The sequence below is a fragment of the Lonchura striata genome, chromosome 23 (genome assembly GCF_050655825.1).
Source record: "Lonchura striata isolate lonStrDom1 chromosome 23, ASM5065582v1, whole genome shotgun sequence".
Taxonomy (NCBI): Eukaryota; Metazoa; Chordata; class Aves; order Passeriformes; family Estrildidae; genus Lonchura; species Lonchura striata.
This window is the reverse complement of record NC_140725.1, coordinates 5762764-5832279: the sequence shown is the minus strand read 5'-3', so window position 1 is coordinate 5832279 and position 69516 is coordinate 5762764. Positions and strand designations below refer to the sequence as shown.

Here is a 69516-nt window from a genome sequence, read left to right as displayed (position 1 = left end):
TCCTGCGTGTGATAATCCTAAAGGCTGTGGTGCACGTTGGTGGATGTGTGTGTATACATCTTTTTCCCTTTGTTTTGTTTATTACTTTTAATCCCCTAGGGCATATCTCTGAGCTGAAGAACTTTAGAGCTGATATAGCTTTTTAAAGTGGGGATTATGTAAATGCATATTATGGGGCTTTCATAAATAGGGATTATTTGTCGACTACATTTGAGCGCTTCCTTTGGAACCATTAAGGTCTGTTGTGTAAACAGGAATTTAGTGACTGCCTAATCTAAATTTCATTGATTCAATAAAAGATCACAACAGCATTTTTTGCATTCATTTTGGTCTCATGAGAACTTATTTCTGGACAATTTTCAAATAATTACAGGACTCTATATGACTACAGCTAATCATAGTGAGCATACCTCACACATTTGTATTAACTGTTCTCCGTGATTTATTCTCTAGCTCTCTTCCTCTCTAGTTTTATGGCTCAATTCACTGTTGTCCCAGCCACTAACCTGTTAACTGTCACTCACCAAATTAAGAATTCTGCACATTTAGATGAGCAAAGCAAAACTAAGATTCTGCCAAAAGGTAAAGCCACCTAAAAAGTTGTAAAAATTTCTTATCTGTGCTCCGAGGTGTCCTAGATGAAAGACATTTAGGCAAAATGTTACAAATTCTGGGAAATGCTGCCTCTTGTCAGGGCAGTTTCACACTTACAGGCAGATCCTACTTGGAGCATTGACTCTTGGCCTCCTCCCAGCTGACAGGCAATGCTGGTGCCTTTCCTTGCTGCAGACCCTGCTCCAGTGTTTGATCCAGCTGTTCCAGCTGCTGTCAGAGAGGGGCCCAGGCAGGAGCAGCACTGCTCCCCCAGGGCAGGAGGCCCAGATGTGGGGCTGTTTCCCAGGGAGAAGTTGTCCTGACAGGACCCAGCTCCTCATCATGGAGCACTCCCAAGCAGCTCTGAGTGCCTGGGGCTGGCCGGGGCAGCGAGCAGAGCGGGGCTGCAGCAGCAGCAGCAGCAGCAGCAGCAGCAGCAGAAGCAGCAGCAGCAGCAGCAGCAGCAGCAGCTCCCTGGCTGTGCACAGCAGTCCCAGCTCTGCTCCCTCCGTGCTCAGCCTCCTCCTTATTCCAGTCCTCCCACCAGCCTCAGATCCAGCTGCATGAGGCAGGTTCTGATGCTGTCACAGTCACACAGAGAATGAATCATATCGAACATTGCCCATGGGGTTGTTTATTCCTTGAAGAGGGGATGGACTGCATGCCAATATCCCTGGCAAGGCTTAATGAAAGAACTAGCTCTTGCTAGGAAACCTGGATGCCCTCCTACAGGGATTTGCTGCATGGTATGGCTCTGAAAAGCTATGTAAAAATAAGAATAAATAAAATAAAATGTATTTTAAACAAAACAGAAAGACACTTTCAACACAATGAAATCTCAGTAGGGTATTTTAAACTGTGCAACTCCTCAGTCCCAGACCTCAGTGGGAACAGGGATACCAGGAACACAAACACACAGGTCTGGATCTTGAAATTAGTGCTTATACATCTTAATCTTTCCTGTCCTCTTCAGTTAGGGTCAGCACCCTCTCCTTTGCTTTTATCTCCTTCATGTTGTTTAATAGAAGAGAGCTTTGCCACCTGCCTCTGACTTCTGGAGCTGGGAATGGCTGAGGGAGGAGTTAAATGGGAATTTTGCATCTTCCTCTGCTGTTTGCTGTTCCCAGTTTTTAATCTGTACTGCTATTAAGCAGAACAAGCCCAAAGTACAATCAATGCACAATGCCTTGGTTTACAAAGATTATTTGATCAAACATAACCCAGCACTACTGTGTAAAGTCTGTGATGGGCACCTCAGTTATCACATGTGATGTGTCCTCTCCTTGGGTAATTTCTGAAACATATAGAACAGATGAAAGTTTGAAATGCAATCCAGTCTTCAGCCTTTGGAAATGATTCATTCTATTAATGATTTACTGATTTATACACGGCTTATTTTGCATAAAGTTAGAGCTGGGCACATTTATTCATTGTGATTCCCTTAAAAATGGATATAAATATCAAAAGCAATTGGCTACCAAAAATTTTAATATTACAGCACTGCATCATGGAGAGTTGACATGAATATGAGTCTAGGTCAGAAAAAATATAGAGAAAACGCTTAACCAAGTATGATATTTTACAGCATGTCACTGAATCATTTGAAAGGCTTCTATTCATTACAAACGTATGCAGTGTGGGCAAAGGATTCCTCAGGAAAATAAGAAAGATAAATTACTTTCCTAATGAAATATGTCCCATGATCTATTGCAACCCATCTCTCCTACAAAGTCCAGCCTTTCTCTAGGGCTGTACACCTGAAAAGAGACCCTGGGGTCAGTGAAAGGAACTAATTACACATAATTCCAGAGCAAAAAAATGCACATGTTCAGTCCCAAACTTGTCCCCAAAGACAATGGATAGCTGAGACTGCCAGCAGCAAGGTGTGCCACTCTCACAGCTGCTCTTTCCACAGCTCAACCAAACAAGGTCCAGCAGCTCCCCAGAACCCCGACAGGAGTTCAGAGGAGGCAACGAGGCTGGTGAGGGGCTTGACACACAAGGAACGTTTGAGGGAGTTGGGGCTGTTCAGCCTGGAGAAGAGGAGGCTCAGAGGTGACCTCATTGCTCTCTATATCTCCTGAAGGGAGGTTGTACAGGTGGGGTCGATCTCTTCCACTGGGCAGCACCGACAGAACAAGAGGACACAGCCTCAGCTACGTCAGGGAAGGTACAGGTTGGATATTAGGAAAAAAATTTCACTGAAAGAATAATAAAATACTGGAATTGTCTTCCTAGGGAGGTGGTGGAATCACCATCTCTGGATATGTTTAAAAAAAGACTGGACTTGGCATTTGGTGCTATAGTCTGGTTGTGGTGTTAGGGCATAGGTTGGACTTGATGACCTTGGAGGTCTCTTCCAACCTCATTATTCTGTGATTCTGGTATTCTGTGATTCTGTAGGATGCTGAGCTCTTGCCATGGACCAGCACCAGCCCCATGGCTGCAGGTTTGGCAGAAGCAGCTCCCGTGGGGCTGGCTGGGTGTTGGCACCTGCCCACACAAGCCTGGAGGAGGAGACAGACCTCTCCAGCCCCGTGTGATCCCAGCAGCTGCCCCAGGAGCTGGGTAAAGCAGGAGGAGGATCAATGCAGGTGAAATCAGTGATCACAGGGTGCTTGTGGGCAGCACTTCACCCTGTGGCCACAGGGCCACCACTGCCAAAGTGCCAGGGAAGGCAGAGGTGGGCACTGAGCTGGGCACTGTGTTGCCCTTGTGCCAGGGTGGGGTGTTGCAGCTTGGTCCCCCCAAACCCAGAAGCCAAAACGGGTTCTTCCATCTGCTGGTTCCAACATTCCCAGCAGGCAGGGCTGCAGGACCCCAGTCCAAACCAGTGCTTTGGTACCCCGAAATGACAAAGTGCCCCCAACACAGGAAGGGATGTGGCACGCCTCACAAAAAGCTTTCAGGAGGCTGCAGTTAATGTCCTTAGCAGCAGCAGCAAGCCACCCTGCCCAGCTGAGGAGAGTGCAGGGCATCTTGACATGTTACACTCGTACACATATTGATCCGACGGTTCATTGTTCGCCCAAGCCCTTGGCAAAGGTCAGACTCTGCTCCCGTCCTACAGATAGAGCACAGAGACAAAGATTAATTTTTAGAAGTGATGAATGTTCCTGGTGCCCATCCTGATTCATTTTGGGCCACAAGCCCCAGATGAAGTCTGCAGCTGGCTTAATTAAGACATCCCTTGCCCCTCTCCCAGCACTGCGAGACACGTCTGTTTCTTGTTGTCATTGTCTTTTCCCACAAATTCCTCCACCCTTTATCCTGTGCCAACCCTCAAACCGGCTCAGAGACTCGCCTCTGAGGCAGCATCCAAGAGCCACATTTCCCATGACGCCCAGACAATCTCAGATCCTCATTTCTTGGCCCTTGCTGCTCTATTCCGTGGAACGCTCAGGAAGGAGCTCCAAGTTTACCAAAAAGCCTCAATCACGACTTTTGACGCCCCAGCTTGGCCTCGATGGGGAGCTGAGCAGCGGGGCCAGCCCGCGGAGCGCAGCGGGCGGAGGCTGCGCGCCGCCCGCGCCGCTCGGCATGAATGAACCGCGCTCCTCCAATCGGCGGCCGCTCCGCCGCGGGCCGCCCCGCCCATTCCCCCCCGCCGGCCAATCCCGTGGGCAGCGCCCTCCCGCCGCCGGCCAATGGGGAGCGGGCGGCGCGGGGCGGCGCCCCCCTCCCGCCGGCGGCGCCCTATGGCGGGGCGGCGCGCGCCACCCGCGGCGGCGGGCGGGCCAATGGGGCGCGGGGGCGGGGCGGGCGCGCGGCGGCCCCGCGCCCCGGCGCGCGGCTCTAAAGCGCGGCGCGGGCGGCGCGGCGCACACGCGATGGCCGCCGCCGCGCAGTACCTGCCGCGCTCCGCCGCGCTCATGCACCCCGACGGCGACCGGCTGCACCAGGGCACCACGTACCGCGAGGTGCAGAAGATGATGCACCACGAGTACCTGCAGGGACTGGCTCCCGCCGCCGGGCACGCCGTCGGGTTGGCGCACCACCAGTGGCTGCCCAGCGCCGGCACGGACTGGGGCAGCGGTGGGGGCGGCGGGGGCGCGCACCTTCCGCCCGCCGAGCACGCCAAGGGCGGCCCGCCGGGACCCCGCGAAGAGCTGTCCGCCGCCGCCTTCCATCACCGGCCGCACCTGGTGCACCAGCCGGCGGCGGGCGGCGCGGCGGGCGGCTGGGCGCAGGGCGGCGCGCACCACCTGCCGCCCATGTCCCCGCCGTCGGGGCAGCCGCTGCTCTACGCGCAGCCCTACGCGGGCCTCAACGGGATGCTGGGCCCGCCGGCGCCGGCGCTGCACCACGGGCTGCGCGACCCGCTGGGCGCCGAGGAGGCGGGCGGCCACGAGCTGGCGGCCTCGCCGCCGCCGCTGGGGCCGCCCGAGCCGTCGGACGAGGACGCGCCCAGCTCCGACGACCTGGAGCAGTTCGCCAAGCAGTTCAAGCAGCGGCGGATCAAGCTGGGCTTCACGCAGGCCGACGTGGGGCTGGCGCTGGGCACCCTGTACGGGAACGTCTTCTCGCAGACCACCATCTGCCGGTTCGAGGCGCTGCAGCTGAGCTTCAAGAACATGTGCAAGCTGAAGCCGCTGCTCAACAAGTGGCTGGAGGAGACGGACTCCAGCACGGGCAGCCCCACCAACCTGGACAAGATCGCGGCGCAGGGCCGGAAGCGCAAGAAGCGGACGTCCATCGAGGTGGGCGTCAAGGGCGCCCTGGAGAACCACTTCCTCAAGTGCCCCAAGCCCTCGGCGCACGAGATCACCTCCCTGGCGGACTCCCTGCAGCTGGAGAAAGAGGTGGTGCGGGTCTGGTTCTGCAACCGGCGGCAGAAGGAGAAGCGGATGACGCCGGCCGGGGTCCCGCATCCCCCCATGGAGGACGTTTACGCACAGGCGGACACTTCGCCGCTGCACCACGCGCTGCCCGGCGCCGTGCAGTGACTGCCCGGCCCCCGCGGCCCCGACGGCGGCGCGGCGGGCGCGGGCAGCGGGGGACGCGATTTAATTTATTCTCAGACTGGCCCGGCCGCCCGCTCCGCGCCCCGCGCTCTATTTATTCGCCCGCCGGAGCCGCCGCGGCCGCCGCAGCAGTAGCCAAAGGTTTGCGATCTCTAATTTATTCCCTTCCTCGCGCCCCCGGCTCGGCCCCTCCCGCTCTGCCCGGCCCGGTCCGCCCGGGGGGACGCTTCGAAACCATTTCCCGGCCCGTCTCTATTTATTTCTAACCGTGCGCGGAGCTCGCACCCTCCCGTTGGTGGGTTCAGTCCGGTCCATTCCCCGGGGGTTCGGTTTTTGTTTGTATCTCTTATTGCAAAACCAATGTAGACTGCGAGGGTACGTTTCTATTTATGTTATAGTAAATATTTTATTACTTACATAAACCATTTACCCAGGAACCGGTCTCGTGTCGTCTTTGCAGGCTCGGCCGCCCGGCCGGGAGCGGTGCGGCCGGGACATCGCGGCCGTCGGGGCCGGTGGCGGCGGCGGCGCTGCCTTGGCCGAGGTCCCGTTGCCCCGTTGCCGGTGGCCGCCGAGCCCCGTTGCCGGTGTCGGCGGGGAGCCCCGTTGCCGGTGGCCAGCGGTGCCCCGCGGTTCGCAGCCGCGCTGCCCGGCGGGGTTCGCCCGCCGCTGTCGCGCTTCGGGCGAGGCGCTGCTCCCCGCGGATGCGCTTGTTGCGCTGCTCCCCGCGGATGCGCTTGTTGCGCTGCTCCCCGCACCTCCCGCGGGGCTTTGACCGCTCCCAGCGTGGCTCTCCGCGGTGTGAGCACAAAACAGCCCGCACGGAACTTTTCTCCCACGCACCGCGGGGATAATCCACGCACGCCGGTGTTGCCGAGTAGATTCCTTCTGCTCAAACCACGCTCTCGCTTTTTCCGGTGTCACCAGCTTTTCTTTCCGTGGTTTCATGCCCGAATATTTTGTGGTTATGCCAAGAAAATGCAGAAACTGTATTTTCAGCCTATCGGTTCTTGGAAGAATGATCCTGCATCGCTACTTTAAACCTTCTCTTGCAGCGCCAAGAAAAGTTGCATGTGAGGATTGTTTGCCTTTGCAGGTCCTTGGATTCCTGCGGTGTTTTTTGTGTTGGGAGAACTTTTGCAATATGTTCCCATACAGAGCTCTTGCACTGATTAAACACTTGATCGAAATCTGGTAGTAAAGGACCAAATTCTTTCTTTTTAATTGGCAGAGAATTTACTGATGTTCTCAGACATCTGGCACTGGATGGTTTCCCCGCTTTATTCACTACAAATTGTGTGCTGTGAAAACAGAAGCTTTAAAGGGGATTTTCTAGCAAAAGCACGACATTGTGCATTGCAATTCGTGTATAATTCTTTCTAATATATATAAAAATTTTTAACATACGAAATGTAACTTACTCTTGAAAATTTATACTTGAAAATTCTTGTCTTTGTTGCAGTTTGATTTTGTTGCATTTTGTGCCTTTGGTGGGGGTGTATATTACTTCTCTAAGCAATGCCACATTTGCCATTGGTAATGTTATAATTTAGTGCATGTTCAGTGTTTCTTATAATGTAGCTATTTTACATCAGCTAATACAAGACTATCAAGTTCTCATTCAAAATTCTAGTAAACTGATTTTTGAGATTTTAAAATAAAGTCACTTTGAGCAGTTATTTCATCAAATACTCTAAAGAAATTATTCACTTTTGTGATACAAAGGAGCTAGTGAATGCTGGGTTAGGGTATTAATAACTTCCCTTGGCATGCAGAGCATAATACAAAATCTCACTTAAAGGGTTTAGTGTGCAGTGTGTGTTCTGTCAGCTTTTGCTACAGGCTTAGCTTCCTTTTTTGTAATGAGATTGGTTTTTATAGAAGAGCAGAGACTATTAGGGCTGTTGTAGAGATCCTGAATTTAAAAAGTTTTGCTGTTTTTACTGAATATTTACTAATTTCTAAATAGCTCTGCAGATGTAGTAGCTTAGATGATACACTCCAGTAAAAAAGTAAAGGAGGAGGATGATTTAAGGGTTTGAGTCAATGTATCATGACAGTATTTAAATTAATTTCCAGCTCTGGGAATCTCTCCTTAGCTGTTACTTGGTGTGTTCCCCACACATTTACCATTGTTTTTAAGTGTTTTGTCATGCTGTAATTCCAGCCTTTGCTTAAGAATTTCTGTGTGACAGCCAGGCTTTAAGGAAAGAAGAAAAAAATTCAAAACTGAACAAAAGAGGGGATTTTTTTTTTTGTTTGCTTGTTTCTTAAAGAAAACAAACTCATTCGCGTTGAATGTTTAATTGTGCTGATTTTCTATAGTAGGAGGCATTTCAGTAACCTCTTCATTGTGAACTAACCTGGATGGCAAAGAGGATTTGTATTGATACTCGGAAGGGCAGGGTCAGTTTTCACATTGTGTTCTCCTAAGGGATGAGATGTGCTGTGAGTGCTGGGGAGGATGAGCACCCTTGGCTAGCTCGGTGTGTCACATTCTATAAGGCACTGGCAGCCCCGCTGCATTAGCTCTCTCGTGCTGTTGAGCAGCAAAAATAAAATACTCTTTGTACATCTCCTTTCTGCAGCGCCGCAGTGCTCAGCTGTTCTAAAAATCAGATGCCCCAAAGGTTTGCCTATCTTAGAATAACTTGTTAGTTTTCCTGGTCAGGGATTAAATGGCAATTACTGGAGGAAGACTTTTTTTTTTTTTTTTTTTTTTTGGTGGTTGTTTCTCACTAAGGTGAAAGCATGACCTCGTATTACTACATCAGTAGTAAAGCAAGAAAAGGTAGAGCTGTGGTGTTGGTACACTAAAGAGAAGCAGATGTACAAATACTTATTTAACAAAGTAAATAGTAAACATACAAAGTAGGAAGTGTAGATGAGGAGCAGAAGCGCTGCCATGCAGTTTAGAGAGGGGTTTAGGTCTGTGCTGATGGGAAATCCTTGCTCTAAGCCAGGGGCACTCTGCTGCTGGGCACTGCCTGGCCCCAGCAGGTGCCCTCCAGAGCATTCAGGCTCTGCTTGGTCCCGTGGTGGCACCGGGCTGTGCTCGTGCCGTCCATCACAACGAGCTGGGTTGTGGGGGTTCTGCTGGGGTGATCTGCTTGCCTTGCCCGCAGTCCAGAGGGACTGGTGCCCCAGGGTCTGCATCTCAGACTGCTGAGGTGGTGACCAAGGGGTCTTTGGCCAGATGGGGAAGTTGGTACCATGGTGTGGGCTCAGCCCTTCTCATGCTCACAGAAGGGTGTGAGTTGTGCTGTGCCAGCCTTGCTGGGCAGGGAGCCTGTCTGTGTGCTCCAGGGACATGGGAGGGCAGCTGTGCCTCCCACATGCTGTCATCTCATAAAGTGCTTGTTGTAATTTTAGGACATTGCTGTTTTCTGTTAGGCAGACAATATTCAGTAGGGTATCTCTTTTTCCCTTTTTACATGTAAAAAGCTGGACAGCTACCAATCAGCATTCATGCATGCTTAGGAGAAGGTTGTAGTATTCCAGAATCCGATTTCTTCCAAGTTTAGGTGAAGGCTGTAGTATTCCAGAATCCAATTTCTTCCAGGTCTCTTATCTTGACTGTTATTGCTGCCACTTGAAGAGCAGAGAATGCTTGCTGTATAACAACTGCAGGAGAGACTACAGCACAGCAGCTCGCCTGGCGAGGCACAGTCACTTGTAATTAGTAATGCCCTGCTCATCTTATGCTTTCCACTGAATCTGGTCTTTTCTGCTGCCCAGCCAGGGCTGTGCCTGATCCCAGCACAGTGCTGTGGTGCAACTGGCCCCTAATGAGCCAAGGCAGCAGCTTGAACACTATCATCTCTTCACATGAAAATTCAGAGCATCAACCTTAACACCATAAAGTCTTGCTCCCAATTTTGCCCACTCCTGCTTGCACTCTCCCCTAGAAGGAGAGATTTCGGTACCATCGGGTTAAACAAATCTTGTAAATCTGTGCTAATGTTGTTTGCATATATTTTAATTTTATGCTAACTCTACCGTTGGTTGTTTGGAGCTGGATCAGCCCCAGGACAGCTCAGAGGTGTCACTTCACAGGTACTGGAAGCAGATTTTGGGTCTTGTCCCCAGGGCAGAACTCCACAGCTCTGGAATTACTTCTCCTTAGCTGCCTTGTGTTTTTCTTACAGTTGGGTTGTTTGAAATGAGCCCATCCTGGCTGGTGACTGGGAGCTGGTGCCTGCCCTTGTCCTGAGGATGGGCACTCAGTGGCTGCATCTCCCACGGGGGCTCTGCCTGCTGCCAGTGCTGCTGTCCTCTTTTCCTCTGGAGCAGATCAGCCCCAGCAGGGCCAGGAGCAAGCTGAGGTGGCGTGGGTTGGTTTTATTTGAAAATGCTAAATATCTGCAGATGACAGTGCCTGCTCGCTCTAAGTTTAATATTGCTGCTCAGGGGGACCAAGGCCAATGTAGCTTCCTGACAAGGGCAGCTCCAAAGCACAGGTTTTCAGCAGTACAACGTGGGCTCTGAGCTGCAGCATCGTGTCTGTGCCCATATAAGAAACACACAGAGAAGGAGCTGGTTAAATTCTCTCGTGGGAGCCACCACTGCTCTTTGCCAAGCTGATTTATGGACATTCAGCCTTGCTCCCACTTGTGATTTGCTGCCAGTAGGTGTGCACAGCAGCAGAGATGTGGCCAGCTGCACTTCCTCAGGTGTTCTCTGTCCTTGAAGGAAGCTCTGCCAGCAGAAGTTCCCCCAGTTCTAGTCTGAGCTAACACAGCCCAGTGTCTGTGCTGTGAGTGGGGATTGAGAGATTGTTAAAGCATGCGATGCTGCACACACCATATAATGTGCACGTTAGATCAGACCTTATGAATATTTCATAGTCCTTGATATCGCATTATTTTTGGTGTTGGGCAAACTGGATGTTATTTCTTGTAAGCCTTGCAAAGGTTTTACATTCTTTCCCTGGCTCATATGCTGCTGAGAGCACTTGCTGCAGGGAAGAATGCTTTTCATGCCAAACTTTAAAGATGTTTCTTTATTTTCCTTTTCCTCACCTTTCTTCTGGATCATTCTGCCTGATCAAGGTGTTTGTGCAGCACCAGCAGCATCCAGGACCTGTTTCCTTGTGGATTTTGGCTTTTCTCAGCTCCACGGGCAAGCTGCTTTCCATCACTGCAGCAGATTCTCTAGGGCCAAAACTCTCAGCAGGTACCACAGCCACAGAACAGGATTTCCTACAGCATGTTTAGGAAAGGTGGAAGGCTCAGGAGCTGCACCCCAAACATCTGCGTCCTTCAAAGGACACAGTGAAGAAGTGCACAAAAATCTTCTTGCAAATATCACATATATGCACCAGAGGTGCTGGATGCTCCATGGAAATGCCAGCTCTGCAGTCAGGGATCAGTAGAAGGTATGACAGAGCCAATGGGCATCTTTACATTTTACTGTCCTTTTTTAGGTTTGTTTGGTTTGGAGGGTTTTTGGTTTTTTTTGGTTTTTTTTTTAAGTAAATCTGCCCTGTGATTTTTATTACCTGGAGCTCACTGTGTATGAGTGCCTCTCAGTCACACTAAAGGCTATGTGACTGAGATTATGCTGGATCATAAATTTGTAGCCAGACAAAACTCTAGGAAATGAATTTACCCATTTGCATCTTTTGCAGTGATTTGCAGGATAAAGAGGCAGGCTATTGCATCAGATGTCTTTATGTTTGGATATGTTTTAAATAACTAGTTTTAAATTGGAAATGTTTTCTTCAGTCATGTTTAAGACTAGCCTGATTACAGACAAACCAACAGAAGGACAGGCAGTGAGGGAGTTGTAGTACTGCTACAACACAGGCTTTCCTCTAAAATGCTGTGAGAGCTCCTGGGTTTTACTCCCAGACCCTCTGCTCATTTTCTTAAGGACTAGGAGAAATGTTTAGGATTCTTTTCCCCCAGTGTTCTTACTTCTCATGAAGTGATGTCATCAACTATGACATTAAGTTGCACGGGTTAATTTACAAGGATTGCTGAGCCACCTCAGCAAAAAGAGCAGCAGCAGCAGTGGGAGATGCAGAGGATTCTTCAGTCCCTCCATGGGGAGAGCATCCCGTGTGCAGGCAGAGCTGTGCTGCAGGTACCAACCTCACTGCCCTGCTTCCCCTCCCTGTGCTATGGGAATGTTCCTGATCTGCTAAAAGTGCTCCTGAGCCTGCTGCCCAGGGCTGTGGGGAGCAGGATGGGCTGTTTGTGTTGAGAAGTGCAGTGAAGGGCATCAGTGGAGCTCGAGCCGGGCTCAGCAGCCCAGCCCAGTGTCCCTCTGGTGTCCCCAGCTCTGGCTGGCTCTCAGCAGCAGCACGGGGTTATTTTCACACTCATGGCCTGTGGCATGCATCTGGCAGAGCTGTCTGGAGGAGCAATGACACGCTGTGGTGTTGGACATTGTCCCCTGCCCTCACTCCTGCCAGCTGGGGGTCAGGGTGCAGCTCTGAATTTCTCTTCTTCAGCACTGAGGTCCACGTCGTGTGTCCCTCTGTGTCCTCTGCAGGGCTGGAAGTGTGACAATTCTCAGTGTTCAGGACAGTTCTCAGGATGTTTTCTCCAATTCCATGATGTGGGTGTCAAAGCATTTGGGAGCAAAGGGATGAAAACTATCTCAAAACCTCACATCCTGCTCCCCTTATGATCCCATCACTGCAGCAGATTCTCTAGGGCCAAAACTCTCAGCAGGTACCACAGCCACAGAACAGGATTTCCTACAGCATGTTTAGGAAAGGTGGAAGGCTCAGGAGCTGCACCCCAAACATCTGCGTCCTTCAAAGGACACAGTGAAGAAGTGCACAAAAATCTTCTTGCAAATATCACATATATGCACCAGAGGTGCTGGATGCTCCATGGAAATGCCAGCTCTGCAGTCAGGGATCAGTAGAAGGTATGACAGAGCCAATGGGCATCTTTACATTTTGCTGTACTGTTTTAGGTTTGTTTGGTTTGTTTTGTTGGGGTTTTTTGTTTGTGGGATTTTTGGTTTTTTTTTTCTGAGAAAATCTGTCCTGTGATTACCTGGAGCTCACTGTGCCTCTCAGTCACAGTAAAGGCTCACAGGATGGGCCAAGCACTGAGGCTCAGAGGGTGACTTGGGCACTAAAAGCTGCCTGTCCCAGAGCAGTGTTCTGCTTCTCCTGCCCAGGGCAGGGCTGGCTCTGCCCCCAGGAGGGCTCCCAGCTCCCCAGCCCTGGCTGTGGGAGCAGCCTTGCAGGCTGGCCCAGCCTTGCTGGTGCTGGGGACAGGCTCAGGTCAACGTCATTAAAAGGGAGAGTATTGAATCAATATCTGGAGTGTTTGATATTCTGCCTAGTGGAACACTTGTTATGTCTTTAATTACTATTTCTAAAAGCACCGTGGAATGGAAAGCAAAAGGCAGAAATAAATAGCAAGGAGTGATCAATTGGGCGTGAAACCCTTGTTATTGATCACCTTTAACCTCTGCTTAAACTAATGACAGAGCTACCATTTAACTGTCCCCAGGCACAAAGCACATCAATTGTACAAGTGCCACATAAATCACGGTGGGCTGCAGCAGGCTGTGAGTGCCCCTGGGGCCAGCCTGGCCCTGGGGAGCTGCAGGGGAGCACTCCTGCACTGGAGCACCTGCTGCAGGTGAGCTGCTGCAGCTCTGCATGGAAAGGCTCCCGACAGCAAAGCCACGACACAGCTCTTAGAGCAGCACAGGGCTGGAGAAATGGCAGCATTTCCCCTCCATGCCTTGTGGGAACTCAGAATGTCCCTCAGACATTTTTGGAGGTTCCAGGCCCAGGTCAGAAGCATTTGAGACCCTGGCAGGCAGTTGCAAACAGCTGTGATTTTGGGTTTGAGCCATGAAATGATTTACCAACCTTGCAGGAAGAACAAGAAGTCACAAAAGTTTAGATATTATAGTAGAAGTAGTCACAAAGTAGAGGGAAGAATTTTTTAGTGTTATACAGGGGGTTTTAATTTTGTTCATGGGGGTCAGAGGTTTTAAGATGGATTTGGGCCTGTCCTGTCCTCCCTCTTTCTCCTTCCTCACCTCCATGTTCTTGGTGATGTTGGCACTCAGAGGTTGGTTTAGAGTAGAAAAGCACCATTTAATATAGGTAATGGGCATTGGGAAAAACTGTAACCATGTAACACGTAATGTACCATATAAAAGAGAGAAAAGCACCATTTAATACAGGTAATAGGCATTGGGGAAAACTGTGAACATGTAACACGTAATGTACCATATAAAAGATAGAAAAGCACCATTTAATATAGGTAATAGGCATTGGGGAAAACTGTAACCATGTAACACGTAATGTACCATATAAAAGACAGCAGCAGCCCTGGGCGGGGAGAGAAGAAGCAGTCGGGGTCAGAGAGGATGTCAGGGTGTGTGTGTGCCTCTGCCTGAGCTGTGAGCAAACCACAGCAGCCCCAGAAGAAAATCTTTTAGATAACTTGCAATAAACTGCCTTGAGACCAAACAACAGAGACTGCTGAGCCTTTCTTTGGAAGCTCAGGTTGGAGGAGGGATTTTTCCACTACACGGAGCTACCCCTGACCTAGGGTGGTCTTGGACATCACCTCTTTCCCCATGGAGATAAAAGAAGATTTGTGCTGCTGAGGATGCCCTTGATGCCTGGTCCTCACCTCAGCTGGGGCAGCACTACTGAGGCTGGGTGAGTTTGCAGGAAGGACAGAGAGGACTCAAAACAAGAATCCTGTGTCAGCAAGTGTTCAGGGAGGCAGTGACATGGGCACAGAAAGAATCATCTTTTCCCACATGTCTTCAACTGGCTGTGCTGGAATTGCCTACACTGCTTGTTATAGGGGTAAAAAAAGTAAAAATCAAGATGTGCAATGGGCAACAGAGTGAAGTCGGCACAGCCCTGCAGGATAACAACAATAATATTCATTAACATTCAATCTACAAATTATCCCTTGAAACCCCAGCCTGGAGATTTGCCAGTTTTCAATACATGACAGTGTTGTCTAATATGTTTCCAAGGCTGTGCTGGATATGTGGCATCACCAAACCATCAGCTGAATGTCCTGCCATGCACAGGGCAGGGCTGTGCCTGCCTTTTGAGGGGGATATTTATCTTTAAGACAGGATGCCTGTTCTGCAAATTCAGTCCCCTAAGGAATTAGGAGGTGATTTTTTTTCTTGATATTAGTGAAAACAAAGGGCTTTTAGGGCAGCTTTCAAAAAGCTGGTTGTTTCCAGAGCTCTTTAGGAAGCATTTGCACCGAGCTCTGGGAAGGAAAAGGGCAGTGGGGTCCCGTGGAGCAGTGTGTCTGTCTGTCCATCCCTCTTGGGATGCTCTCAGGATCACTCCTGCCTCTGCAGGAACGAGGAGAAGATCCTGTCTCACCTGCTGTGGGCTGGGCTGCATGATGCTGAGCACACATTTGGCCCATCCTGTGCACATCCCTGGAGGATTTTCTCAGGAGACCCTGGGTTGATAAACATTTTGCCTTTGTGCTGCCATTTGGAGGGTTTCTACTGAAATCTTAAAAATCGTTTGGGTGTCCTCATCCATCAGCCACTGGAAACATTATTGATAATACAATCATTCCTTTTTTGGTCACTCTGTTTCACTTTTTTTTTTTTTTTTCTTTCCCCTGCTGAAATCCTGTCATTTGTCACTGCTGAAACGTTGAGAGATGGTTGGAACCTGCCCAGGTGCAGCACGGGAGCCTTGCAGAAGCAGCCCAGGGAGGGGAGGTCTCTTGCATCCCCCTGCACCCACCCTGACAGGAACAGCTGAGACAAGTCTGACGCGACCCTGGGGACACAGCTTGGCATCTCAAGCTCTGCTCTGGCCAGACTGGGGGTTCTGGGCTGTGCCAGGGGATCCCTGTCCTGGTTTAGGTTCCCTCAACCTCATGGCTGAACTCCACAGCGTTGTCAACACCAGCCTTGATCCAGCCCCCCCTGAACCCCCAGTTGAAAAATCTGAGTGAAAATTCCAAAGAATGGTTCCAAATAATGGCAGTGGCTCTGTGATCTGTGGTTCCCCAGGTGTGTCTGCTGTTCCCAGTGACAGCTGCTGTGGGAGAAGCATGGACCAGCAGAGCTCCTGCAGGGATGGTGACTCCTCTGCTGCCCTGGGCAGCCTGTGCCAGGACTTGTGTTGATACAGGCAGTGCTGCTGCTCCTCTGTGAAGGAATAAGCAATGGGTGCATTTAGCTTCCACTTTCTAGGGGTTTCTAAGGCCTGGGAATCTCAGAGCAAAGGGATATCCCACAGAACCTGCTCTGGGCCCTGCTTCTGCCGTGGAGGATTCACCTGGATGCTTGTGGAGGACATCAGAGGCTGCAGTCCCTGCTGCTGGTCTGGCAGAGAGAGCATCTCAGGGCTCAATAAAATCTTCATGTCAGTCCAGAGGGTCAGAGCTCCCCACTTGTTGGAACTCAAAATGTCCCTCAGACATTTTTGGAGGTTCCAGACCCTGGTCAGAAGCATTTGAGACCCTGGCAGGCAGCTGGAAACAGCTGTGATTTTGGATTTGAACCATGGAATGATTTATCAACCTTGCAGGAAGAACAAAAAGTCACAAAAGTTTAGATGTTATAGTAGAAGTAGTTATAAAGTAGAGAGAAGAATTTTTTAGTATTGTACAAAAAAGTTTTAACACCTGTACAGGAGGGTTTTTTGTTCTATACATGGGAGTCAGAAGGTTTAAGATAGAAGAATGTAAGCCAGTCCTATTCCTCCTCTTCTTCCTTGCCTCCATGTTCTTAATAATGTTGGCACTCATAGATTAATTTAGAATAAAAGAGCACCATTTAATATAAGTAGTAGGTATTAGGAAAAAACTGTAAACATTTATCACGTAATGTACCATATAAAAGATAGCAGCAACCCAGAGGCAGGGGAGAGAAAAAGAAGACATCAGACAAAAAGAGTGTCAAGGGTGTGTGTGTGCCTCTACCTGAGCTGCTGACCAAACCACAGTAACCTGAGAAGAAAATCTTTGAAATAGCTTGCAATAAACTGCCTTGAGACCAAACAACAAAAGGCTGCTAACTCTTTCTTTAGAAGCACAAGTTAAAAAAAAGACTTTTCCACCACACGGAAGCCCTAAACCAAACCTGGGTTCTGTCACCCACTGACACAGCTGCTCTGAGAGCCTGGCATGGATTTGCATAGATGAAATGATTTCTCCTGCCATTCATTCAGTCTCTCTGTCTGCCAGCTTCCCTGCTCCTCTGAGGAATCTGAAGTCCACACAGGGAGCATTCAGCTGGCCACGAGCTCTTTACTGAGCGTGGCTTTGCACAGATGTCCCCAAGCAATGCCATGAATTGTTCTCTATAGTCACTAAGCTGTTTGGGAAAACATTTCAGATAACTGTCCTACGCATTGGGGTGACTGAATTGATGGCATTTGAATGGTCAAAAAGATAGTGTGAATTGGAAACAATGCTGTCCCTGTCACAGGCAGCAGGAGAATTCCAGCTGGTATTTTCATTGTTAATGATCAAACCCAGAGCACTGTGTGGCCTTAATACCTTGGAAGGGGCTGGAGAAATGCACAAACCAGCCTGTCACTTCCCCTTCTGGATTTTCCAAATGCCAGAGAAGGAATGCTTTTAAAATTGTCTTTCAGAGCTCCACAAGTGACACTGTAGCTTGCCTGTGAGGAGGGGAAGGGAGGAAAGGCACGACAGTCATGGTAGAACTGTGATGGTCACCAAATTTGGGAGCTCCCCCAGCCTTGGGTGGCAAGGTGGCACCTCTGCCCACAAAGGTGGGAGCAAACAACACTCCTGGAGGTGCTTGGCAGTCAGGAGAGCTTTGCTGCATCTGGGCTTGGCAGAGCACAGCCACCCTGGCCATACATCATCCCCAGGAATGGGCACTTGGGTAACACATTAGAATAATACATCATTAGAGTGCTGTTGCTATGGTGATGTATTAGGGCAATACATCATTAGATACCTTCCACTGATGATGTATTGCTCCAAACATGGCTCCTGCCAGCACCAGCACAGGGACCGCAGGGGAAGGCTTGTCTTTTTGCAGAAACTTCACCCTTCCCTTAAGGAAAAAAAAACTGAGAGTAGTGGCTTCACTGAGGAGACACAGGGCAGGGGCTGGCCCCTCTCTGCTGAGCCTCTTTACTGTCACTTGCTCCATGCTGAGCCTGGTGCTGTTCTCTGGGGACCCAGCACCTGCATTTCAGTGCCTGTGGGCAGAGGGATCTGCCAGGGCTGCTGGGCAGAGGGACAGGAGCTGTGCCAGAGGCTCTGAGGCATCCCTGGGAGCACCCTGCAGTGCTGCTGGAGGGCTGGCACTGCTGAGAGCCCTGAGAGTCCTGCTCCCGTGTCCTTCACGCTGGGGCTGCGTCACTCTGAGGAAGCTCGTCCTCTCCTGTTCCCCAGTCTCAGGGTCTGGATGATGGGCTGACCCCAGGAGTGTAAAAGTCCTCATTTCCCAACCTGTGCAGCCAAAGAAGGAGTCTGGATGCATAGAGTCAGCTTCTCAAGGTTGTTTATTTTCCCTTAGCTATAACATTCTTTCTCTGACCTGCTGAGCTCTGTCTAGCACATCGGCCACGGCATTCTGTCCCCAGTCTTGGGTGGCATGTACATTTTATATCAAAAATTATGTGTAGTATGTTTACAATTGTACATTGTGCCAATTTACAATTGGCATATTGTGCCAATTCCCATCATTATGTTAGACAGTGTCTCTGCCTTAAACCAATAGCAAAGTGTCACCATCACAGCAAGACATGGAGGGCAAGAAAAAGGAGAAGAAGGCCAGGACACCCCCAAATTCCTCCATCTTGACCCCTCGAACCCCATTCTAAAAACCCCCAAATTCTACTTTTTCACCCTGTGTTAATTCAACTACCACACCACTCAAACCCTTGTGGCTTGTAATTCCTCATACAAAGTTGACAGCTTCTTCCATGGGCTAAAATCGAAGCCACAGCTGTTTTTGACTTCATGCCAAGGTCTCTGAGCCCCCTGCCAGGGTCTGGGGCCAGCCAGGGCAGCCAGAGGGATGTGCTGGGCTCTGACAGCCAAACCTGCTGCTGCCATGTGTGCTGCCCAGGCCTGTGACTGATGGACCCAAAAATGAGCCCATGGCTGCTGCTGCTGCTGCTCCCCTTCCCTGAGCTGCTCCCTTGGGATCACTTTTCCCTTGCTCTCCCCCCCAGCCCTGGGGGATCCTGGCTCTAGCCTGGAATGAAACCAAAAAGGTGAGCCCAGGAGAAGCTCCAGCCAGCTGGGTCCTCAGCATCCCTGGGGTCTCTGCAGGGCTGCACTCTTTTCAGCTCAGTGGGTTAAATAAATTGCTTCATAGAGCAGATTGGGAAAGGAGGTTTCCTTCACTGCAAAGTATGTTGTGTGCATCAGATGTAATTTGATTTTAATTAGTGGACAAGAAAGCAGCATAGTTAATAAAGTATGCGCTGCCTTTTGCAGGGGTGCCAATCTTGATTTCCTAGAAAATGCAATCAAATCAGAAAGAGCTGTGCAAGGTGAGCCAAGGCTGAGCATGTCTGGGCTGGGGTATGGTAAACAGAATTCCAGGAAAGATCCCTGACCCCCGTGGTATCCCATGGTCAGGATCACAGCAGAAAAGCAGCTTGTGGAGCTCGTGCTGTTGTTTGGTGTGGAGATGCCCCTGCAGCCTCAGACAGTTGTGTGCCAGCTACATCCAGGGATTTCAGCTGGCTACCCTGCCTGCTCTCAGCTCAGCCACGGGCAAAGGTGCAGCTGCCCATTGCTTCCCTGCCTTGTCTTTTCCTGCACCTGGAGTGACCCCAGTGCCTGTCCCAGCTCCCTCCTGGGGCACAGCTGGGACAGGGCTGTGTCACTATTGGACAATAAATGAGTACACAGAAGATTTGTAAGTTTAAAGGAGAAAAAAAGCCAGTTTTATTCAAATATCTGGTATTTATAGAATTCCAAAGGTGGCTGTGGATTGGAGGATGGAATTACCACCTCTCCAACCACACCGGTCCAAAGATCAATCAGTCAATCAATCAATCAATCATTTCTCTCTACCCACAGAGAAATATGTTAACTGTTCTATTTATACATGAAATTGTGTAGAAACTCTAACTCTCAAATATGTAAACATTATTAGAAGGCTAAAGAAGTTTTATGAAAACTTTAAAACTTTCCAAAAAAACTATTAAAAAAACCTTAACTATAAAAAAACCCTCAACCTTAACTTTAAAAAATCAAGACAACAGGGCTGCTCCTGGATTTTCCCATCTCTAGCACTGCTGGGGCAGCCCTGGGTGCAGCTGCTCACACACAGAAGCTGTGTTTGGGCAGCAGCTCTCCTGGGCTCTGTTCCCAGCACTGTGGGCTCGTGGTTAGACCACTTAAGAGCCAGGCTGCCCCCACATCGCCCTGCAGATGAACACTTCCTTCCCCTGAAATCTCTGTGGGAGCAGAGCCTGCCCACTGAGGGCAGAAGGGCGAGAATAAGAGGTTGGTTGTGCAGACTTGGAGTAGGAAAAAATATCCCCTGGAACTGGCATGCTGCTGGTTCCCCATCACTGTAAGATGTGAGGCGCTGTGAGAGCGAGCCTGTGTCTGCCCCTGCTGCCACTGCTTTTCAGGGTTCAGCACCCTGAACACAGGCTCTGCTCCCCAGCACCCCAAGCCAAGGCTGCTTTCAGCTCCTCAATCAGCTGGGCTCAATTAAATGGTAACGTGATCCTGTGGGCACAGCAGTGATTGCTTAGCCCTGGTCAGCAAAGCATCCCCAGGTAGGGCACGGGGGTTTGTGTGCCTGGGCAGGAGCTGGGGATGAAACTCTGCTGAACCTCTCCTGGCAGAGGGATTTGTGTGCCTGGGCAGGAGCTGAAGCCCTGGTGAACCTCTCCTGGCACAGGGGACCCACAGCAGGGACTGCCCAGCGCTGCTGTCCCTGGCAGGAGCAGCCCCCCGAGGCTGAGGCAGGGTTATTTAAAGCACTGTTTTCACTCTGTTCCCACCAGACGACTCGGCTAGAGCCCACCCTGCCACGTCTGGAAGGGAGTGTGCCAGGGAGGCTGCGGGCATCGGAGAGAAGCAGAGCTGCCTGCGCCGCTCTCGCCCTGCTCCAGGGCCATGGGGTGTGCAGGGTACCACAGCTCTGAGGCCAGACCTGGCTGGGAGGGATGTCAGCCTTCAATAAACATCAGTGTCAAAAAGGACAGGGAAAGGTTATTTATCAGCAAACAGGCTGCCAGGGCAGCTCTGAGGCTGCTGCAGTGCCGGGGCTCAGCCCAGCAGCCCCACACGGTGCCTGTGGCCAGCGTGGTGCCAGCAGGCTGACAGCAGCCCAACATTCTCTCACTTTCCCTGGTGCAGTTAGGGGTGACGGTGTCCTCAGAGCAGGGCAGGCTGAGATTTCAGGCCAAGCACGGCTGGCCCGTGGTGCTGCCCTGCGTGCTGAGCTGCTGGGCTGTGCTGCTGCTGGCTCCGTGCACAGACAGGGTGTTGCATCGTGCTCAGGAGCACTCTGTTCCCATCCCAGGGACCCCTGTGGCTCTGATCAGAGAACCCTGGACCTCTCCTTCCTGTCCTGCAGGGTTGGTGGAGAGCCAGGGAGCCCTCCCTGTCCAGAGCCTGGATAAACCCCTGACATTTCCTGTTTGTCCTCTTTGCCCCGCTCTTCCCTTGGACATCACAGAATAAAGAGAGCTGCACTAACATATATCGGGGTAAGAGCCTCTTTTGGAAATCTTTGCCATCTCCTGATATTCCTCCCCTCAAAGCCTCAGATCTCTGGACTGGCCTGATAATTTAGGGGCTGAGAGGGGGGAAAACACCAACAGGACTCTCTTCATCTGCTGGGGCTGCAGGGAACTGTGTGTGGGCATGTGAGTGTGCTTCTCCGTGACATGCTGGGCATTTGGGAACAATGCTTTCCAAAAAAAAAAAAACCCAAAAAACCACCAGACAAGGCTATTAATTTTCAATATAACACCAATGAGGACACTGAGCTGCTGTTGAATCGTTGATCATTTTCTGGTGACTGCAGTAAAGACACTGGAGTGCCATGTTCACCTGTGGCCTCGTGGACCTGCTCTGCCTGCCCAGGTGATGCACAGGTGGGGCTGGAGCTGTGTGGGGCTGGGGGCTGAGCCTGGTGGGTGGTGGGGCAGGCAGCCCCAGAGGCTCAGGAGCAGTGCCAGGGACAGGCTCAGGACAGTCTGGTGGTACTCCTGATGCCAGGGCTGTTCCCAGAGGAGCACTAGGGCCTCAGGGATGCCCTCAGCACATCCCTGGCACCGCTGGGAAGTTTTGCATCCTTCAAACCTGTCCTGACGCCGCAGTTCAAGGCACAGCCCCAGTGCTGTACCCTCCCTCTGATTAGAGCCCTCAGAACAAACCTGCTAATGCCTTTCCCAAGCTCTCGCCCCCACACTTTTGCCATATAAATCACTATAATTAAAGTGTTTGGAAAATGCTTCGGGAGCCCAGACAAGCATCCCCACATGCTACACACCCAGCTTGGCAAGCCTGACTTCCTGCTGCACCCACCCTGCTGCCCGGGGCGCTGCATCCCTTCCCTCCCCAGCAGGACACAGGAGGGGACCGTTCCCAGGCTCTGCTCACCCCAGGCTGCAAACCTGCCTGAGCTCCAGCACAGGGAGGCCACAGAGATGGGGCAGGACCCCTGCTAGCCCCTGGCACGGCCAGCAAAGGCTGGAATGGCTGTCTGTGAGGGAATGCTGCTGCTCACGCCTCTCTGTCAGCTGCTGGGAGAAGCAGTGCTCTCTGTCTTCTGCTGGAACCTGGGGAGGAGCCCCTTTGGGAGGGCATGGAGGGCATGGCACACTGCCCCTGGCCTGGCCCTTCTGCTCAGCTCAGGGAACGAGCCCACAGCTCTGTCCAGGCACGGAGGAGGCAGCAGGGGTGAGCCCTGGTGGTGCCCAGGCAGGAGGGCAGGGCTGCTCTGGGGACTGGCAGAGCCTGCTGGGCACCAGGACGAGGTCCCAGCTTCCCCCTCCAGCACAGCTCTGCAGGGCAGGAGCAGCAGCAGGTCCCATCCTGCCCTAAACCAAGGCATGAGGATCACAAGAGGTTTTGGCCAGTCTTTTTAACTTGGAGCAGAACAGTCCTTCAGGAGCTGGTGTGAGCCACCACCTGGGGAAAAAAAACTCCATTTTTCAAGCCATGGGCAGCAACATCCATGAAACATTAATTTTTAACACTGAGCCCCTGGAGTGCAGATCAAAGCAGCTGCATGAGGAGGCAAAGGGAAGGAGCAGAGCAGCAGGCAAGGAGACAGAGCTGCCTGAACAGGAGTGGCACAGGCATGCAGCAGCTCTCAGGAGCCCTCTGGATGTGGCCAAGAAGGCACAGTGGCCTGAGCAGAGCAGGTCCTGCCAGGGGGAGTCTCTCAGGACACCACAGTGTGTGTGGCTCCTCTTCCCACCATCCCTGGATTCCCTGGTGGCCTGGACCCCTCCTGGGGGTGACCACTTTTGCTGTGTCCCCAAGCTCCTCATCTCCACTCCTGAGCTCCAAAGGTCTCAGCCTGGACCCCCTCCATGGGTCCCTGTCCCTTTGTCCTCTCCTGTCCCACCGTGCTCAGCTGGCACCAGCTGTGCCCTGTGCCAGGAACATTTGAGTCACCTGGACTTTCCTGTTCTATTCCCAAGAGCCCTGCTGCTCCCTGGTGTCAGAATCTGAGCTATTGATGATTCTGAATTGTAGAAAGTCTCTGTCTTTCTGCCCCCCTGCCAAAGCAGAAGCCATAATTGGTCTGTGCTGGTTTCCAGGTGGTTTATTCTGTTTATCTCTCACATGTTCTGCTGCCCTGCCCAGCTCTGTCCTGCAGGGCAGCGTGTGGGGCTCTGCCCTCAGTGGGATGTGACAAACATTCAATACCAGAAACTCCCTGGGCTGGATTTACAAGAACGTGCCAATATCTGTCACCTACGTTGGACAGTGTGTCCCCAGCCTGAACCAACAGAAAAATGCCAACACCACAGTGAGACATGGAGGGCATGAAGAAGGAGAAAAAGGACAAGGCAAACCCAATTTCCTCCATCTTGTCCCCTTTGGACCCCTCATCTAGAATCCTAAAATTTTACTTTTGCACCCATGCCACACTTAATTATTGCTTATATCAAACACTCAGAGCTGGTAATTCATCCTGTAAGATTGAAAACTCTTTTCCATGGACAGAGATCACAGCCAGTGTCTCTGGGGGCTCTGTCCAGGGGGGTTCCTGACCCCTGCCAGGGTCCCAGACCTGCCAGGGCAGCCAGAGGGAAGCCCTGGACTCCCACATCTGGTGCCAGCACTGCCACAGCAGCCCAGGTGCCAGTCTGCAGCAAGGCCACCTGCCCACCCAGCCCGCTGGCCACTGCAGCTGTCTGGGGGTGGGGAATGAACCCCCAGTTCCCCCGGGGTCACCCCCAGAGCTGGGTCCCTGTGCTGGCTGGAGGAGCTGCTGGCTGTGCTGCTCCTTCTGCTGCCCCACCTGCCCCAGGGCAGCCGTGCAGGGGCACTCCTGCATCCCCTGCACCTTGGTGCTTTCCCAGTCACCAAGGAGTCCAGGGTGCACAAACAGGGATCTGCAGCTGTGCTTGAGTGGCCACCGTGGGGATTTCACAGCCTGACAGAGCCTGTGACCATGGGAGCTCTGCTGTTTGCTGCCACTTTTCCTCAGCTGGGAGGGTTTGGCAGCTCTGTGCAGACAGAGCTCAGTCCTGCTCCCAGCTCCTGCTCAGCATGTCTTTTTACCTTTTAATGAAAGCGACTGAACTGCCTGAAGTTGCCTCTCAACTCTTCTCTGGGGCTCGGATTGCCAAGAAATGATTGACGCATTTAATGGAGGCAGTGGGTGCAGAGGAATTTGGCAGGAGCCCAGGCTCATGATCCACAAAGGATAGCTTGGGCTTTCTGAGCCTCTGCTCTCCCAGAACACACTGTCCCGAGCTGGGTACTGCACTCTGGCTCAGCAGCTGTGAGCTCAGAGCCCTGGGAATAGGGCAGGGGCTGAGCCATGGGGTTGGGGAGAAGGATTTGGGGCAGAAAGGGCTGTGGAGGGGCTGCAGTGCACAGCCCTGAGCACAGGCTGGAGAATCCAAGCCTCTCTCAGTGCCTTTTTGGTTTTTCTAGTTCTTTGAGCAGGGTTTGTCCCCACACTGGGGGTGAATGTGTACAGCAGATACTTGCCTGGTTTTGCATGCACACTCTCGTGTGTGAACCTGCACGTGAAAGGGATTTTTTTTCTTACATTTCCTGGAGAGAAACCCCTCAGCTGTGCATAGACTAGTTAGGGAACAGCCCACACAGCTTGCATTTAGCACACATACCTGTGCATGCGTGCTCCTGAGCACTCCCATGCACACGTGTGAGCTCACCTGCACCTGCAGGGTTCTCCCTGTGGCACACCTGAGCCTGGCATGTGCCCTGTGACACCCCCACGCCAGACAGGTGCCACTCCAAATCAACCCAGCCATCACCGTGGGAATCCAGGGCATCCCTCTGGCTGCCCTGGCAGGTCTGGGACCCTGGCAGGGGTCAGGAACCCCCCTGGACAGAGCCCCCACAGACACTGGCTGTGATCTCTGGCCATGGAAAAGAGTTTTCAATCTTACAGCATGAATTACAAGCTCTGAGTGTTTGATATAAGCAATAATTAAGTGTGGCACGGGTGCAAAAGTAAAATTTTGGGATTCTAGACTAGGGGTCCAAAGGGGACAAGATGCAGGAAATTGGGTGTGGCTTGTCCTTTTTCTCCTTCTTCATGCCCTCCATGTCTCACTGTGGTATTGGCATTTTTCTGTTGGTTCAGGCTGGGGACACACTGTCCAACGTAGGTGACAGATATTGGCACGTTCTTGTAAATCCAGCCCAGGGAGTTTCTGGTATTGAATGTTTGTCACATCCCACTGAGGGCAGAGCCCCACACGCTGCCCTGCAGGACAGAGCTGGGCAGGGCAGCAGAACATGTGAGAGATAAACAGAATAAACAACCTGGAAACCAGCACAGACCAATTATGGCTTCTGCTTTGGCAGGGGGGCAGAAAGACAGAGACTTTCTACAATCTCAGAATCATCAATACCTCAGATTCTGACACTTCACCTGGCACCGAGTGATGCTTGCTGCAGCCTCCCCTTCACACAGGAGCACTCCAGCCAACTCCAAGGTTTAGAGCAGGGCAGTCTGAAGGCTTTTGTCTCTGCAGCCTTCTGGGAGGTATCAGGGAGTGACCCTTGGCTGTTCCTTAAGCTCAGGAGCGGGGTTAGGAACAAAGGAACAAAGCTGCCTGTCAGTCCTGACCATGAGCTCTGACCTCAGCTTAGCTTTGTCCCGTTTGAAAGGCACCCTGAAGCCACCACTAAAATTACTAATACCTCTGCCCTGGGTGTTTTCAGAGGGGCACCCATTCCAGATGTCTCTGGAGTGATTTCCAGGAGTTAGATAAGGCGTTTCTTGTGTTTTCAATGTATACATTGCTCATCCCCTGGAGCTTCCCTTCTCCTGCAGATATAAAGGGCAATTTGTAGAGCTTACAAAGGCTTATTAAAATATCATTGTGAAAGGGTGACATAAGCACCTGAAGAGAAAAGAATAGGAAATATTTGTCTCATTAACCAGAGACTTAGATGCCTTGTTTCCTTTTCCTTGCATCTTCTTCCTATAGGAGGGCAGCAGTAATTTATGACGGTGTGTGGAGAGAAAAGCCTCAGTGCTTGGAAGATGTGCTGATTTCTGTGAAGCCTCTGCACCTGGCTGGGAGCAGGCATGCCTGGCGCTCAGAGGCCTGGCACATTCTTGCAAATAATGCCAAAAAAGCAGCATTTTCTGCAAGCAGCATGGCTCCAGCCCCGTTTGTGTGGCCACAGCCAGTGTGGGCTGGAACACAGCACGGGCTATTAGCATGTAATGAACACAACAATCACTCTGTAAGGGGGAGAAAGGGTTAGGGCCAGGCAGGGTTTTAAGAATAAAGGCTTGTTTCGGAGAATTATTCACTCGGTCCCTGCTGTAGGTGGACGGCAGCAGATTAGAAGGAAACATTATCTCTCAGGGCAAGTTCAGAAGGACAAATGAAGCCAAACTGGCACGGGCTGAGTCTCAATACATTATTCTCTTTGCTCTACAAATCAGTGAGAACAAAGTGCTCAGTGTAAATGTTCACCAGGGCCTTTTTTACCCCTGTAGGACCACAAAAGTTCAGCATGAGATGAAGGGACACGTGTTGGCTATTAGTCCACTACAAAGAGCATTTCAGTTTAGAATTTAGAGTCTCATAAAAACATTATTGTCTCTATCCCAGGACATTTGCTTGTTAGGGCAACATGGATTAAAAAATAATGTGCCTCTCTGCACAGTTGTGTGCCTCAGCAGCCCACCTCAGGGGCTAACCCTGAACACAGCCCCAGCACCAGCCCTGCCATCTCGGCAGGCCAAGAGGGATTATTGCCCTAAAGAACCCCTGGCCTGCTGTGTTCTGCTGCTGCAGGAGGTTGCACCTTGCCCAGGCTCCTCTCAGCCAGCACGCAGCTCTGCATGGAGCCTCAGTGACGTTTCTGGCTCTGCTCACGTGTCTGAGTTTGTGAGGTAAGGAATGATGGAACCCCGGCCTGGTCTGGGGCTCTGTGTGGTGGAAAAATCCCTCCTCCAACCTGAGCTTCCAAAGAAAGGCTCAGCAGTCTCTGTTGTTCTGTCTCAAAGCAGTTTATTGCAAGTTCTCTAAAAGATTTTCTTCTGGGGCTGCTGTGGTTTGCTCACAGCTCAGGCAGAGGCACACACACACCCTGACATCCTCTCTGACCCCGACTGCTTCTTCTCTCCTGCCCAGGGCTGCTGCTGTCTTTTATATGGTACATTACATGTTACATGGTTACAGTTTTTCCCCAATGCCTATTACCTATATTAAATGGTGCTTTTCTATCTTTTATATGGTACATTACGTGTGACATGGTTACAGTTTTTCCCCAATGCCTATTACCTATATTAAATGGTGCCTTTCTACTCTAAACCAACCTGTGAGTGCCAACATCACCAAGAACATGGAGGTGAGGAAGGAGAAAGAGGGAGGACAGGACAGGCCCAAATCCCTCCATCTTAAAACATCTGACTCCCATGTACAGAACAAAAAAAAAAAAAAAAACCTGTACAGGCATTAAAACCCTCCTGTACAGCACTAAAAAATTCTTCCCTCTACTTTATAACTACTTCTACTATAATATCTAAACTTTTGTGACTTCTTGTTCTTCCTGCAAGGTTGGTAAATCATTCCACATTTCAAATCCAAAAATCACAGCTGTTTGCAGCTGCCTGCCAGGGTCTCAAATGCTTCTGACCTGGGCCTGGAACCTCCAAAAATGTTTGAGGGACATTTTGAGTTCCAACAAGGAAGAAGTTTATGTCCAAGTGAAAAAGCCAAGAATCATAGAGTTCTTGCCTTCCCCTGCCCCAGAGGTCTCAGTCCAGCTCTTGGGAACACCAAGGCACCTTTCCCCTCCTCTGCCACCAGGAGCCCTTCCTGACAAACCAAAGCCCAGCTGGAGCTGCTGGACTTGGTGCTGGCTGTCTGAGTGAAGAGCAGCGATGGCAGCACAGAGACAATCAAAACACAGGATCTGACAGTCCCTCCTGGACTTGCAGCCTGGAATAAACAAAATTATGGACAAGCATTCCCGAGTACATCTATGACACTTCTGGGTTGTGAGCTGCTTGCTGCCTGCCTGCTTTAGAACGATTTTGACAAAAAGCATCCACATGATTTTGATGTACTTAAGCCCATGGCCAGCCTTTATAAGATGCTTGGCAATCTATGGGACAGTTTTTAGAAGCATTTTGTTTTGCATTTGGATTGTCTTCCAGCTACCAAGAGGATCAGCTTTGGGCTCAGTAGAGGGAGGAAGGTTTGAGGACTTTTGCAGCAGGAGACTCGGCAGGGCCACCCCAGGTCTGTGCCAGGAGCTGTGGGCAGGCAGCAAGCAAGGCTCAGGGCAATCCTCATCTCCCCCAGCTCTGTTTGTCCTGCCAGCCTCAAAGGCAGCCAGCACACAGCATCCACTGCTTCCTCCAGCTGCACAAGGAGCATGTGCTTTTAAAAGGCTAAAAAAAAAAAAAAAAAAAAGGTGGAATATATTATCTATTCACAAAGTCATTGTAAATATTAAAGAGCCCATGAGGGGAAATGTCTCTGATGATGTCTTTTCAGGAGTGTGGGAGAAAAATCCATGCAAAGGCACTACTGAGGGGTATGGCCAAAAGGCAAGAGAAGCTTTGAACTTGTTCAAAGCCACAGGGTCGGCAGTGTTTCTGGGACTGCAGCAGGGAGCTGCTCCCCATCTCTCCTCAGAGCCAGCTAAAAGGTCACTTCAGCAAATCCACAATTTAAATAAAAGATAGCGAGTCCCAGAGAGAGTTATTTGAAAATAAAAGGCACCAGAAGTGAGATGGATGCATGTGTGTGAGTGGCAGAGGTCGTGGAGGGCCTGGGCTCAGCAGCAGTGTCTGTGCAGCGCAGGGAGAGGTCAGGTACCACAGGTGCTTCTCAGGGCTGCACCTGCAAGCACCTGGCCCAGCAGGAATGGAAAGGGAGCCTCCATCCCCCTGTCCCCATCCCCCCTCCAGCCCCCTTGGCTGCACAGAGCAGCCTGGGGGTCTCTCCTGCCCAGCCCCACCAGTATACCCAGTATAGCCAGGCTGCAGAACCACGTCCCTGCTGCCACAGGGCATGACCAGGAGAAAAGAAGCATCTCTGGAGAGGCCAAGACCTGGCTTTGGAGGACTCATCTCCTGTGCTCCTGAGGTGTCCCAGGAAAGGACAGAAGATCATGAAAACCTCTGAGGAGACACTTTGATTGGGAAGGCAAGGGGAGCAAAGCAGTCCGTGGTGTTATGTAATGCAGCTCTGTTGAAACAGTGCAGGAAAGTTGCCTTGTGCCAATAAATCAGGCGGCCACGGAGGAGCAGATGTGAATCACACCTTGCTTCATATGCCCTGCAGTGTTTTCACTTATTGTTCCAGTTTTAAAGATTAATGGCACTCAGAGATGAGTATTAGCTACGCTTCCATTTCATACTCATTATCAGAAGAGCTTTTTTCAGCATAATTAGCATGGATCAAATTTTCCAAGTGGCTCAGCAGACTGGCTGCTGTTCCTTGGCTGCTGAGAATGCCTGGGACATCCCACTGCTGCTGCTGGCTGCACTGGACCCCTGACTCCTCTTAGCAGCTTGAAATGTGGAGAGAGAAGGGGCATTGTGAGATGGCAGCTGCTGCAGCCCAGAAATGGGTTCCCTGACCTGGGCTGCCAGGAACCCCCGTGTCCCGACACAGCTGCTGGGGGTGAGGGCCTGGCAGCCTCTCTGTCACTAAACAGGAGGGCAGGAGGCTCTGGCTCTGTGGCTCAGCCAGGGGCAGGGGCTGGTGCTCACAGCCCAGCAGCAGCAGCCCTGGAGCCCCAGTGCTGGGGCTGACCCCTGCTCCAGGTGCTTTCTGTTATCTGGGCACGGGTGCCTGGTGCCCAGCACATCAGGGCATGGAGTATTTGATACCTGGAGGAGTAACTCAGGTGGGTACCTGCACCAGGAGCCAGCCTGGCTGTGGGGCAGGAGGGCTGGGAGAGAGGGAAGGTGGGGTGGGAGAGCTGCAGGAAACGGTGGCTGGGGAAGGGAAATTTGCTGGCATCTTCCAGGGCTTCCTGGGACTGCCTGGTGGGGCTGGGGCAGGCTGTGCCCCCCAGGCTGTGTGTGAAGGGCGAGCCCCGGCTGCTGTGCCCGCAGGGGAAGGTGTTGGCAGCGTGGGGGGAGAGCAGTGGGGGCTGTGGGTGCTCGTGTGTGCCTGCCAGTGGTGTGGAGGAGGCCAGGGAGCGCAGTGCTGAGCTGCCTGCTACACCCAATCAACCCGTGATCGTTCCTATCATGAAGATAAACTGGCCATTGTTGCCAAAAATAAATGTTAGTGTTCCAAATCCACACTTCAATAGCACCAGCTCATTAGAGATGCATATCATTTGGCTCCAGTCCCACACCTTCTAGCTCGTTATAAATATGCAGTTGCTGCTGGCTCTACCCCAATCATCTCTGCAATCAGAGCTTTTAATTAGGTTAATTAAATTGTATCAAACCTCGCAGGGACGCAGTTCACTGATGCTGATGAGGCAGCCAAAACAGACCTTAACTCTAGCTCTAATGAAGGCCCTGCTGCAGCTAATAACAATGCATAATAAATTAGTGCTTCCCTAGAAAGGTGCATCGGGGCTTGCATTTCAGTAAATGATGATCTGTATGCACTAATTCACTATTGCAGTCTTTAGGTCTGCCAAGGCAGGGACATCCTGGGAATAGGTTCTCACTAAATAATGGGCTCCTGCCTGCTGGAAGCAACGCTGCTCACCTGGGCTCTCTCAAGGCACTAACGGCTTCAGGTACCCAACTGTGAGACAACAAAGCAAATATTTGCTGCTCTCACCTTGCCCAGCCCTGGGTTCACTCTTGATGCCTGGCATCTCACAACAGAAGCAGCAGCGGGTATTTATTAATTTGAAACCTCCTGCCATGGGATTTGGAGAGGAAGGTTTTGTTTGGAGGGCAGTGGGAGGCTGTGTCCAGGTGTGGCAGCAAGAAGGGGACAGCACCCTGTGCCCAGGCTCTCCCCAGACATCAGCAGCCCCGTGTTGCTCCTAATCAAAGGTCCAAGTGGCCAAGGAGCTGTGGAACAGAGAGGTTCAGGGCAGCCATGCTGAGCAGCAATTAGTCATTCCTGATTTACATTCTGCTCTTTCAACTCCCTGCTGTGAAGCTGCTCAGGCTTGAGTGGAGGAACTTCACCACCCTTTTCTCCTTGGTGCCCTTGGGCAAGACACCTCAGCTGAACCTGGCTGTAGGATGCTGGGGAACAGCAGGACCAGGGCAGCCAGTCCTGCAGCTGGGGACACCTGCACCAGCCCCCGGTGCCACTGCTGGCCCTGGGCTGGCAGCACCTGCAGGGTGAGCAGAGGGATGCTGCAGAGGCGAGTGGTGGGCAGATGGTGAGGCACAGGGCAGCACTGGGATGGGTGGGACCAAGCCTCCCTGCTCTCCTTTGTTCAAAGAACGCAGCCTGGGGGTCCTCCAGAGGTGCTGGGGGTCCCTCTGGCTGCCACAGCACATGGCCACTGATGGACACCCCACAGTGGCTGTCCTGGGGTGATCCAGAGCCTCCCCAGGCAAGGCAGATTCTGTTGCCATGCCCCAGGGACCCCACTGTGCTCTCCAGTCTTGGAAAATGGAGCCTACAGGAAAGCACCTGAGAAGCCTAGGGGCTGCTGATGGTTCTCCTGCTAGTAAAATATATTGCTGCAGCAGCCTAGAGAAAATCCTGCAAGTGTAGTCAGCTATTAACATTTATAGAAGTCATTATCAATTGAGTTCTTCAGGACTTGAACAAGGAATTACACAAATTATTATATGGCACAATATTATTGAGTCACCTAAAACCTGAGCTGTGAATCTGGAGAATTTTGATATCTGTATCTTTCAAGCTGCGGGGAATCTCCTTGCTAAAGAACCTGTTGGTTCAGCTTTTGATGCTATAATTATCACAAACAAAAAATAGCTGTGGGCATTTTCTTGCTGCCCTTCCCCACGAGGGCCCAGCTAGAGGATGGCAGATCCCACTCCTGTCTCACTTTAAATCCTGAGCTGTGGCCCAGTGGGCTGGCTTTTGGAGTCAGTTACAAGGTGCTTGCAGAAACATTTCAGTGCTTTAGTATGAGGATACCAAGCTAAAGGCTTTGGGAGTCAAAGAGCAAGGTCTTTGAGAAGGTGTGGATTTTTTTTCCTGGATGCCACTGGGAACTCTACAGGGCAGCAGGTGTGAGTCAGCCCTGTCTGCTAACATAGAAGTTCAGAGATCAGTACCTGCCAAATCCTTCATCATTGCAGGCAGAAATAGCTGGAAAATGTTTGTGCACAAGAGCTGGCACCTCCTTTTAGTCTGTTGTGGCCACAAGCTGATACACCACTCCACAGGCTATGGGATTTTACTCACGCTTTGGAGGTCAGGGTCCAGCAAGAAGCCTGCTCAGTGTGACCAGCACAGATGTAACACTGCTCTGGTTTCCCAGGGAAAAGTAAATCACAACAGGCACAACTTTTGCTCCCCAGCCCCATCCTGAGACCACCAAACTCAGCTCCCAGGTGCCAGTGGACACCACCACCCCCAGCAGGAGCGGTGTGGCCAGTGCCTGCTCAGAGAAAGCCTCGCAGCTGCCCGGTGCATCCGCAACACCTCACTGCCAAGCGGGAAGAGGGAATGTTGGGGAACGGGCACTTGTGCCCAGGGCAGCACTGGCTCTGTGCTGGGACAGAGGTGGGCAGAGGCAACCGCTGGGCCTGGCCAGGTCGCTGCTGTGCAATTCCTGCTGCAGGAACTCCTGGAGGCTCCCCCAGCACAACTGCTGCTTTCCTCTCCCGTCCAGCAGCAACGCCCTGGGCGCGGGTACGATTAATCAAGGGCAAGGATTAAATATGTATCTGTTTAAACCTTAGTCTGAAAGAGACCTCCCGTGACGGACAGCGGGGACACTCCCGAGGTGCGCGGGGACGTTCCCGAGTGCGCGGGGACGTTCCCGAGTGCGCGGGGACGTTCCCGAGGTGCGCGGGGATATTCCCGAGTGCGCGGGGACGTTCCCGAGTGCGCGGGGACACTCCCGAGTGCGGGGGGACACTCCCGAGTGTGCGGGGGGACACTCCCGAGGTGCGGGGGGATGTTCCCGAGTGCGCGGGGACGTTCCCGAGTGCGCGGGGACGTTCCCGAGTGCGCGGGGACACTCCCGAGTGCGCGGGGACGTTCCCGAGTGCGCGGGGACGTTCCCGAGTGCGCGGGGGGACGTTCCCGAGTGCGCGGGGACGTTCCCGAGTGCGCGGGGGGACGTTCCCGAGTGCGCGGGGACGTTCCCGAGTGCGCGGGGACACTCCCGAGTGCGCGGGGACACTCCCGGGGACACCGCGGGAGCTCCGGAGCCCCGGGCGGGCTCGGCCGCGCCGCGCGCCGCTGCTGCCCCCTGCGGGCCCGGCCCGGCACTGCGGCTGCTCCGAGCCGAGCCGAGCCCGACTGAGCCGAGCCGGGCCGAGCCGTGCCGGACCGAGCCCTACTGAACCGAACCGAGCCGAGCCGAGCCCGACTGAGCCGAGCCGGGCCGAGCCCGTCTGAGCCGAGCCGGGCCGAGCCCGACTGAGCCGAGCCAGGCCGAGCCGGGCTGGATGGAGCCGAGCTGAGCCCAACTGAGCCGAGCCAGGGCAGACCGAGCCGGACCGGACGGAGCCGAGCCAAGCCCGACTGAGCCAATCCGAGCTGAGCCATCCTCACACGCGAGGCTTTGCTCTCCTTTTGCTTGAGCACACCGGACCGAACCGGACCCTTGTCACACCCAGGACTTTGTTTCCTTTTGCTTGAACGAACCGAACCGTTCTCACACACGGGGCTTTGTTTTCCTTTCACTCAAGTGAACCAAACCGAACCGAACCAAACCGTTCTCACACACAGGGCTTTGTTTTCCTTTCACTCAAGTGAACCAAACCAAACCGAACCAAACCGTTCTCACACAAGGGGCTTTGTTTTCCCTTCCCGCTCACCCGGCCCCTACAGAATCCGCAGTCTCCCGGTTCTGCAGAACTCCATGAATGCTCCCCTGAAAAATTTTCTCCCCAGTTATCTCTGCGATGGCAGGAAAAACGTCTGAAGCTGCATTTAAGCACATAAAAACATACCGTTTCATCACCCAGCTGCTGGAAAAGCTCCAAAGTAGGTAGGGCCTGAGAAGAGCATCTTTTTCTTCTCCCCCACTTGCAGACCATGTGTTTATTGCTGGCAGCAACAGGGCGATGGAGAGATAAGAAGAGGAATGTTCACACGGAGGCTTCTCTGAACGTGCCTGGGCTGCTCAGGACACTCAGGATGTGTCTGCACATCCCCCACCCCTGGCAGTGCAGCCGGCCCAAGGAAAACCCAGAGGACAAACTCCTGTCCCACACTCGGCTGCTGCACTGTCTCCCCTTACACAGAACTTGGCACTGCCTCAGTTTGAACTGAAGCAACTCTGGAGGAAAAGCACACGATGGAATAGTGCAAATAGGAAATGAGAGGGATTGGGGGATGCTGGGGAATTAAGAGAGTAATTCACCTCTAGCCTGCTGGAAGACAGCTGAAAAAGCTGAGCTGCACCCTCAGGTTTGGACAGGTCCTGCTCAGCCCCAGAGCTGACAATGCCCAAGTACCTTCCCTGTCCCTGGGCTGTGCTTAACCCACCTCCCTAACACCCCACTAGGACCTCACTGATTGTTTATGGTGCATCCTACCAGGACACTTAGGCAAATCTCATGGCTTCCCACCATCAACATCAACAGAACAAACTCTGATTTATTAATCAATTAATTAGATGAAACACACTGATGGCTGCCACAGGCCCACAGTGATTTGTTTCAGCAAAGTGCTGAGCTGCAGACAAACGCAGGCTGGCACCTTCCCTCTCCAAGAGATATGGCTCCTCCTTTCTGAGCAAAGACTGTAACAATTATTCCGTGAAATGGCTAACGTTTCCTCTGAAACTTGAATTTGTAAATAGCTGGACCAGTCGCTGTTTCTTTCTTCACCTTTACTTTATGAGTTTTGTCCTGGAAAAAAGAACAAGTACAAATATTTGCTGTCATGCAAGGAGAAAAACCCACACGCACATAAATCAGAGAATCCCTAGGTCTGACCACAAAAGAAAAATGGTCACTTTGCACTGTTTAGGTGGGGATTATAATTTTTATCTGCTCTTTTCCCCTTCAGGGTGTCAGACACAATCTGCTTTGCTCACAAGCACCAGAGAACAGAAGTCCCATTGAGACAAAGAATTTCTGTGGTCATCTGGATTTTTAAGACCTTCTCGTAACTTACAGAAAAGGTTCCCTGCTTCTGACTCCTAGTGACACTATTCTGAGCTCCTTGTGAGGACCATTTTACAGCTGAGTCTTTATCCTTGCTGACAAGGAGAGACTTGGACTAGCAGATATAATTTACTGGAATGCTTCATCTCCTTGCTTTTTCCATATTAAAGAGGATTACTTATCTTTAGGAGTTATCTGCAGGTGTCACTATAAAACCAGAATGAAGAAACAAATACAACATATACAACACACACAAGACCAGACCTAATGACCTGAACAGAACAGAACCAAACCCCTCACCAGGAGATCCTTCCGTGTCTGGATTTTCTGGGAGATGACAAACATGGCCTTCTCCCTCTCGATGCGCTGCCTCAGGAGGTCATACTGGTTCTTCCTCTGCTGGGCTAATTTCTGGAAACAAGATAAAAAAAAGCTGGTTTAAGACAGAGATGAACAAGACATTGTGGTCTAAATCCTCTGAATTTCAATGTCAAATGCAAGAAATGAGGCAATTTGACTTCCTAATGAAAATCCACTTTATCCAGAGGACGGAAAACAAAAAAAAAAATGACAGACCAGAGACCAATTCCTGAAGTGCTCAGAGCCTGCAGAGGCCTCTCAAAATGCAACTTGTTGGGTCAAGTTTGCCTAATGAGAGTGGATAGCTTTCCCAGCACAGGAACAGTATTCCTGCAGGTGTGATTTAAGTAATTAAATTAAGGAGAACAGATCCCAACACGCTTAAAATATGACTCAGACATTTAGGAGAAAACTAGTCAGTCTACGACTCGTCCAACTGCTTTCCTGACAAGTCAAACTGAGACAGCTGGCAGGAGGAAAGGGACCACAGGGTGTTTATTATCTGACATCTGAGTCAGAAAAAACAGGTTAAAAATTCACCAGTCGGCAATTTTAAGACAACTATTTTTACCTTACACACAACCAACTTGTACTCAGAGGACTTTCCAACAAATCTGAATTACCTAAGCAGAATCTACAGTAGTAAAGCCAACTGTAGCTACCTGTGTGATACTAAAACATCAGAATCAAAGCTGATTGCATAAGCAATTCATGCTGAAGAATCATGGAAGAGTTCAAACTGGGAAAGCCAGGAAGTGAGACTATAGCTTCAATGGCTTTAGGAAGGAAAGTGAGGAGACAAATCTCAAGCCACTTTGGGCTCAGAACCAAACTGAAAAATACTGCAAGATCAGGAACATTGCAACAGAGACATCTGTGTTGGAATAAGCTTCTTCCTATTTACCTAATTCAGGAGTGCAAGGGGTTTTGGGGAAGTGTGAGAAAAGACTTAACAGTGGATGCTGAAAAAAATTACACCTGAAACTACAGCAGTCTAATAAAAAGATAGTCCCATAGGTATATGTTCTTTTACAGAGGAAAAATATCTCTTTTCTGGCCTGTATTTCACAACTTATGTTGGTCCACTCACAGTGGACTGGGATGCAGTAAAAGAGTACTGTGTTAGTCTAGAAGATGTGACTGCAGGCTCCAGGCAGTCACTTGGTGATTAAGTGACATCCACTACTGCCAATAAGTTTTAAGAACACAGTTTTGTTCTCCTCCACAATGGTGCAATTAATCCTTTTTAGTGCTTGTCATACAGAAGATGTACATGTCAGTAGGACAAACAGCAGCAGTACCTTTAGGTGGACAGGATCAGTAGGTCCCTTCACTGCCTCTCTCTGCAGCGTTGCAATGGTTGGTCGGTTGTACACTCTATCTACCAGCTCAGGAAGGGTGTCCAGGTGAGCAGCAATATCAAACTCCTTAACTATACATTAAAAAAAAAAAAATTAGGAATAAACTCATCGAAATAAGGAAATCTTCCAAACACATTGCTACAATCAGCAACACAACTCCTGCAGAAGTGATGCCTCAGCTAGTAACCAAGAGGGATTTCTAGAGCACCTGAATTTTTATTCCTGAAAGATAAAAGTGAGTTTCTTTTCTGACAGAACAAGCTCAGGTCTCACCTTCCCGCTCCGTGTCCACGAAGAAGAGGTGCCGGCGCGCGCTGCTCCCCGCGGCGTCCAGCAGGTGGAGCTCTGCCTTCAGCCGCTCGATTTTCTGCACAGAAAGTCCAAGTTTGGCCAAATCCGGAGCGAGTAAAATCAAGCCTCCCCCGAGGACATCTCTGTCTGTTCCTCGGGGTTACAAACAGCTGAACTCCTCCTTCCTTTTTTCATCTCTGAAAACACATCTAGCCTATGTTTTTGTCTTCACAACCCTTCCAGAGGGTCACAGTGATTCCTGCTGCTACCCAGGCAAAGCGCACATATCCACCTGCAAAACTGAGTCCTCTCTTTGGCAAAGGGGAATGATTGCCATGGAACCAGCAAAAGCATGGAGGAAAGTTTAAAGCTGGCTTTGATTTTTTATCCCCAGTGAGAAATCTGTTTTGTGAATCAACATCAGAGCATGCAACACTTTCAGAAGAGGATGGTATTTTTGTGGACTGCCAGCCTACCATATTCCAACAACCATTCTCCTCAGCTGGGAGACTTTCTCATTCTCTGCCTGACAGGAGAGCGTAGCCAGGGTGCAGTTACTCAGCTCTCTCAAGTTACAAGTGTTTTCCCCTGGATCAGCACCGGTGAGGCTGCACCTTGAGTGCTGTGTCCAGTTCTGGGCTGTTCCATTTAGGAAGGACAATGAGAGGCTTGAATGTGCCCAAAGAGCAGCAAGGCTGGCGAAGGGTCTGGAACATAAATCCTATGGAGAACGGCTGAGGGAGCTGTTTAGCCTGGGGAAAAGGAGGCTCAGGGGAGACCTGATCACTCCCTACAACTCCCTGAAAGGCACTGTAGCCAGGTGGGGGTCATCTCTTCTCCCAGGCAACCACTGACAGAATGAGAGGACCTTAAGCTGTGCCAGGGGAAGTTTAGGCTGGACTTAGGAAAAAAAAAATCTCTAGGCAGTGGAATGAGCTACCCAGGGAGGTGGGGGAGTCACCATCCCTGGAGGTGTTTAAAAAAATATTGGATGTGATGCTCAGTGCCATGATCTGGCTTTCAAGGTGGTGTTAGGTCATAGGTTGAACTTGATGAACTCAAAGGTCTTTTCCAACATAGTTAATTCTGTGGTTCTGTGACAGGACAAGAGGAAACAGCTCCAAGATATGCTGGGGGAGGTTCAGGTTTGGTATTGGGAAAAATTTCTTCCCTGAAAGGGTAGTCAGGCATTGGAACAGGGAAATGGTGGAATCGCCATCCCTGGAAGTGTTCAAAAGGTGTGTGGCTGTGGCAGCTGGGGGGGCACAGGTTAGTGGTGACCACGGTGCTGGTGATGGGTGAACTGCTGGACTTCATGATCTGAGAGCACTCTTCCAACCTTAGGGATTCCATGATTTCACTACAAACATGCTAAGCAGAAAAACGTTTATAAAGTCTTGAAATTTAGGTAAAAATCACTGTTTTATAACAATGCACAGTGTCATTTTCTATTACCATCAAACCTTGACGCTCTACATCCAGCACTCTAATGGCACTTCCATTGTCCTTTCCAGCACTGTACAAATCAGACTTCACTGAACAAACACAGTAGCCAGCATCACCAGCAAGTACAACACAGTAAAAAAACAATTCTGAGCAAACTAGAAAACACTAAAAATATGAGTTATTACCTTGGCTTCTGCAACTCTTTTCATTTCTATGTATTTAATATCCTGTGTCCTCATCAGTTTCACCTGCTCTGGGGTAATTTCATCCTTTGGCTGCTTTATTACGTGGACTCCATCCTACAAGCAGACAAACACAGCACTTACAGACAGTCCATCCCACCTGGAGAGCACTGTGGGGCCTGCTAACAGCAGAACTTTGTCCCTTCTGCCTCATTTTCTTCAGAGCCTTCTACAGGCACCAAACCAAATTTTGTCGTTTATCTAATAAGTCATAAATTTAAACCAGAACAAGGTAGGGGGGGAAAGTGTTACTTAGAGCAACAAAGGGTAGTCCTGCTTGAAGGCAGTGGAGGTTCTCACCTTGACCTCTGCACGTATCATTTTGAAGTAGAACTCATCGGGGTTCTTGTCCAGAGCTTTCTTCTGCAGCGCTCTGAGAGCATTCTGCTTCTTGTGGTAGTCACTGGAGGGGGATAAAACCAACAATCACGAGCTGCTCAGCAGCTTCTCCTTGTTCACCCTGGCTGAGGCACCGAGTCCCTTCTAGAGAGGCTCAGAGATGGGAGACGGTGCAGGGAAACCCTCTGGATGGGGGGAAAACCTCTGGATGGGGGGGGGAAACTCTCTGGATGGGGGAAAAACCCTCTGGATGGGGGGAAAACCCTCTGGATTGGGGGGGAAACCCTCTGGATTGGGGGGGAAACCCTCTGGATTGGGGGGGAAACCCTCTGGATTGGGGGGGAAACCCTCTGGATTGGGGGGAAACCTTCTGGATGGGGGGAAAACCCTCTGGATGGGGGGGGAAACCCTCTGGATTGGGGGGAAACCTTCTGGATGGGGGGGGAAACCCTCTGGATGGGGGGGAAACCCTCTGGATTGGGGGGGAAACCCTCTGGATTGGGGGGGAAACCCTCTGGATTGGGGGGAAACCCTCTGGATGGGGGGGGAAACCCTCTGGATTGGGGGGGAAACCCTCTGGATTGGGGGGGAAACCCTCTGGACGGGGGGGGGGGAGGGGGGGAAGAATCCTCTGGACTGAGGGACACCCTCTGGATGGGGGAAACCCTCTGGACAGGGAGAAAAACTTCTGGATGGGGGGAAAACCCTCTGGATTGGGGGGAAAACCCTCTGGACTAGGGGAAAACCCTCTGGACTGGGGGAAAACCCTCTGGACGGGGGGACAGGCACCCAGCGCCGCCCGCCCCCCGCGGCCGCACTCACTGGGCGCGGAGCCGGTAGTCCTTCTTCTTCTCCAGCAAGCCCAGCTTCGTCCGGGCGGCGGGCTACGGGAGAGACGGGGAGCGTGAGGGAGACGGGGAGCGTGAGGGAGACGGGGAGCGTGAGGGAGACGGGGAGCGTGAGGGGGACGGGGAGCGTGAGGGGGACGGGGAGCGTGAGGGAGACGGGGAGCGTGAGGGAGACGGGGAGCGTGAGGGGGAGAGCGCCGGGAGGGAGCGGGGAGGGCCCGGAGCGGCGGGCCCGGGGGTCGGCAGCGCGGAGGGCTCCGCCAGGGGCCCGGCCCGGCTCACCGACCTGAGCCCGCTCGCGGTGCGGGCGCTGCCGCGCCTTGGCGGCTTTCCTGAAGGCGGCCGACATGGCTGCGACGGCGGCCCCGAGCGCCGCGCCGGGCCGCGCGTGCGCGCGCGCCGGAACGGGCGGGGCCCGGCCCCGGCGGGCCGCGCGCGCCCCCGCCTGGCGGCGCCGTGCCCGCGGCGGCGGCGGGGACGCGCGCGCGGCGCCGGGCGCGGCCCCGCCCGACCCCGCGGGGACCCCCGGGCGTGAGCGGGCGCGGCCGCCGGGACAGCCCCACGGGGCGAGCGCTGCCGGCCCCTCCGCCGCCGCGCGGAGCCCTCCCGGCGAGCTGCCGCTCCCGCCCGCGGGAGGCGAAGCGCCGCAGCCGCCGCGCGGGGACGGGGCTCACCCCGCGGGCGGAGCGGCGCCCGGGGCTGGGCGGGCCCGGCCCCGCGCCGCCCCCGGCCCCGCCCCGGGCCGGGCTCCGCGCTCGCGGCTGAGGAGCGGGGCGAGCGGAGCCGGCTGTGCCCAGCGCCGGCACCGAGAGCGGCAGCGCGGCCCGGGACGGCACCAGGTGGGTCGGGCCGGGGCGGGGAGCGCTGCCCGTGCGGCCCCGCAGCCCCGGGGGTGCCCTGGGGGGCTGGAGGGAACGCACCGCGTCCCCGGTGCCGCCTGGGCTCGGGGCATCCCCCGGGATGCCCGGTCACGGCGGCGGTTCGGGCACGTCGCTTGCCGGAGAGCTCCGCTCCGGCAGCGCGATGCACGCCGCTCTCCAAAAGGAGAGAACCACAGGGCCGTGCCCCTTTGCCAGGCGGCCAAGTTGAGAGCTTGAGCAGGGTTTTGTGAAGAGTACTCAGGGCTCTTCACAAGTACCGAGACTTTACTCGATGGACAGACTCGCGAGTAAACTGTAACCAAAGGCTCGAGTGTAGCGCAAGAAAATTTTCAGCACATCTGGAGTGATTGCTGTTTTTCCAGAGAATCCCAGGGTAGCTATGGGAGAAGACTCTCAGCCTTGCTTTTGTGTGTGTGTGCTAGACAAAGACTCGGAAGTCACAGTTTGGCTCTCACATTATAGCTCAGGATCTTTGCAATTTTCTTTTTCCTCAACACAGTTATGTTTCAGATTTTGTTCTCTTACAGGTAACTTTTTATTCTTTTCTTTATCCGTTTCCAGTTCTGTACTTGTGGTTACCTTAACCACTGACACTTTCATGAGAATTCATGGGAACGTTGGATAAACTTTTCCAGTTAGCCTGGGTGAAGCATGGTGGGAGGAATTTCTCTCCACAGACTTGCAGCACAAACGGATGGCATGTGCCAGGGTTACGTATCTTCATGGGGCAGGATTTGATACTGAGGTCTCTTGACTTAGATCCAAACTTGCTATGTTCAATGTTTCCCAGTTTTGAAGACAATAAAGGAATCCTTCCAAAGTAGAAAATCTATTCCTAGGAGCAGAGGAAAGGGCAAAGCTCTGGTGGATGCAGCATCCTGGTGGCAGCACAGGCTTCTAGGGAAGGATATAGGGACATTCCTTTTACTTTTCTGACTCTTCTACCAAGCATCAGAAATCTGTGGCTCTCCTAGCTGCCCAGGTGTTAAAGCTGCCTTATTTCCCTGATTTGCTTTGTCAGTATGTGGTTTAACTTCATGATAGGCAAAGGGGAAAGAGGAAGTCTGACATTTCTCCTATCTTAGTTTTGCGCCATCCTCTTTCCTTTTTCCTAACATGGAGACTGTGTTGCTCCCTTGCTTTTCTTGCTGACCACTTCCTTTGAGGCATAGAATTGTCAGCAGTAGTTTTATTCTTACCCAGCTCAGCCTGTAATTTTGCACACTTTTTAAAATGGTGGTATAGCACAGGAGACAAAAATATTGGTGATATGGTTAGTTGTGGGTACTAATTATGGCAGATGCTCTACAGCAAAAGGTATGTTTTGGAATAAGAACCCCATAAACCTGTGCATAGGGAGTGGTGGGGCACACTGAAGGCAGGGCAGTGTTTGGAAACAGCCAGAATTCCCTAGCAGGGAGGCCCTGTGAACTGTTCCATGACCTCAGTTTCTGGAGCATCCCTCTGTCTCTCTGTCTTGGATTTTTTCAGATGCCTCTTAGGGTAAAATCTGTGCTTTTGCCCTGCCTGCAGAACGACATCTGAAGAGCTGAGTGGTGAGGAGGGTGCTGAGGGTCACTGTGGTTCCCAGTCTTTGGGAGGACAGGAGGTGGCTGCTGCTCCTGCAGCACATCTACCCTCAGCTCAGCTCCTGGTTTGCACTGTTGTTTCTTCTAGAGAAGGTGCTGGAACAGCCCTGCTGTCCCAGAACACAGCTGGCAGTAGGATAACTCACCTTTCCCAGGTCACCCTATCCTGGGGAGGAAAGGCAGGAGTCTCTTTCCTGGCTGGTGTCATCATGGTGTCCCTGATGACACATGGGTTGTTGTCTGTAGTGTACCAATCTTGTATGACAGTAGGAAGTATTCACTGGTTGTCAGTTGATTTCTGAGGGGTATGAGTTTAGCCATGTTCTTTTCTGGCTTTGGACATAGCAGCTTCAAGACTGAAGTGAACCCTTAACTGATGGAGCCAGAAAAAACTTCCCTGCAGGCAGGTTACCAAAATTCCCAGTGCACCAACTTTGGAAGCACTGTATTCTGTTCCCAGCCAGGACTTGCTTGCTCTATTGCTTGCCTGATGAGGTAAGGTGCTTTCTGCTGTGTTCCTAATTGCAGCTGAGTTTCTGCTGTTACACAGTTGGCTGGTGTTTGAAATGCCAGCAGAAACGTGGAAAAATTTGATTATTCTCAATACCCAAAGTGTTTCCAACGCCCTCGCCCTTAAAAAGGAATTTAATGATAATTGCAGCACTGATGCACAAGGTTTCCTTGGTGGTGCACCAGGATCCTCATTTATGTCTGTAGGATTTTTGCTGCCTGTAGCTTATGTGAGGCTGTGCTTGATGAGCCACAGTTGCAGCAGCAACCTCAGGAGAGAGACAGGAGTTAAACCTTGTCGCTCTGCTTCACCTTTTGTGTGATAAAGAAGTTACCCAGAAAACTGGGGTCTGCCTGATCTGAATAAAAGCCAAACCTCTTAACAGGGCAAACAGCTCCAAAATGCCTTTTAATTGCTCAAGTAAGAAGTCATTTCTCCTCTGGTTGACATGTGCTGTTCTCCGACTGCCTGTGCCCAGGTGCTCTGGCAGGAAGGTGCTGCCATTGATGTTTACAGTTTTGCTCAGAGTGCAAATGGCTCATTCCTTAGGGAGCTTTGCTTCTGCTGAAATAGGTGCAATTTCTATGGCCAAACTGGAAGAATTCAGAGAAAACTTCATAGTGTTTTGCCTTGGTGATATCATCAAAATCAATTTACTCAGGTGGGAATTTTTTCAGAAGGAGGGGATAGCTGTAGCCCTAAATACCAGTTGTATCTAGGAAAGGGAGAAGACCAGTTGTTAGGGGGCAGATAAAATTTATCAGTAGTACTTAATCTTCAAATTACTACAGCCAGGAGCTTTAGGGCGACTTTTAACGTGAGGTTGGGGGCAGAAGGGCCAAACTGCACAGGCTGTTTTGGTTTTGTGGCTGCTCTCTGGGAAGCTGCTGCCATGGGCACTGTCCTGCAGACACCAGCGAGGAGAGGGCATTTCCCACCAAGGCTGGGGTGTGTTTACTGGACTCTGTCTGCTCTGAGGTGGGAAAAGGAAAATACTTCATTCTGTGGAGATGTAGTTGCTGAGAAAAGTCCTTGGTCTTTGTTTCTTCTCTTCCTTCCGTTTTGCTCTGGTTTTACCAGGTGTAAAATACAATTGTCAGCAGTTTACACAGAAGGGGAATGTCAGTTTTCCTGTTGAAGAAAATATCAAGGGTCTGATTGTGAAAGGAAAGGGGAAATTGAAGAATGCCACATGGCTTCCACCTTCCTGTATTTCACCCCAGCACAACTGCCTCTGCTGAGTGACCACTTTGTCTGTTGATACTTGCTAAATGGAGAAAAATTTTAACAAATTATTCTGCCCATACTGAGAGGGGCTCACCAAGAGAGTAATATTACTCTGGGAGAAAGCAGAGAGACAACTTCATTAGGGCTAAATTAATAATTAAGAATTATTTAGTAATGTCTTAACACAGCATCCAAAGAGCAATGGAACAAAAATCCTGAAATTTACATTCTTGTTCTTAGTCTAGTGTCACTTTGATTTGATTTGGCCTGTGGTCATCTGATTATTGATATGAATTAATTTATTTTTTTATTTGCCTCTGAATAGGTTACTGTAGATTGTCCCACACTTGCAAACTGCAGTGTTCTTTTATGTGAAGTATTTTGAACTTCCCAAGTTCAAAAAAAAAAAGTTACTAAATCAGCAGCATGGATAGATATTCATTCTGGACCCTTCTGTTTGGTGTCATGGCTGGAACAACAGTTTGTTGATGTTTATGGCCAATCTGCCCAGTGCCAGTTCTGCTCAGAAATATAAATTATCTTCCAGCACCAAGCTGGTGCTGATGCCAAGGACATGATCCTGACTGCTTCCTAACTTAGCTTTGAACATCTGAGCTGTGAGGAATGAGGAATGTGCTGCATCCAACCTGGAGCTGTTGGCGGCCGCCGATGTCGTGAATCCAGTGAGTGGAGAAGCCAGCGCAGGTGACTGGACAGCTGGAGCTGTTTTCTCTACACAGGAGGGGCAAAGAGAACTCTGAATAGCTCAAGGAAATGCTTGCTGGTGTTTGAACAGTCAGAGATCTGCTTCCCTAGTGCTTCCTCCAGCACATGTTACACTTGACCCTGCCAGCGCTCCAAGCCAATAGGAGTCAAGTCTTTGTCCCCAGTGGTAGATTAAACTGCTTGGCCATTGTTGTGAGTCCAAGATTTTCCTCTCTCACCCTGTTTAAATGACTGCTTGGATGTTGAGCCAAAGTAAATATGAGCTAATAAAAACTAGAGATAACACATTCAGACTAGTTGTTATGGACTAACTGTAGCACAAAGAGGCACAAGTTTTGCTGGCAGCTTTTCTGTTTAAGTTTGCTTAAGAACTCAAATACCTGAAAAAGATTTGGTATGGATCAAGTATAACTTCCTTTATATTGCAATAGGGGAACTGTATCTGTTTCATGTGTATCTTCAGAATAAGAAAGGTATCTGTTAGGCTGCTGAGGCTCTAGTGCCTGCCATGCAAAGTATAATGCACCAACCCCAGCTGAGCACTGCCTCACCTGAAAGCTGGAAGCAGCTTCAGAATACCCTTCTGTATTTCCCCACAGTCACATTCCTTGTTGGCAATAAATGCCTTTTCAGCTGACTTTTTCAGTTCCTCAGCACACAGCCTGTGGGGGCCACTGCTGTAAGGTAACACTGAGATCTGTAGTCTGCTAGGGGTTGGAAGGATAGGAGATATTTTTATGGCTCTTGGAAGTGCCCAGCTGACAGTAAAGGGAAGAGTGAAATTGGGAGAGTATCCCAGTGGAGTGGCAGGGATGGGATTGCCCCTGCATTCCTGTGATGCAGTGCTGTTGGACACCTGAGTGGTGCTGTAGTGAGGAGCTGGGAGGTCTGTAATTGTTTGGGATTAAGGCTGCTTGACGTGCCTGTATGTTACCAGCACACATACTCACTGTGTGCCTGGAGAGGGCTGATCTGCTAAAGTCATTCTACAGTGGCTTTCTTTGCTTTTCCCTTCCTGAGGCCTTTGGCTCTGGATTCAGTGTGGTCGTGCACCCTGTCCTTCAGCCCCTTCTGCAGTGGAATGGTCCGTGATGACCAAAAGTTAGAACTGAGGGCTGAGTGTGATATGGCATTAAAGGATTAATGGCTACTGAGCAGTAATTACCGTAAATTATGCTGACTAAGCCCAGATCTAGGAACAGTTTTACCTCTTTAATTCCAAGCCAGACGTGGCTCATGCTGACAGCACACCTGGAAATGAGGTAACTGAGTAATCTGCCCACATTGTTCAGATCTGCTGGGGCTTGGGAGTGTTGTACGTGCTTTCCTTGCTCCTGGGCAACCTTTGTTCTCCTGCAGCCAGGAAGTCTCCCTGATGGGATAAGACAGGGTGCTTGTGTTCTCTTCTTGAGAAGGACACTGTTAATTCACCTGTGGCGTGACTTCCCTGTGAAATTCCCTTTCCAGATGCAAAGATCTCACTCTTACTGCAGTATGAGATGGAAACACTTCAGTGCTGCCTGAACATGTTATTTAGGTCAGTTGCAAGGAAGATGGCAACGTGAATCAGAGCAGTTGGAAGAGAAAGAAAGTCATTAGTACCTTGACATCCCCTGCCAGTGCGGGGATTTTCTCTGCTGACGCAGAAGCCCAGCTGGAGCACACATTTATTGTCTTGTGCTCCTGCTGTGGTGCTGTGGCTGGGGAGCTGGACTGGCAATGAACCAGTGGGCTGCAAAGACAGACCCTACCTTTGCCACTCTGTATGAGCACCTAGATCCTGGTGGGTGCATGAACAAATCTCTGAAAGAGAGAGAACAAGGTCTGTTCCTTACTGCTCTGGAAAACGAGCTATCTCAGGATCATTGGCTGCATCCGTTTTGGGAGAATGAGCCTCCAGAAGGTGGCTTTACAGAGGCACGTTCATCATGTTGTTGTAACACTGACCAGAGCAGCTTGGGGGATTTACCATCCCCGTAGTGGCCATGTGGTGCCCAGATCACTGCAGCAGCTCCGAGGGAATTCAGCAGAGCCAAGGGCTGAGTGTGCTGGGCCAGCCTGGGGCTGGAGGGCTGGCAGTGGTGGTGGGAAACCCCTGAAAATATCCCACTGGGCAGGGCTCTGCCAGGGGCTCCGTTTCCCTTCCCAAAGGAAGCAGTCTGAATTTACCCAGTGCTCTGTAGAGACCTGTAGGCTAAAACAAATTATTTTTACACAGTAGGAAACATTGAGACCGACCTTAACTGATGAAGCAATTTGCCAGCTTTTAGCCTCAAGGTCCCTAGTCCCTCAGGGCTTTCCAGCGTAAAGACTTGGGTCGGTTTCCCAGAAAGATTCTCTTGGATATGTGCTTTTGGCTCATTACTAGCTGTTTTATTTTTCCAAGAGCCAGCTCTCGTTAGCTTCGTTCTCACAGCATTGTTTTCTTTCTAGAAGAAGCTTTTGCTGGCTCTCCTAAACTATTGCATGGGAATTGCTTACTAGCTTACATTTTTTTTTGTTTGTTTTGACCCAAAGCTGTGCTTTGCTCCCCTCTGTAACACTGCCAGCATAATTTCCAGTCTCTTTTAAGCATATGTTTTGCAATAATATCTAAAGTCTTGGCTCCAAGTAACTGCCTTACAGAGAGATTAGTATCTTCTAACGAAGGAATTGAGAAGCAAATAGTGAGAACAAAAGCAATATCTTGAGAGCCTGTAAGACTATCCTGACCTTTCCCAAAGGCCTCAGCCTGGCCCTCGGTGTTCAGCAGATGGCAGAAATCAGGGTGGACTTTGATTTGTAGAGGCCTCTGCCTCGCCGCTGTGTTTGCGGGAAATGTGCTCAGCACGTTGTGGCCATCTGGGCTTGACTGTACTATTCTGATAATCCCCAGGGAGCCTTCTCCAGCAAAGCTCATCCTTGATGGAAGTCCTCTCTGGCTGACCTTGTAGAAGGCTAGTATTAGCAGTGTGGGTTTTTGACGTTTGACAGGAGCACTCCTCATGGGAAGAAAACAGGCTTGGGAAATGCTTTGTCCTGGCCAAGAAGGAAGGTACCACTCACCAGGTATCCACATGGGCACACAGTTGGAATTACACTAGAAAGTGAGGAGGCTGGTGTTAATGTTTTCTAAACTTCAAGAGGAAGTGTTACAGGAATGCAAAGGCATCAGAAAACAACTGGAAAATTGCCTTGCTTTAAATGGGAGAACCAGATGGGGGGAATTGAACCTGGAGCTGAGAGTCTCAAAATTGCAAGGGAGCTTAGTGACTGGCCATCCACAGGGAGACAAGAGTCAGATGAGGGGGTCCTGACAGGAGCTGGAATCTTCATCTGGAGCTAAATGAAGGACTGCTTTTCAGAAGAACTGAGCTGGCTTTGCCAGAAATCAAAAGAATGATTGAGTGCTCAGCATCCCTGGAACTGAGAGGGCAAGACATAAGCTGCTAAATTCAAGAAATAAGGAAAGAACAAACCCAGACCCTCTCCCAGGCTGTGTTCAGAGGCTGTAAATGCTCTGCCTCAGATATTTTGTATTTCAGGTGGGGGGTGTATGGCAGCTTGAGTGGCCAGTCCCAAAGGCAGTGCTGTCCTCAGGGAGCAGGATGTCTGCCCTGCCCTTTGCACTGTGCATCTGGCAGTGTGTGCCTGATTTTGCTTTAAATCACACACTCTCTGCTCATGAGCCACCCACGATGGGCTGTTGGACTTGTGGCACCCATTCTGCTCCCTCCTGCCTGTCCCTGGCCATTCATAATGACAAATCTCAACCCTTTTCCTGACCTTTTGACTCTTCAGCTGGGCAGTATGTGGAGCTTGCTCCAGGCTGCTTGTGAATCAAACTCCCAGGAGAGTTTGTGAGATGGTGCCACAGAGGCTCCTCTCCACGTCTGTCCCATGGCAGTTTTGCCCTGTGTTGCCCAGGCTAAAGGGACTCTCCTGCCTCTGGCTCTGCTGGCCAGCCCTGGTCAGCCACACTCTTGAGAAATCTTAGTGGAGATGTCGACCTGGCAGATGGAGGCCATTACCTCATTCCACAAAAATGCTTTGTTATTGAGAAAATGGAAACTGTCTGAGGTTTGGGAGCTGAATAGAGTCATTGGTGTCTGTTTTAACCGCAGTTTAGTGGTGACTGCTCAAAAGTTCCCCTTTCTGAGCATTCCCTTTTCCTACACCCATAATCTTCAAGCCATTGGAGAGCTGTGATGACTTAACTCATTAGCTGAGCAAAAAATGTTGAATGCTGCTGCACGCTCTGCAGAAACTTCACTAAAACCTCAACATCTTCCAGCAAAACAAAAATGATGAGCCAAGAAATAACCCTTTGCAAGCTGTTGGCCAGATAAGTGATCCCTATGGATACTAAGCCAAATTCAACCCTTTTTACAGTTTCAGCTGTGTGTCTTGTTTACTTGACTTTGAAAAGCTCTATGGAGATTATGCAGGAACTTCTTCAAGAAAAAAGACATACTTGGGCACTTAGGTTTGTAATTCTTAAACACGGGTATCTGAACCCCAGTCCTGAAGAGAAATTTCTTTTCATCAATTTTTAAAAGCACATTTTAGCATTGTGGATTTGAGAGCATAGGGGAAAGAATAAAAATAGGGATTGAAGTGTTTGCAAGCTAGTTTTTGTATTGCTGTGAATAATGACTGGGCTTAGTCCAGAAGAGCATTAACCTAAACACAGGCCTTGTTTTACTTAACAGATATTTGTGAAACTGGCATCTGATACCTCTTTTTGAGAACCTTCCATAAGCATTAATCACCAACACCCTAAGAGAACCAAGAAAACAGCTTTTTGGAAATAAAATGAATGCTTTATTTATGTATTTTTAAACTAATTAATCTTGGCATGCCAAATTAATGTCTTCCAGCTGCTACAGATGGTTTTCACATGACTAAATATTTTGGTGTGTAGAAAAACCTAAAATAGTGGAACCACAAGATATTAAGTATTTAATTATTACCCTGGAATGTAAATATGACCTTGATATTTTAAATTTGTTTGCCCAAATTTCAAGTGTTCTCTTAGAAATCCATCAAACAATGCAGTTCTGATTTGTTATCTGTGAAGCAGAGTGACTACTCAGCATCTTCTCCAAATTTATTTAAATATCAGAGTGGGTTTTAGAAGCAGGAATTTACTTAACTGGAAAAATAATCCCAGCTGCTTGAGGCAGAACCCAGGCTCAAAGTTTGAAATGTAGTGGACTAGTTCTGTCCTAGATCCCTGCTTTCAGGTTTAACCATAAAAATCCTTTCTAGGCTCAGCTCTGCCTCTTAAGGTCTTGAGGAGGTTTTTTAATATAAAATACAAATTGTAAAAACAATTAGCAGTTGATTTTTTGGCCTGTATCTTACCGATTTAGAACACATTCTGGCCATGTGTTGTTCCTGTATCTGTAAAGCAGCCTTATTTCTTGAATGATCCAAGCACACAAGATTTCCTCCATGTGAGTGTATCACAGGTAATTTCTGTCATGGTTCAGGACTGTGTGGTTGCAGATCACACACAACCTGCATGTACACTCAGGCTTCTTGTGAAAAATGTCTTTTTGTAGTTCTTCTAATGAAACAAAATAAAGGGAATAATATAAAATATGTATCTGAAAGGCCTAACCTTCAGCACAGTTGAAGACAAAAATTCCTCTCTGAGGCCCACACCTGATGGCACTGTTCCTGGATATTGCTCAGGATGGGAAGACAACAAAAAATCAATGGGTCCTAAGCTGCCCCTGAGTGCAAGGACTGCATTTGTCACCATCATGAGCCCCAGTACCAGCCTAAACTCCTGATTTCTGCCAGGCTTTTGACCTCACCTTGGAATTCCAGCACCCTCATTTAAGGAAAACTGGCTTTTTCCTTTCTTAAAAACGAACCCATTTGGAACTGGTGCATAACTTCCTGCTGCTGCCCTATCCCAGTTCTGCCTGCCAGCTCAGCTGCTCCCTGCTGAACCCCAAGTTTGAATAGCAAGGGCAGCTAGCAGAGGCATGGTGTTGGTTGGGAGATCTGGACTCTGGAACAGCACAGCACTGTGTCTGTCTGCTACAGGGTTGGAAGGCACCTTAAAGACCACGTCCCTCTCTTCCTTCTCCTCCTCCCTTTTCTCTTGCTTCTCCCAGGGTCAGGGTTGTGCAATCTGTAGATGCAGGTCTGTACCCCACGTTGGTGGGTGTCACAGTTTCCACTGACAGGGATATGTGCTGCATCTCAGGAGGAGAAGAAAGATGGGACTTGGGTCTTGGTTCCATTTTTAGTTCTACAGGCCATGCCTAGTGCCAGAACTCTCTGAGGTGCAAATCCCAGGAGGGAGATAGCATTACTCCCTGACCTGTGGGTAATACAAGGGTAAATAATGTTTTTGCTGCTGACAGCTGTTAGGGAATTGAGGAAGCCACAATCCAGTGAGAGGTGTGGGGTGTCAGCTCTGGAAACTGAGGACTTTTTTGCATTAATGATCTTGCACTGGATCATCACATTTGTGTTACTGGCAGTAGAGAATCGGGGAGCTAAACTGCTTCACAGGTTTGTTTCCTTAAATTTGGATTATTTATGCTCATCTGCCTCTTGGCACATGGACATTTTCAAAAAGAAAGGGCATCATCTAAATCTAAAGGCATTTCAGTGGCTCCCTTTAACTCAGTGAACAGCTGACATTAAGAAAACTGCTGAGTGCCTAACTCAGAACATTCTGGAATACATAGACTGGTAGTGGTACTCACCAAGAGTCATTAAAAGCAAAAAGTGCACAGCGTGTTTTGCATCTATCTCAGCCAAGAAAAGTTTTATTTCTGCTATTTCTCAACCCTAAGCAAACACCATATAACTCACAGAAAGATTAAATCTGGCCCAGTGTGCATGTGTAGAAGTGTTGGATGTGTTGCTTTTGGAGAGCCCAGAGCTGAGTGTGGGAAATCATAACTGCACGTCAGGTTGGTGAAGGTGCACGGACTATGTTGTGCTTCCTGCTGTGTGAAACAGTAATAACTACAGCATGATTAAATAATGCTTTCAGGTCCTTGATAGCTTTGAGTTTTAATTTTGGAATATGTAGAGCAGAACTTTGAATAAGAATGGAAGAGGGCAATGTAGAAACCTTGAATAATTATTAGATCAGGCTGTGTGAGCCACACTGACCCTTTCAAGTGACAATCCAGGTTCTGCTGCTCTCTGCTGCTCACCTTGTTAGCACCTGACTTGGTAAGTCAGGCTGATAATGATGATGAGTTTTTCACTTTATGTTAGGAGTTTTGCTTCTTCTCTTCTCTTCTCTTCTCTTCTCTTCTCTTCTCTTCTCTTCTCTTCTCTTCTCTTTTGTTTTTGTTTTTGTTTTTCCTGTCATCATGATGTTCAGCAATATAAAGGCATTAGAAGTAAAATATGTCTACACAAAACTGGAATCACGTCTCTTGTGAAAATTTAGAGTAACTTTTAATGCAAGTGTCCAATTTCTAGTCACAAGTAATGACATTTAAACCCCTGTAGGAAACACAATCCCTGTGCTGATGTCACCCTTGGTTTATGATGTGAGTGCTTTTGTTGCTGGACAAGCAGTTGAGTGTTTGCTGGTGAAGTGATGATTTACTGGTGAGAGTGTCTGGCTGGTGGCACCTGCTGTAGCTGACTGAGGTGAGGGGCTGGAGGAGCACCTTGGCACAGCTGGGTCCCTGCTGCTCCACTGCTTCCAGCAATGCAAGGTAAGCGAATTGGGCTGAGCTTTTATTTCCAGGGTTTGCCAGTTTGGGACAAATGGCTTGTAAATGGAGCACTCTTGTTCTGATCAGCTCCAGAACAGAGGGAAGGGTTGTTGGCATTGCAGTGAAGCCCTTGATCCTTGGGTTGCTTGGGCATGTGAACAGCTTTGGGAACTTTTTCCCAATAGTCAGAGTGCACGTTGCTTCTGCTTCCATCATCATCAGTGAGTGTGGAGCACCTTCCCTGCAGCAAAGAAACAGGCATTGCTTCACATCTGCTGCTTCTAGGGCTGAGACAGCAGCTCTTCTTGCTCTTCAGCTGAAAGTTGCCAAGAGAGGAGCCTGTTAGTGAAAATTCTGTTCTTTCTGATCCTTTTTAACTTCTGAGAGACGTGCTTCATGTAGGTGCCCTTGTAAATCTCAGATGGGAATCAAAGAATGATGTTCTGTAAAGGAGCCACGGACCTGGATCAAGGACTCTTGATATTGTTACTTCTTATCTGTTCATGTTGGATTTTTTTTCTGTAAATAAACAGCTTTTCCTCTCTTTCTGAGATTTTAGGCAGTCCACATTTTTACTGAGCTGTGTGCCAGCAGCAGCTCCAATTCTGAGATTGACATGTCCAGTGGACTGGGGAGATGGGGTTGGAAACACCATGTGTAGCTGCATGATATAAAGGCATTCATACACTTTGTGGGCACTTGTGTCCCTTACAATACCTGTTTCCATATAATCTTTTGGACGTGGCACAGTTTTCCCTTTTATGGGTGCCACCAAAGATTACCTCTGCACAGCAGAAACAGGAGCGCATGTTGTATCTTGCAAATTTCCTTTTAGTGCTTGCAAGGAGTTATTTTGTAGAGACGTTATGCAAAATATGTAACAATTGCAACCGATGGCTTCTATTATTTAAATTTTGCAGTACTGAAGAATAATTTTAAAGGTGTCAGTGAGAATGGTTTGAAGAGAACCGGCTCGTGAAAGTAAATGACACGTTCTGGCCAGATTACCTGGCAGAGAAGCCTTCAGTCACAGAAGGGAGCTGAAGGAGCTAAAACTGGTTAGGCCTTACTGAACTGGCCCATGTTATATTCATTTCACTTCTACACTGCCTAGGAGGTGTTCTCTTCCCCTCTCAGCCATCCCATGTGTCCCCTTTGCTCGGCTGTGCTGCCCTTGAGAGCGCTGCCCTGTTTGGGGAGGGCTGCAGCTGGCACACACAGCATCTCCCGGGCAACAAATGATCCCAGTTTTTGTTTGGGAGAACCATCAAGCTGTTCCCAGGGTGGTAACATGAGACAATTTGTCTTTTGCCAGGACTCAGTCCTCCCCCAGATTTAGAAGCTGCTCGCATGCTTCGTGCTGCAGGCCTGGCATTGCCTTTGCTTGCAAGGAACACCAGCAGCTGTAAAAAGCACTTTACAGGGAGTCTGTCCGTGTTCTTGGGCTAAGAGCCAGCACAGGTGGGGAGGCCTCGGGGATCTGTGGCAGAGAGGGAGTGCAAAAGTGTCTCCTGTCACCTTCCTGGCTTTCTCTTCCCTCTGCGGATTTTGGAGAGCCCCAAAAGGCACAAAACTCAGATGCACGTTACCTCTCTCCATCAATAGATCTGTTTATATGCAAGAAACCAACTGCAAATACTTGTGTTTGAGAGGCAAAGAATCAAATCGGAAGAGGGAGTATTTTGACCAAATTTGGTGAAAAAATTCACTTTGCCCTTTAAGTAATAGGCGTGCATTAAATAAAACATGTCTGGGATATGTGCCTTTTTCTGCTACTGGAAGTCAAAGTTGTTTTGTTTATTGAAAAGAAACATGAAGCTGAGCAGAGCCTTAATCAGCAAAAGAGCTTTCAGGCTTGTTGGGGAAACAGAGAATAGGGGACTGGGCTCAAATTGTACAGGTTGGTTTTCAGCACGTGAGCAAAACACACAATCACTAGGGCTGTGTCCAGTGCTTGAGGCAGTCCCTTGATTGCCTTTTTGGGCAAAACAGAGACATGATCTCGTAAGGATCTTTTATTATGGACTGCAAAAAGCTTTGTAAATACTAACTTAAATTATGTATCAACTCAGAAATAATAATGGCTTCATCCTCAATTTAAAAGGAGCTGTCTCTAAGGGAATGAAAAGTGCAAACTACAGTGTAAGGATTCAGTTGTGAGAGAACTTCAGGGAAATAGAGCGGAATTACATTATATACATGTAATATCTACATTGAGATGCACAGGCCCCAAGAAGTAGCAACTAGAGCAGTCAGATTATTTTTTCTGCATATAGGCTGTGATGTCTGTTTGAGTTGCAAGATTCTTGTGTGCTGAGCTGATCCAAGATGAAGGTACATTGGCCTCAGTGTGCAGTTAGTCATTTCCTGTCACGCTTTCACGTTTGAATTCTGTTGTACTGCATATGACCTTTATTATGTGGGGCAAAGAGATCTTGAAAGCACGATTGCCAGGAATCCTTGGATTGTTAAGTTGGATAAGCAGTGAGGCATTGATATGGCTGTGGGTTACACGGGCATAAACCAATTCAGTCCAAAATTAAACTTTCAATGCTAGATTGAATGCTCACAACATGCTTATTGAGAGTAATTGCACACCTGTCCCTTGTTCCTTTTTAAGAGCTGACAGGAGCAGCCCTTTCCCTGGGCTCCTCCGATCACACCAAAGCTCCTGTGATCAGTCACATTCCCTGAAACTTGGCTTCAGCATCTTTCTTCCTCTTATGGCCACCGTGACCATGTGTGCAGCTGCTGCCCTCAGCCAACCCCTGCCCAGTGGCAGCTGTGCCCGGCTGCAGTGTCCCCTGCTTGTCACTGCACGTGGCAGGAAAGGTACCTGTCACGAGGAGCCTCTCTTTTCTCTGCAGCCTCCTCAGAGACAAGCCACAATCTCTCCTGGCATGGTTTTAAGCCACGGGTTTCTTAACTGCCTGACAGAATGGTCTGTGTTGAGCTAGCCAGAAGTTTCTGGTGTGTTCCTATCTTGCTCCTCTGCTCTCAAGACTTCTTCCATCTGTTGGTCTGTTTGAATGTGATGGGTTCTCCAAAGAGCCCAAATGACTTCAATTCCTGACTTCCTGTTGAGTGCACAGAATTTGCTTGCTTTTTGCTCATTCTGAATAAGATTAACAGTTGATCTCTTGAGCAAACATTCCAATTTAATGTCAGCAGAATGACATAGACTGCCTGCTCTGAGTGTTCCCAAATAGTTTTACTGCTGTTAGCTACACCTCCAAAAGACCAAGATTTTGTTCAGAACCTAAAATAGTTAGTTAACCCCTACAGATGTTTAGTAATAAATATTTAACTCTGAAATCTTGCCCTCTTTTTTTTCCTTGGCAGAGTTCTTATTTTTATGGTTCCATAGTAGGGACTCTTCAGCTCCTTTCTCAGACCCTGGCAGAATTAGCTTTCCTTAAAGAAAATCAGTCCAGAGCAAGGACTGAATTGTCTCTTGTGCCTGTGCTGCTGGTACCTCACAAGCCCAGCACAGCAGTGGTGGCAGCTTGCCCTTGCTCACCTTGGACCAGGTGTGATGTCTCTGTCACAGTTTCCTTCAGGCACCTCTGGGCAGGCTGGGGACTGGAGGCAGGTGTGATTTTCTTACTGATTGTATTCTGTTTAAGAGTACAATCAGACATTTATAGGATAGGTGTGGTTTTGGCACTGTCCTTTATCTATATGCAGAGCTGCCAGGAGGAGTCTGTGATATGGCTTTGTTCTTTGGATGGGGCAACTTAAAGATCCCTTCTGAACAATGGGAAACCCTTATTTTGTCATTCTAAGACTGTATTAAAGTCATGCAACAGTTTAGGTCTTGTGCTTGTCAGATTCTGCTGCTTCAGTTTAACGGATTCTGCTGCTTCTTCCTCACAAAGCATTTGCAGGAAGCTGCTTACCTTGCTGACAGCAAGTTGTTTTATCTGAAATGCAAGATGTTTCTTTACAGTGCTGCCAGCCGTTTTACTCAATCTGTTGCACAGCCTGGAGCAACCCGGGACAGCTCTGGGCAGGAGGGCGTCCTGCCCGTGCTGGGGGGAAAGGCTGAGGTGCAGCTTGCTCAGCAGAGCTCAGCGTATGCACATGTGTGAGCACAACACCCCAGTGGTGCAGGGAGGCTGTGGCCATACACCCAGCTGATCTGCTTATCTCCTGCCTCTGAGGCTGGCTGTAAGAACCGAACTTTCCCTGTGTGTTGGAGAAATGACCTGCAGCATCCTCTGGTTCTGCTGGTGATGGGGAAGCTGCCGTGTGAGGCCTGTGCCTGTCCTGATGGTCTCTGCAAAGAATCTACTCCTTGCCATGCTGGAGCCCTCCTTCCTACTTAAGATTTCAGAGCTGTCCCAGGGAAGGATGAGGCTGGAGAGCAGCTTGGAGGAGAGCTGAGGGCAGGAAGTGACTCACTGGAGCTTCGAGCAGGCCAGTGAAGGTCTGATGCAACTCTGCTCCCAAGGGAGCCCTGGGACCTCTCCCCAGCTGCCTCAAGCTCTCCTCTGACAGCCCCAGGGATGCACCAGGGTGCATCTGCTCCCAAGGGTGCCCCATGCAGGCTGGGTCACCCTGAGGGAGCGCTGGGACCTCTCCCCAGCTGCCTCAAGCTCTCCTCTGACAGCCCCGGGGATGCAGCAGCTCTGCAGCAGCGCTGGTGGGTTTGGGAGCAGAGAGACAGGGCACAGGGAGGCAGCAGCATGAGTAAGTGTGGAGAAACCCCCACAGCACCCCAGGGAGCTGGCCCCTACCCCCAGGAACCTGTGCCAGCCTGGGGCCAGGGTGCTCAGTGACCCTGTGCAGATCCCCAGAAGCCGTGTCAGGAATGAAAGCACTCCCAGCATAACGGAGGGGCTGGAGCTGCTCCTCAGAGCAAGCAGCTGGTTTGCCTTTTAGGGTCGGCAGCAGGCAGAAACAATTTCATGCAGATTCCAGGACCCATAATGGTTCTGGAAAGCTAGCAGGAACAAAAAGTGTTCTTCTCCTCTGCTGACCTTGGAGTGCTTTGGGGACTGTCTTTCAAAGCCATGTCCCTGGACGGTTTCATCCTTACATGGGGAATACTTGCCTGCCCCAGTGAGGTGGTGCTTGCTCTTCTGTGTGTCTGTTTAGGTGTGAACTGCAATTGCTTATATTTGTGCTCAAACAGCAGTGGGGAGGTGAGAATAGGCAGGGACCTGACAGACAGTCAAGAGCAGGTCTTTTCCTATGTCCTGGAAAGATGAAGTGTTTCCCTAGGAATAGCCCCATGGATTACTCTAGGGTGACTCTGTGGAGCAGCTGGTTGTGAGCTGACAACAAACAAACTGGTGTGAAGTTACATAGGGTTACAGGTTCACCACCCACACAAGACTCCACACCTAAGGAGTTCTCTTCAGTGATTGTGTGGATCAGGCTGTACTCAGTCTGTATTGCCTCCTTTGCATAACAAATCCCTGTTTTATTTGTGCTAAAATTATTGCACTGATCTCCTGGGGCTGTTTCTAAGCCATGGCCTCGGACAATGACACCAGGGTGGTGTTGGGTGCATGTTACTCTCTAATTAGAAAGTGGACTTTGCTGTGCTTCCTTGACAAATTGCTGACCTTTTCCATCCATGAGGCTATTCTGAGCTCTGCTCCTGACTGATCAGATTTGCATCGAGGAGCACTTTGAATGTTGTTTGTGAGTGGGGCTCTTGTTCCTAAAGCTGTTTGTTCACGGGCACAGGAGAGGAACTCAACTTCCTTTGCTCCATGAGCACAACTACATCTTTCAGAGGGAAAGAGGAGGCAGCTGGCAGGCATATATCTGTGTTTATTTTTGCCCTCCAACAGCTAGTGAAACAGCTGAGCAATATCCCACATCCAGCTCCACTATCACCCTGTACAAGGGACCTGCTTCAGCAAGCCTTGTGCCCCCAGACAGGAGCCATCTGGCAATGCACAAACACTGTATTTGCAACTGCAACCCCATCATTATAGGGCAACACCTTGGTTAGCATTTGAAGGCGTTCCTGACATCAGCCCAGCACACAGCTGATGTTTACAGGGTGGTGCAAAGGATGAGCACATGCTCACTGGCACAAGATTGCCTATATTGTGCCTTCTATGTCTGACCCTCAATTAAAGGGGTTTTTAATGCATTTTAAAACTCTAACTATGTGCTTCACAAGGAAGGTAATTCCCAGGTTCATAATTACAATCACAGTAAGAATTATGGTCTTTTCTACTATTTCTTTTACTCCATTTCTTTTGTCCCACTTTCCTCTTCCCGGAGTGTTCAGTCTCACAGCACTACGTCTCAGGGACGGAGATGCTGCATTTGCTTTGGTGCTGCCTGGGCTTCGACGCCCCTGCCCAGCTCTGAGAGCAGAACAAAGGGAGCAAACAGCTTATCTAACACAAATAACCCTGAGCAAACTTCCTGGGCCTGTTCTTGTTCTGTTGAAAAGGCAGCACAAAGTCTGTTCCTGTGTGCAGCCTTGGCCACGTGAGGCTCCCGGGCCTGGCTCTGCTGCACCCCCAGCCTGGGGAGCAGCACTCAGCTTGAAAAGTTTTTCACTTGGGGAAAAACTGCTCGAAGCAGAGGCAAGCCTGGCCCACTGCTTTAGGGTCCTCCTTGGTATATCGTTCCTGGAGGGATTTGTTTTTCACTTCCTCTTCTGACAATATCAGGGAAGTGGTGCTCAGGAGGTTATTCCTCATCGCTGGTAAAATCCCAGCCTTCTTCATTCAGGTTGTTTTTTTCTTCCTTTGTGTTTTCTGATGCCCTCTGAGCCTGTATTACTGGACCACAGAGCTAAAGTGCAGCCCATTGAGAAACATGGAAGTTCCCTGCTCTGGCGGTGGCTTAGCCTCTCATGAGCAGGAGTGCTCATTACAGGTCTCTCAGTACAGACACACCTTGGAAAGTTCCCTTCACCAGGGCTGGGAGGCGGGGAGGAGAGTTGGAAATTTCTTTTAATTGCCAGAGAGAAAGGTCCCAGGTATCTTCAGGGAGCAAAGGCAAGTGGGGTGGCAGAGAAGGCAGCAGTGGGTGAGAAGCAGCCAGGAGCTGTGTGGGAGCTGCTGCCCAGTCACGGGAGCACCTTGGGGGTGCCCCAGAGAGAAGGGACACTGTGGGGGCCAGCACAGGCTGGAGAAGCAGGTGCAGCTCAGCAGCTTGCAGCAAGCCACCATGTGCCTGCCTTGTGTCCAGTAACAGACTGGGCATTGCCTTGTTCTGCAGGCAGCACTCAGGGCTGCTGGCTGGAGCTTTGGGAGAGGCTTGGTGGAGCGCTGGCCCCGCGCTGCTGGCAGGGACAGGCCATGGAGCTGCTCCCACAGCCACACACGCTGGCCTGCCACGCTGGAGGGCACGGAGTGGGCAGTGGCCTGGGTGGCAGCTGGTGAGGAGTGTCTGAAAAGGAACTTTGTTCCCCCTCAGTTGGTCACGTAGCCATGTGGGAGCACTGGATTTATTCTCCATCAGTCCTATCGGCACATACCGGGCTTGACAACAGCTGGGAGCTGTGTGCCTTGGCCAAGAATAGCCCTGGGGAGCTCTGGGCTGTGAGTCAGAACTGTCTGGATCAGCTCCTGCCCTGGAGGCTGCCTCCCAACCTACAGCTGGCTGTGGGGAGGGGGTGCAGGGGCTGGTAGGGAGCTCCCTGACCATTCAATGCTAACTGCAGATTGTGCTGTAATTGCTCTTTGTGAAGTGGGTGGGTTTGTGAAGAACAGAGCAGTGGAGGTGCTCTGTAGCTGACAGCACCCTTGTAACTCAGTGGGCTTGTCTACACTTGACAGCAGCCCAGGTTAAAAGAAGGGTGTGATTTTGCAAGTGGAAAACTCCATGTTTAGGAATAACCAGGCTGAACTAAACAGGAGGAAGACAGTCTTGTTCTGGGGTTAATGCTCCAAAGAAAGCAAAATTGTTCCACAAACCTGTTGTCTGTGAGGGAGATAAGCAGCAAGGAGAGATGTCAGGTCTCCTTCATATCAAGCCCCAACAGGTGCTTGTGGAACACTCATCTGCCCCTATAGCTTCTCCCTGGAGTGTTTATAGTTGGAGCAACACATGCAGAGCAGTTTGCTGGGACAAGGCTCCACAGCCAAGGCACAGAGCACAATGCCCAATTCCTGCTTCCCTATGGAGCAGCTGCTTTTAAACCTCTGGAGAAGTTCCAGGGTTTGAGCTGCTAGCAGCCCCTCAGGCAGAGCTTTCAGCCATTCTGAGGAGCCTGCTATGGACCACGGAGGGCTGAGCGCAGGTCTCTGAAGGGCAGCTGGGCACACGGATCTCCCTTAGGCTGTCTGGCTCTCAGACATCACGGTGGACACACAACCACGTGGCATGTGCAAGGTTTTGGTGACAAACGAAAATTTTTAATGCAGGAAATTTCTCCCTTTTTATTTTACACTTCACTTCCCAGGATGGTAGCAAAGAGTGAGGAGCTTAGCTGCATGCTGACACGTCCAGGTTTTCTGAGCGGTGCCAAAGTTCTCTGGCTGTGAACTGGAGTATAAGCCTGAAGGCTCTGATGACTGCAGGCTCCTAGGGCAGTGCATGCAGCCCCAGAGCAGGAGCACAGCGTGGTTCTGTCCCCTGTGCTGGCAGCAGCTGTGGGCTCAGTGCAGGGACTCTGGTCCTTGGCCCCTGGAGGTGGCAGGGTTGTGCAGGGACATCCCGGACAGCTCAGCTGATACTGACCCACACCTGCCCTGATCTCAGCAGGTGAAGGAGGGCCTCAGACCGGCACCATGACAGAGTGCTTCGACTGTGACAACTGCAAGGAGTCCCTGTACGGGCGCAAGTACATCCAGATGGACAATGGCCCCTACTGCATCCCCTGCTACGACGCGCACTTCGCCAACACCTGCGACGAGTGCAAGGAGCTGATCGGCCACGACTGCAGGGTGAGTAGAGGCCCTGCAGGGTGAGCAGAGGCCCTGCAGACAAGCAGGCCAGTTCCCAAGGCCTTTGGTCCCCTCCTCATGCTGGCTGTACTCCCAGGAGCTGTACTACGAGGACCGTCATTACCACGAGCACTGCTTCCGCTGCTTCCGCTGCGACCGCTCTCTGGCTGATGAGCCCTTCACCTGCCAGGGCAAGGAGCTGCTGTGCAACGACTGCTACTGCAGCGAGTTCTCCTCCAAATGTGTCGCCTGTGAGAAGACTGTCATGCCAGGTAGGAGCAGGCTGACTCGAGCCTTGCAGTTTGTTCCTGGTCCCTTGGTGTCAGCTGGGGCTGCAGGTCGAGCATGAGAGCAGCATGGAAGAGAGTTGGGTCTCTGTTTTCCTGCCCTCCTGTCACTGCGTGGAGAGGGCTGGGTCCTTTGCTTGTCCAGCAAGACAGCACTGCTGGTCAAGCTGTGACCACCACAGCAGACCCATCTATCTGTTCCTCTTTTAAATGGGGAAGTGAATGAGGGAGGAGATAACAAAGGGTTTCCTGGGCATTTTCTGCTGTGTGCTGACAAGAAGAGACAGAATGACTAAAGATGTGCGAGTGTCTCTGGAGAAGGCCTGAGGCAAAGGCGTGTGTGTCTTTACTTGGCTATTTTGGCACCATCTTCAGATGTAGGTTACGTCAGGCATCTCTGCCATGGGCTTTGTGCCAGTGCTGGGGACGTGTTCCTGCAGCCCTCCCCGTGTGGCTGTGCTGTGGGCCTGAAGCCCCCTCTCCAGCTCCATGGTCCTGAACTGCCATGGGGAGAGCAAGCACAGAGCCAGGTGTGCAGGACCACAGCTCATCCTGCCCAGCCCCCCATGTCCCTGTGTGCGTGTGTGCTGCTCACTGCAGGGCTCTCTTTGCAGGCTCCCGTAAGCTGGAGTACAATGGACAGACCTGGCATGAGCATTGCTTCATCTGCAGCAGCTGCCAGCAGCCCATTGGGTCACGGTCCTTCATCCCAGACAAGAAGGATTATTACTGTGTCCCCTGCTACGAGAGCAAGTTCGCTCCTCGCTGCACTCGATGCAAAAAGGTACGTGTGGTCTGACAGCCCAGAGCTCCCAGCTCTGCTGCAGGGACAGGGAGCTCTCTGCTCCTGCCTGAGCTCTATCAGAGGAAGATTCAGGTGCCATCACCCTGGCTGGGCTGTTTCCCTTTGCCTGTGTGTCACCAGCATGTGCTCTGTTCCTGCAGACTCTCACCAAGGGAGGAGTGACCTACCGGGATGAGCCGTGGCACAAGGAGTGCTTTGTCTGCACAGGCTGCAAGACCCCCTTGGCTGGGCAGCAGTTCACCTCCCAGGATGACAACCCGTACTGCATCAAGTGCTTTGGGAACCTCTATGCCAAGAAGTGCAGCGCCTGCACAAAGCCCATCACAGGTGAGCAGAGCAGCTCTCTGAGGAGCCCCGTGGTCCTGGGGCTACTTCTGTCCCTTTGTCTGCATCTCTCAAAGTGGTGAACTGTGTCCTGTGGGAGGAATTCCCTCCACCCACAGGTAAAGGCTCCAAAGTGACCCCCCCAAAGCATGAGCTCATGTGTCTAGCTTGAGTTTTTTGATACTGATTGTCATGTCCTGTGAAAAGGTTGTTCAAAGACAGGGAAAACCTACAGCAGCACCTGGTGTAGGGGGGTCTGGACCTGCTGTACCTGCCTAAGGCAAGGAAAGTAAGGGATCCTCTTCTTCAGAGCCTCCTAAGGTTCTGGCTTCCTTCCCACCCCCACAACATGACCTTCCCCCTTGCAACTCCCAGGTTCTTGCTGCTGGGAAGGCAGGAGAAGCTGTGAATCAGCCGGTGACTCAGAGGATGATTCTGGCTGCTCCCAGGCACCTACTTCCCCTCTGGTCCTTATGAATTTGTAGCAGCCCTGGGGAGAAGAGGGTCACAGCTCACCAGTCCAACAACTGCCAGCAGAGAAAGGAAGCTCCTGTGGAGCCTCTGCAGGAGCCTGGGCCTGAGCTGCTGGCTATTCCCAGGATTTGAGTAGTTCTGTCTGACTTCATCCACTGTGATGGTGCAGCTCCTGTCCAAGCTCCTCCTAGGGGAGAAAATCATGATTCTGATCCAGATATGTCAACCCTGCAAAGTCTGCTCTGAAGCAATTTTAGTGCTTTTCCCCCACCAGAGTGGAGATTCACATTTCAGATCTATTTGATCCTGGGGTGTGTTTTTGGTGCCACCACCAGTGCCATGTGTGAAGACCTGACCTGGAGATTAGCAGGCCAGTGCTCGGTCTGTCCAGGAAGCTCATCCCAGTTTCCCCAGAGACTCTGACGTTGCCCTTTGTCCCTCCCACAGGTTTCGGTGGTGGCAAATACGTCTCCTTTGAGGACCGTCACTGGCACCACAACTGCTTCAACTGTGCCCGCTGCAGCACTTCGCTGGTGGGGAAGGGTTTCATCCCCGACAACGACGAGATCCTGTGCCGCGACTGCAGCAGCGACCTATGAGCCCGAGGGCACGGCGGGGCAGGGCCTCCCTCTGTTCTCCAGGGCCTTGGTGCCAGCTTCCCCCGCAGCACTGCAGGGGCAGAGCACGAGGCACAGGAGATGGGGGCTGACCTCCTGTGCCCCCTCCCTGAAGGCTAGAGTGCGCTGTGCTGTGGCTCTGTGCAGTTAAAGCTAAATAAAGCTGAAAAAGGAGCTTCAAGACCCCCCATTATTTACTCTTTCTTTTCGCTTCCAGTCTAACCCAGCACGAGCCCAGGCCCCTAGCTGAGCAAAGGGCAGGAGTGGCTTTGGCACTGTGCTGCTGGATCTGCATGCTGGCGAGCATATATTCACCCCTTGGCACTGACTTCTGTTCTTTCTCCATGTGCTTCCCTTGCTCTAGATGACACAAGGCAGTGTCTTGGGGCCATGCAGCTTGGCCATGCTGGCCTTGGTGCAGCCAGCTTTGCGCAGCCTTCCCTTTGCTCAGCCATGAAGGGCACTGTCTTCTGTTCTAGAGGTTTGAGGACACCAGGCTGGAGTGTGCCCAGGAGAAGAGCATACATCCTGGCAGCTGGGATCCACCTCTGGAGTTCTGTAGCACCTCACTCTTTGCAGGCCACACCCTTTGCTCAGCACCTCCATGGCAGTGCTTGCTTAGCTGTGAATGAGGAGTTCAAGTCACTTGTAGGTACGGGGCATTCAGCCCACCCACACCTACCCCATTGCTGCCCACCTATGCTGTGACCTCCCGTGGCTGAGCTGGAGCTGGGAGTGCTGGCCTGCTGATGCTCAGGTGCATCTGGCTGAGCCCTGTAGAAGGGCATGCTGAAGGCTGAGAGCACTCAGGGCTTTATTCCTTCTCCATCCCTCTCATGAGGAACCATGAGACAGGCACTGCTATCAGAGCCCAGCTGCCAGCAGCACTGGGAACACCAGAGGTAATTAATTCAGGGAAGGATAATTTCCCACAGACTGTGCCTGTGATTAGTAGCTGCTGGGAGGGTCTGCAGGAGCACAGGGCTGCAGCACAGAGAGCAGCTGAGGGGGCAGCAGGATGTCCACAGCCTGCTCCTCCAGGGCTGCCTGTGTCCCCAGCAGCAGGGACACCTTCCAGCCACACTCATCCTTCCCTGGGTCCCAAACAAGAAGCAAAGCAAAGATTGCACCTGGGGGATGGGGTGGGAAGATTTTGCATAGCCCAGGTCCCAGTTGGCCCTAACTGCAAAATCGGGTGTCTGAGCCATCCCAGACTCACATGAGGCCTTGTGCAATCCTTGCCCAATGGATGAGCTGGCCCTGGGCTAAGGCCTCTCCCAGTGGGATGCCTGCCTCGTCTCTAAATCCTTCTGCTTCTGTCTCGCTGGGATACTTTTGCCAACCCTGCTTTCCTGCTTAGTCAGCCACATGCTTTACTGAAAACCTGTTCTTGTGGGGTTTTTTTCCCTTTTGTACTCATCTTTCATGAATATCCATCATTTTGTACACAACTACAGGATAAAGGGGCTAGCCCCCCACCCGGGCTTCACTTAGAAACAGAAAATGTTATGCATGTTGAAGTGTTACTACTCTGCATTCAGATCCTTCTTAAATCCTTGTTTGGAAGTTTTGATGACAGCAAATCAGAGTTTGTGTGTTTGCTATTATGAGAGGAGCTTGGAGCCATTTCCAGAAGGAATTGTCCTAAACCTCAGCGTCCTCTGTATTTCCTACAGCTTTATACAATAAACCATTTTCGTGACACTTTCTCTTCTGTGTCTCTTGAACAGCAGGCACAGGGCAGAATGCTGAGTGGGCTCAGCCTTGCCTCACCCCTGATCCCATTCTGGGGACGGGCAACCTCTGCAGTGCTTGTGCCTGCCTTCCCAAACCACAGCCCAGGACCAGCCGTGCCGGCCCTGTGATTGTGGCCACAGCGTCTCCCTCCTCCTGCTGCGTGGCTGCAGTGGGTTCCAGGGGCTGGGGGTGTCCATCTGTCTGTCCTTGCTGTCTTTGCAGGCTGGCTGTGGGACTGTTGGGATGGCTGTGGTACCAAGCCAACCCTGCTGCAGAGCAGCCTCCTGCCCTGCAGTGTGCACTGCCTGCCCATGCCACAGCATTCCAAGGGGACTCCTGGGGTAGCTGCAGCCTCCAGCCAGGATATCCACGGTCCCTCTTGGCAGCCTTCCCTGAAGTGCTGCATGCTCTGTACTCATGTTTATCAGCCAGGGAGCCATGTGTTCCCTAACATATGAAACTATTTTCCACAGATCCTTTACATTTACCAACAGCTGCTGTGACTTGCTCTGGACTTGCCTGCTCCAGCCCTCCCAGCACAGTGGCTAGGCTCCCATGGGTGCTGCTGTGGTGGCAGGCTGGGCACAGCCCACGGGGTGCCTCTGCAGGACCATGGCACTGGTGTGTGCACATTCCTGGCCACTTCAAAGGCTCTGCTCTGCTGGCTGATGGAATTCTAGCACGATTTTTGTTGCTCTTGCTGCCCTGTGACCTGGGCTGGGCTCTGGTGCTGTGCTGGCCCTTGGAGGGTGAGTGAATAGCTCCAGCCCAGAGGTTCCCAGCTGAGCCTGTCCTCCAGCAGCAGCAGCTCCAGCCGGGCTTTCTGCAGTGCTGTTTCCAGGGATTAACCGCAAAAGGTTTCTATACAAGGGGCCCCCAGGCTCTTCTTTCAGTCAGCCTCCAGAGCCTCACGTTTTTAGCCAAAAAAGGAAATGACCCAGCTGCACGTAGCACTGAAACATCTGGATTTTATCCCTGTCATGAATGGGTCATGTACATGGCCCAGTGCCTGATTTACAGGAGGGGGAGGGTGATGTCATGCACAAACATCCCCCGAGACTCTGGAGTGTGGGTCTGAAACAGTCATGGAAATTTTATTAGGCACAAGGAGTGGTGTGAGGGGGGTCAAGCCAGGGCTGTTGTGCTGGTGAGGTGGGATGGGGGAAGCTGCTGAGGACATGGGGCAGCACTGCAGGGGTAGAAAGAGACCCTGGCACTGACCAAATCTGCCCAAGCTATGCCCTCCTGCACCACTGTGGATCAGGGGCAGCGTTTGCAGCCCCAATGGGCAGAGCCAGGTACAAGCCACTGCCTGGGGAGTCCTGTGCAGGGCCAGGAGTTGGACTTTGATGATCCTCATGGGTTCAGGATATTCTGTGATTCTCTGCATTTCAGCTCCCAGTCCCTGAAATGAAATAGCATCTCTTAGTCCAGCTTTCTCCCAATTCCTCCCATGTGCACTGCCACCTGTGGGCTGAGGAGGAGGGTGGTCATGCAAGGGCTGGTCTTGTCCCACCTTGATCCTCCTGATGCCAGCAGTCCAAAATAAGAAGGCCATGTGGCTGGAGAGGGCACTGCTGGATTTCAACTTCTTCCCTTTCCAGAGTGAAGGTTCATGCAAAGAGAAATGGAAGAACACTAAGCTCAGAATCATATCTCTGTTTTTATTTTTAGGCAGGCATTCATGAAGAAAAGTGATGTAATTTGCCTATAATGCAAGGGAGTAATTAAAGACAGTATTCTTACCTGCAGCATCATCCTATCCTCATTGAAGGATCATCTTTGGCTGCCATTAAGACAACTTTTTTTCTTGCTTTTGGCTGAGAGTAATTTATTGCACATGGCAGAAAAATATTAATGATTTATTAATATACAGTGAGTCAAAATGTAATCACAGCTTTGCATTTGGCAGTGTTGGGGCAAGGCACCCTTGGATTTAGGGGGGATCTGAAGAAGGCAGTTGAAACCCACATGGGGCTGAAAGCAAAGTCTGCGCTGCCGGGCACTGAGGCACCGGCCGTGGGGAGCCAGCACAGCACGGCCTGGCTGGGCACTGGACAGCGCTGCTGTGGCCGGGCAACCCCGGGAGGCTCCAGGCTGGGGCAGCCCTAAATCCAAACCAGCACCTCGGGCCACTCAGTGCCACCAAGCACCGTGCTCGGACATGGCCCTGTGCTCGGACACTGTGCTCGGACACCGTGCTCGGACACCGTGCTCGTACACGGCCCTGTGCTCGGACACTGTGCTCGGACACTGTGCTCGGACACTGCACTTGGACACCGTGCTCGTACACGGCCCTGTGCTCGGACACTGTGCTTGGACACTGTGCTTGGACACTGCGCTTGGACACGGCCCCGTGCTTGGACACTGTGCTCGGACACTGTGCTCGGACACGGCCCTGTGCTTGGACACTGTACTCGGACACCTTGCTTGGACACGGCCCTGTGCTTGGACACCGTGCTCGGACACGGCCCTGTGCTCGGACACTGTGCTTGGACACTGTGCTTTGACACCATGGCTCGGACACAGCCCTGTGCTCGGACACTGTACTCGGACACTGTGCTCGGACACTGCGCTTGGACACTGCGCTTGGACACGGCCCCGTGCTTGGACACTGTACTCGGACACTGTGCTCAGACACGGCCCTGTGCTCGGACACTGTACTCGGACACTGTGCTCGGACACTGCGCTTGGACACTGTGCTCAGACACAGCCCTGTGCTCGGACACTGTACTCGGACACTGTGCTCGGACACTGCGCTTGGACACGGCCCCGTGCTTGGACACTGTACTCGGACACTGTGCTCGGACACTGCGCTTGGACACTGCGCTTTGACACCATGGCTCGGACACAGCCCTGTGCTCGGACACTGTACTCGGACACTGTGCTCGGACACTGCGCTTGGACACTGCGCTTGGACACGGCCCCGTGCTTGGACACTGTACTCGGACACTGTGCTCAGACACGGCCCTGTGCTCGGACACTGTACTCGGACACCGTGCTTGGACATGGCCTTGTGCTCGGACACTGTACTCGGACACCATGCTCAGACATGGCCCTGTGCTCGGACAGTGCGCTCGGACACCGTGCTCAGACATGGCCCCGTGCTCGGACACTGTGCTTGGACACTGCACTTGGACACCGTGCTCGGACACGGCCCTCTGCTCAGACACTGTGCTTTGACACCATGGCTCGGACACGGCCCTGTGCTCGGACACTGCGCTCGGACACTGTGCTTGGACACTGTGCTCGGACAGTGCGCTCGGACACCGTGCTTGGACACTGTGCTCGGACACTGCGCTCGGACACCGTGCTTGGACACGGCCTTGTGCTCGGACAGTGCGCTCGGACACCGTGCTTGGACACGGCCCTGTGCTCGGACACTGTGCTTGGACACTGTGCTCGGACACGGCCCTGTGCTTGGACACTGCACTTGGACACCGTGCTCGGACACGGCCCTGTGCTCGGACACTGTACCCAGACACTGTGCTCGGACACGGCCCTGC

At 51.0% G+C, this 69516-nt stretch overlaps 3 protein-coding genes across 7 annotated transcripts; 2 read left to right on the top strand and 1 right to left on the bottom strand.

Annotated features, from left to right (window-relative positions):
- The first annotated feature begins 4382 nt into the window (after positions 1-4382).
- On the top strand, positions 4383-5995 carry POU3F1 (POU class 3 homeobox 1). Its single transcript, XM_021554806.2, has one exon. It carries the CDS (start codon positions 4425-4427, stop codon positions 5538-5540), a length of 1116 nt encoding a protein of 371 aa, XP_021410481.1. The 5' UTR covers positions 4383-4424; the 3' UTR covers positions 5541-5995.
- Positions 5996-34855: 28860 nt separating this feature from the next.
- UTP11 (UTP11 small subunit processome component) lies at positions 34856-40666 on the bottom strand. The gene is made up of 8 exons (XM_021554750.3): positions 40567-40666; positions 40255-40316; positions 39394-39496; positions 39037-39150; positions 37388-37481; positions 37055-37185; positions 35694-35804; positions 34856-35135 (listed from the first exon to the last, which is right to left on the bottom strand). Exons 1-8 carry the CDS (start codon positions 40627-40629, stop codon positions 35052-35054), a joined length of 762 nt encoding a protein of 253 aa, XP_021410425.3. The 5' UTR covers positions 40630-40666; the 3' UTR covers positions 34856-35051.
- Positions 40667-41033: 367 nt separating this feature from the next.
- FHL3 (four and a half LIM domains 3) lies at positions 41034-65977 on the top strand. Of its 5 annotated transcripts, none has more exons than XM_021554844.2 (6): positions 41034-41119; positions 61585-61766; positions 61864-62038; positions 62668-62837; positions 62999-63185; positions 64104-65977. In XM_021554844.2, exons 2-6 carry the CDS (start codon positions 61611-61613, stop codon positions 64253-64255), a joined length of 840 nt encoding a protein of 279 aa, XP_021410519.1. In that variant the 5' UTR covers positions 41034-41119; positions 61585-61610; the 3' UTR covers positions 64256-65977. The 5 variants fall into 5 exon arrangements, with proteins under 5 accessions (XP_021410519.1, XP_021410518.1, XP_085415957.1 ...); XM_021554843.2 differs by having other exon boundaries at positions 61582-61766; XM_085559831.1 differs by lacking the exon at positions 41034-41119 and adding an exon at positions 51611-51727 and having other exon boundaries at positions 61582-61766.
- The last annotated feature ends 3539 nt before the right edge of the window (positions 65978-69516 follow it).

Coding starts and splice junctions, on each gene's coding strand:
- FHL3 (XM_021554840.4), top strand. Junction 61,767..61,863: donor TGATCGGCCACGACTGCAGG/GTGAGTAGAGGC, acceptor CTGTACTCCCAG/GAGCTGTACTACGAGGACCG. Junction 63,186..64,103: donor CTGCACAAAGCCCATCACAG/GTGAGCAGAGCA, acceptor TCCCTCCCACAG/GTTTCGGTGGTGGCAAATAC.
- UTP11 (XM_021554750.3), bottom strand. CDS start 40,629: ATGTCGGCCGCCTTCAGGAAAGCCGCCAAGGCGCGGCAGCGCCCGCAC. Junction 37,186..37,387: donor CGTGGACACGGAGCGGGAAG/GTGAGACCTGAG, acceptor TTTAATGTATAG/TTAAGGAGTTTGATATTGCT. Junction 35,136..35,693: donor AGACACGGAAGGATCTCCTG/GTGAGGGGTTTG, acceptor TCTTTTTTCCAG/GACAAAACTCATAAAGTAAA.
- POU3F1 (XM_021554806.2), top strand. CDS start 4,425: ATGGCCGCCGCCGCGCAGTACCTGCCGCGCTCCGCCGCGCTCATGCAC.